Here is a 72089-nt window from a genome sequence, read left to right as displayed (position 1 = left end):
AGGAATTTAGCAGCACAGGCAGCGTCAGGGTGTGTACAGGGGCCTGCTTCTACCCATCTGGAAAAGGAACATACCACCACAAGTAAATACCTGTACCCAATTCACACCTGAATCATATTGACATAATCAATATGTAGGTGCTGGAAAGGTCCATTTGGTCTGGGGATGACTCCTCTCACTACTTTTAATGTGTGCCCAGAAGTGAATTGCTGGCAGACAATGCAGTTTACCACAAAGAATGCAACATGCTCGGCTAAATTCGGTATAAACCAGTCTTCCGCGAGCGTTGCAGCAAGATTTTCTTTTGACATATGAATGGGGTAGTGAAGCTGTTCTAGCGCTACTTTTAGAAGGGCGACAGGCATTACTGGTTTACCAGTGCTGTCTTGTCTCCACAATCCGTCAGAGGGGTTTAAAGAACACTCTCAACGCTTCCATAAATTATTCTCCTCCTGAGGTGCCTCCCCCTGGAGCTCCATTAATTGAGACTGCCCCATATTGCTATAGGCTTCTGGAGTGGCTCGGTCTACTATCATTCGTTCATGGGTACGTGCCACCTCCACCTCCGTGATTGTTTCAGTTTTGGATGCCATACGTTTGGCTTCCGTGTCCGCTTCATGATTTCCACGTGACACAAAATCTGTCCCTTTGGTATGAGCGGCACATTTTACGACCGCTATGCCCACTGGGAGCTGTAGTGCTTTTATCAGCCTGTCCAACAAGGATGCGTGTTGCACTGGCGTGCCGTCTGCTCGGAGGTAGCCCCTCCTTTTCCAGCGTGCTAATCCTGCGTACACTGTTGACGTCACATAGGCGGAGTCGCTGTACACTGTTACTTCCTGGTCTGCATGGTTCTCAATGGCGAGTATCAGTGCCAGTAGCTCTGCAGCCTGTGCCGAATAATGAGATGGTATTCGTGCACTGACAAGTACTTGGAACTCTCCATTCGCCATGTGTTTCACTACGGCCACGCCTGTATACCTTTGTCCGTCTTCTTGGTCGATTCTAGAAGACCCGTCAATAAAGACGATCTCTCCACTTGGCAGGGCATTTTCCTTGACCCTGGGGATCTCATCATAGTATTCTTCATAGTTCGCACAGTCATGCACAGGTTCTCCCTCTGTGACTGTCTCAGCAATATACATAGCAGGGTTCACCGTTTTGCATCGCACTATTTTGATCGATGGATTGGAGATAATCACCTCGTAGGCAGATGCTCTCTGAGACGTCAGCGTGCCCTTTGGCTTCTCTAGTATGGTGAATAGCGAGTGTTCAACATATAATGTCATGCAACACCCCATCACAATGGATGATGCCTTCTCAATGGCGAACGCGGTGGCAGCTAGATTTTGTTTGCATGGGAAGTGGCCCTTCATAACGGTGTCCAGACTCCCGCTGGAATAGGCTAGGGGTTTATAGCCCAGTGTGGTTCGCTGCTCTAGCACTGCCGTCATAAAATCACCATCAGTATGAGAAAACAGATAGAAATCCACAGCATAATTAGGAATCCCGAGGACTGGGGCCTTACAAATTGCCCCTTGAGTTCTGTAAACCCTTTCTCCATCGCTTCATTCCATTCAATTTTTTTCTCTTGTCGCCTGGGCCTTTTTAAGGGCCAGCAACAAGGGCTTGTTATACGAGCTGTAGTCAAAGATCCATGCTCTGACATAGTTGCAGCGGCCTAGGAAGCTTTGCATTTGCTTTACTGTGCGTGGCTTGGCCGTGTTCATGATAGCCTCAGCCCTTTCTGGGGTTACCTTTTTCCCGTCATGTGAGATCAGTTGCCCAATGTATAGCACCTCCTGTTGGCAGTATTACAACTTGTCCTTGTCCACTTTGTACCCCTTCTCAGCCAATATAGTCAATAGCTGGACAGAGTCGTGTCGGCATTGGTCTTTTAGTGATGCTGCAGATTAGAATGTCATCTACATACTGCAAAACAACACTGTCCACTGCAATATTGCTTAGGTCCATTTGCAGGACTCTGTTGAAAATAGATGGAGACTCGCAATACCCCTGTGGCAACCTCGTACTTTTCAGGCGCATTTGCCTGAAGGTAAATGACGTCAGGTCTTGTGAGTCACGGTGTAGTATTTTGCCTCAGTGGGTATGTTGCACGAAATTGTGGATGGATTTGGGACTAGAGGGAACTCGGCTTCAACTATGTCGTTTAGGGCTCGTAAATCCTGGATTAAACGCCAGGACCCTCCCTTTGATTTCTTGACAGGATAAATCACTGTGTTGCAAGGTGATTCTGACGTCACTAAGATGCCCTGCTCCATCATGGTAGAGATTGTCTTTGCGATCCCTCATCCACTTCTCTGGACATGGGATATTGCCGTGCCCGCGGCAGAATTGCTCCTGTTTTCAATTTAATTTTTACTTCGCTGGCCCCTTTCAGGAGACCTACGTCATAGGGCCCTGTAGTCCATACCTTGGCCGGCACCAGGGCCATATCTTTATCAAAGTATTCTGGACGTACTAATGCTAACATCATCCTCTGCGGTACCTCCCGCCTGATCATTTTGACCCAAAATATGAGACGCACTTCCACACGCGTCTCTTCTAGGTCCTGGTGTTCTTCGAACAGATCGTCATCAGTGACGTCAGTCACTCGATACCCTTCTTTGATGGGGACAATCACACACCACGGTCTGCCCTCATCGTCACATCCCTCAACCAATACCACTTTTCCTCGCACTGCGGCAGAGTGTATCATTAAGGGAAATACTTGTCCCTCCTCTTCGTGCATGGGTATTCTTGGCCTGAATAGAAACTCATCCGGAGTTCTCATAGTTTTGTCTGCGAGGCCTGGCAACCCCGCCATAAGCATTCATACGCCATATGAGAACACTTCTGGTTCCAGTGGTATGGCTCTCATGTCTGCACGTCCGGAGTATGCTCTAATCATTTTGCACACATTTGAATAATGCATTCCTGGGGTGGAGCATACTATGCCATCCTCAGTGAATGAGATGGTCATATTCAACTTTGTCATCAAGTCCCGACCCATGATATTTACTGGGGACTGACGAGAATGCAATAAAGGTACATTCATGTCGCACTCTCCCACGGAGACTGGGAGTGCCTCAGTAAAGGGAACTCTGCTATGAGCTCCAGTAAAGCTCTGGGTATCTATTGCCTCGCCGGACAAGGAGAACTTGACTTCTCGTATGCACGAGCGCGTTGCACCCGTGTCAACTAAGAAGGAATATTCGTTCCCCCCTATGGTGACATTTACCCTAGGTTCCCTGTTAGGGTCTGGTGTCACTGATAGGATAGAACACATCAGAGTCTCCTGTGAGCCGTCCTATTTCATATATAGGTTTGGTCCACTGTATACCTGTGGGTTTCCCCCACCGGAATTAGTGCCCTGAGACACTTGCGGCGGTGTCTGCTGGGGTTGCCCTTGTGGTACATTCCCCATGTTCAGTGGTTGGACCATTTGCTGTGCACCTTGCTGCAAGCCAACCGCCTGCTGCTGCAAGGTATAGTTTTGTGCATTTCCCTGTTGTGGGGTAGCAGGTTGACTCACCATGCCTGCCCCCATCCCTTGGTTGTTTTGCCACATGCTTTGGCTCCTGCACATGTGCGCCACATGTCCTGTCACTCCACACAGCCAACACACTGGCGGTGGTCGGGCCATCTGTCCATCTGGCATAGTTGGACTGCCCATTGGTGCGCTCTGGATATCACCTTGAACATTTTGAAAACCTCCTTGGTTACCTCTAAAGCCTCCCTGATTGCTCTCTCTCGGGTTACCCTGATTGGTCTGTGGCGGGTAGTTGCACGTTGTGCACTTGAATCGGCTGGGCTTGTTAGCATGGCTCCCTCGAGAGCATACTTTGAGAGCTTCCTTTGCACTAGATTCACCTCCTCTCCCTTACGTGTTGCCTCTTTCTTCCGATTCTTTTCTTGCAACAATCTACAGTAATGGCCAATCGTCAACTGGATTTCGGCCCATGGTTTAGCTTCTACTCCTACCAATTTTTTTAGCTGTTTTTGCACTGGTTCTGGTAACCCTTGGCACAATATATGGTAGAATACAGGGATAGATTTTGTCCAAGACTCATGCGTTTCGAGCACCCACGCGTCTTGAAAATTCTGGATATAAAGCAAAGGATCCTCTGACTCCTTCATTTTTCGAGTCATTATAGCTCCCATATCAGATGTGTCTGGATATAGCGTACGCAGCGCTTTCCACACTGCTGCTCTACAGTTGTTAAATGGCGCTCCATCATGATAGGTGTTAGTTATGGTTACCCTGGGGTATCCTGCCCTTTTCCACACGTCGTCTGCTCTTTCACCAAGTATAGCAATTAGAAGACCCTTAATGTCCCCTATGGCTAGGGTGACGCCCCCGTCATTTTCTCTAGCTCATGTATCCACTTTCCGGCTCCCGAGGTCAGCATTGGAAGCTTATTTTTAAGATTCTCTCGGTCCATGTGTGGCCATGGAATATATTCAGGTCTTGCTCCCCCCTTTTCTAACAGTGGGAATTGGAATGCGCAATCCTCCTTTTCCTTCTCTATCCCCCCTCGGTCTCTTGCCTGGGCGGCGTTCCCACCTTGCCTTCTACCTGGCAATGCCCTCAGCCTATCTGTATAGGCAGGTACCGATGCCCCCCTCCGACCGTGGGGTGTCTCTTTATGTCGGCTGGACTGTCCAGCGGACTTTGGTGTCCTATCTATGGACCCGCTTGCATCTGACCATCGTATCTCTCGGTTCCCTGGGTACTGCTTTTCGCACTGCCTCCCTTCGTCATACGCCACTTCCTACGCTTCTCCATCGAAGTCTGACTCTGAATACTCTCAGTTTCAGTTACACAGCTTCTTGCATCAACTTCATTCTGCCCAACTTCTAGTCTATCTGGGGAACGTCCCCTACTCCCACTACTTTGGGTGACATCCTCAGTGTCATATAGCTGAGTGCTCTCTAAGCGCTCATCTTCCCTTCCCTCTTGGGAGATTCGTTCCAGTCCCATCTCATCATATATTTTTTCAATCGCTTCCCGATGCTTCTGATGTCGAAGTCATCATCCATTATTGTCCCGCTTGTACCTGGTACCGCATCGCTTGCATGGAAGAACTCTTCTATGTCTTCCCAGTCTATAACAGGATTGGGTTTTTCACTTCCCGTTGCAAATATTCTAAATCTCACGCCCTTTGCCTGCGTTTACGTTCTGCTTCCTCATCCATTTCTCTTTGCTTCTTCGCTTCCTTTCTAGCCTTATCAACTTCCCTCATTCGTTTGTCTCTACGTTCCTTTGTCCTTCTACTTTCCTCGTCTTCTCGCTTTTTTATCTTTCTTTCGTGCACTCTCTTCTCTTCCTCTAACCTAAGCATGTTCTGCCTGTACTTTTCATAGGCTGCATATTGCGTGCGACTAAGCGGTATACCTTGCTCTTCGCGATATAGTTGTTCTTGCCTCAACCTATCCTTCTTTCTTGCCCTTTCGTTTCTTATTTCCACTTCTTTTTCCCTTTCCTTTCTTTGCGCCTCATTAGACCGTTCACTCGGCCTTGCACCATCACTTCCTTTTCCATCTAACTTCAACAGTATCTGCCCTCCCATCCATTCTTCCTTTGTACATGTTAACTCATCGGTTCCTTTCTGCTTCTTTCCCGCTCTCTCTCTATCTAGAGGTGCACTCGTTTGTGCCTGGTCCTTCCTTTCCTCACCTCGCCTCTCTTTTCCCCATGGGACTGTGGAGGCCGAGTCAATTTCCTGTTCCTTCTCTTTCGTCTCATTACTGCTACACGCAGATGACTCATATGCAGGGTTGCTATTACCTGTGGCTGCCTTAAGCTCTCTTAGTGGGTAAAGACCCTCCAACTTACTTCCCTCAGCAACTGGTTCCGGCGGGGCAGGTGGCACGGTAGGCGTCTCACCCCCCTCCGTACATACATTTAATATCCAGTCTGTGGGGGGTTCTTCTTCTTTTGCTTGAGAACGGCAAGACGTTTTTCGAGCTTCTTCCTGCTATATGTGGCATGTAGGAATGTGGTCATGTGCTGTAAAACAGCCTTTGACAATGACCCATTTTGGGGCCACGGCATAAACATTTTATTTGTGGTGCCCTTAACCCACTCCTGGCTATATTTCTTCAATTTTGTTGCGTGCTTTGGCAACTGCTTGCATAAGTGTGCCAGTGGGGTAACTTCCTCCATTCTTAGTTTCATCTCTAGCAATTTTCACACAGTTTTTAACTTTTTACTACTATGAGCGAGCACCACATACGTAAGCTCCAATCCAACTTTTCCGCCAAGCTCTACACCAACAGTTTCGCTCAACACTTCTCAATTCAGTGGCAATTCCCTCTCAATCTACGGAATCGCATAAAACCAAAATGCATTACAATTAATCAACAGTACAACAATTTCACATTTGACATAAAGGACATAAGAGGACAAATAGGACAGACGCTTGACAGACTAGACAGACGCCAGCTGGTCATACGTATACCTGCTTTCTAATTGTTACCCCGTCATGGGATTTGAACTAACCCCTTTATGACATCTTTAAAAGTCATCGTAGCCTTAAATCCCCCCTCTGTGGGCTCTGGGTTCAAGTTCCTTCTGACCACAATTTAAAGCGCAGGAACAAGGCGAATTTTACAGTTTTCTCTCGGGTGCCCCCCCGGTATTCCTTACAGTTTTTTTGTTGGGTGCCCCCCCAGTATTCCTTACAGTTTTTTTTCTCAGGTGCCTCCCTGGTATTCCTTACAGTTTTTTTCTCGTGGGCCCCCCGGTATTCCTTACAGTTTTTTTTCTCAGGTGCCCCCCCGGTATTCCTTACAGTTTTTTTCTCGTGGGCCCCCCGGTATTCCTTACAGTTTTTTTTCTCAGGTGCCCCCCCGGTATTCCTTACAGTTTTTTTCTCGGGTGCCCCCCCGGTATTTTTCCCAATTACTTCAGGTGCCCGGGTTTTTACCCTCTATATCTCTACAGTCTTCCCTACTTTTAACTGTATTAATCCTCTCCACCGCCCTCCGTTACCTTACCCGTTCTTACTCTAAGGCTTATAAGACATTTGCCAGGGTAACGGGTTTTGTTGTTTTCACTCACCGATCGCCTCTTTTCCTCTCTGGAACTGCAGGACCACCGCCCCTTCCTCTTGCTTTTATGGTTTTCGTCCGATCCGCTGCCCGTGGGAATGAGAAGGGTTATGCTTGGAAAGGCGGGTTCCTTCAGACCCACTGAAGATTTTTTGGGAATGATTACACTATCATTGTCCACGGGGAGCTTCTCAGCCTACTCAGCCGGAATAGTGAAAGGACTTGTGATGTAACCGAAGGCCCAGAGTTACTTTGTGCCATCGGTCTAAAGGTGTCTTATACTATATCAATCGATGATCTATAATTGATGGCCGAAACCATCCACTGCTACCAAGTGTTGACAAGGAGAGGAAATTACTGACGGGCCCTTTGGTCAGTACTCACCCTCGAAAACTAGTAATACAAGATAGCTGCACCATGCGAGGACAGAGTGCAGGATTCACATACTCCAACAAGATTCAATAATCAGGACTCAGTAAATTGGCAAAGGGAAGTCCATTTAATGATACATACATCAGCTTATGGAAATCATCAGCATCCCGAACACCTGCCTTGCCCCGACTTCCTCGAACATTAGTCAAATAGCCTTTTTTATGGGCAAAATCCGTCATCATTGACGTCTAATTCTACAAAAAATCATCATGCAGTACAATTGGTTGGGAAAGGTAACTTAAGTATAGGTGCTATATCTGTATATGGAAATAACGCAAGTGGATTGGATAACTCTTATCGGGTGGGTGTCTACGCCCTTCCCTCTACAACACACATGATTGACATCACTACAAGTATGACGTCTCATTGGTTACAGTGTCTATAGGACCCTAGATTACATGGTCCTTTGTGATTGGGCAAGTTACACCCCTAAACATAAATCTCCATTTTAATTAGCAGCATGCAGAGTAGATACCCAGGTGCCTAGTGTCCCAAGATTCACCCTTCCTCCCTTCTATCAATCAGTGTTTTAGGGCTATGTTTCAATTAGTTGGCTGGGTATGGCCTCGGATCTGTAGTCTCTTATCAGGAAAAGTTATGGCACCCTCTGGTTCTGGATGACATCAGGCGGTGGTGCATCTTCGCGCCTGTCTGGTCACGTGTTGGTTCACTGTGAATCTGCTTCAGTTTCCAACCTTTTGTGCATTTAATTCTGTGTGCGCTTGGCCACCTGCATGGGTCTCTCTTATCTTGACCTTCACGGGCGGGCTGGTATTCTCTGTAGTTGGAGTTTCGTGAGCTCATGCTCACCTCCCCTTCTCTGGTTGACCTCGATCTCCCCAGCATAAGCTTCTTTTTGTTGAGTTTCGATTCCGCTCCTTCTCTGGTCTTTGCCGGGTTTCTAAACTCGGCCTGTCAGGCCTTTGGCCGTCTGGGTACATTTCTGCTTTCACAAAATGGAGTCGCACGTGTACATTGTGCAGTATTGAGGTAGATATATGGTTGGCGCTTGCCGCTCTACTCTTCTACTAGCCATTGCAAGCAGTATCGATTTCTTAGCCTCTTGCATTTCAAGCTTATTTACACACTTTCAACAGGGAGGTTGCTTCCATCTTGTTTTATGGCACCATTCTCTTACGTTTTAACAGTGTCTCTCCCCTGCATCCATTATCATGATCCTTGCAGTTACTAGTACTAGCATTTGTGCTTTCAGTAGGCAAGTCTGTTTGTTCTCGGGGCTGCTCGGGCCCTTGGTTTATTTTCATTGGCCTTCCATTAAGGCTTTAGGGGTCTCCTCGTGGACCGTGTGCAGGTATTTCTCATTTCGTATCAGTGGCTGTTATGGCTGTCTGATAGGGTATTGTGCTGCCCAGGGTTTTCGCGTTATGGCTGCTTCAACCGGTATTGATCTCCTTACATACAAGGGGCAGAGTCCCAGTGTGGCTCTCTGTTGGTTCATTTGCTCCTCATACGTCACGTACCACGGCGAGTACCTTACTGGCAACTCGCAATGGGGGGCAGGGGTGCAGGTCATATCTGGGACCTCCTCTACACAGAAACAAATATCCAAAATGGTAATAGAATGTACTACATGCCAAACATACAATTCAGGAATGACATTGAGAATGCTACAAAGAACATTGCCTAAACCAATTAGACCATTCCGAGAACTACACATAGATTATGCAGATATGGGAGAAAGATGTAATGGATCTCGATACATGATCAGAATTATGTTACACACTAAAGAAAAATTGGGTATATTGTTTATCCCTGCCCCAGTTTGAATTGAGAAACCAACCCAGCAGGGACCACCTTTTGTCCCCCCACGAGATAGTGACAGGCAGACGCATGCATACTGCATGTTCCCCCCTACAGAGACAATCGGATGCACACAGAAGTGCAACAGTGCTGTGGGAAGAGATCCATGAGTATCTGAAAAAACTCACACAAGCAGCACGTATGATTGCAAGACAGCTAGCACCCCCATTCACCCAAGAAGCAGCCAATGATACGTTAACGCCAGCCACAGATAGCCCAAGCTACCAGCTCATGCCAGGGGAGCTGGTGTACATGAGGAGTTTCGTACGTCTGTGGAATAAGGTGCTATTACCACAAGAGTCACCTGTTGCAGAAGCACAGTGTCTCCTTCATCTTGCACTTTGCAGAATAAAAAATACTTTTCAAGCACACACTGGCCCTCATTACGACCCTGGCGGAAATCGGAAAACGATGGCGGAAATGCAATACCGCCATCGAATAGCACTCGGTGCGACTATGACCCGTCACCGCAAAGTACGATGCCATTAGCGACACCGTAGTGAACGCCAACGCTAACTGCACCAAGCACGCGCGCGCGCGCCATGCCAAACCGTAAACACCACCATGGCGCAACGGTACGCCAATTCCGACCCCAGCGGACATGTACCTAACGCCATCAAGCATGGCGGAATGCACCATTCCGCCATGGTGAGAAGTACGGCATCGCGAATCAACCGTAAACGGCCCCACTGACTGCCCGTACACCGCTCCCTGCCCACAAAGTACAACTCCCCGTAGGTGCAACGAAGCCACATGCAACCAGTGAAATACACAAGTCACCCATGCATGCCAACGAACAAATGAACCTCAAGAGGGGCCAATGGGAGCTGCAGGGCACAGATGGCACGAATACAGAAGCCATCCCAATGGACATGACCACAGTCCCCCACCAAGAAACGCACGCAAACACAGGCACCTGTGACCAGCAACATTCAGAAAATCACAACATTCCACCAGTCCACCTGGCTGACCGGCATCTGTCACACAAAACCCAATCCCCCGCCCCTGAGCATGACAACATCCAAACTGTCATATTGGCAGCCCCCATCCCTGACCTCACGGGCTTCGTAGGCAAACGCGCCCAGTACAGGACCACGCAACAAAACTCCGAAGCTGGAACCCAATGCAGATCCCCTCACAATACATCGCTCCCCAAATAGGAATATGCCACATCACTTGCAAAGAAGAACGCTACACGGCCCATATCAGAATAGAATTTTAATGCACATCAATATCACCAAGCCCATACAGCCATCAGGCCATGAACTCCAAAACACATTTCACCATTGTGGGCTGCATCCGCAAGAAATGACCAGCCACCACTTGTGTGACGCCCTGTTCCCTCATGGTACACAGAGCCACATTCACGTACGAAAAGGCAACATGGAAGCGCACAGAACCGCAGGGCCGTCCCAATGGGGAGGCACTAGTCCAGCTGAAAGGCCGAAATGTTGCTCCGAGCCACCAGTACTGCGTAAGGGCATGTGGCCCATTGGCGATCGTCCCATAAGATCGTAATGCTGCTCCACTGATTAACACGAAGCAGCAGGTGTCGGGAGTAAAACCCATCTGCAGGAGTGGCATACAGATGGCAGTGGCAAAAGGGGAGGAGATACCTGTCAACCAAAAGAAAAGAAAAAGAATAGAATGGCCATCAGAACTACATTCGAACAACTCACTTCAATGATCACACTAAATCCACAGCCATATGCATGCTAGCCCACTCCAAAGGATCATCACCACCCCAAAACCACTTGCGAATCATAACTATCTATATCGAGGTGAAAACACCATCACAAACGAGTGTACCTGTGCATGCGTCTGTCAAAACAGAATCCTTCAGATGGGATTGGTAACGTGCATGGACACAAGTGTCTGAAGGCGCGTCGAGACAGGGAGGGCTCAACAAGGCCAGATAGACGATGGTCCCACTATGGCAGCCCTGCATCACATAGCACAGGGGGGGCGGACAGATCCCAAGAAGCCCTGTACATGGCAAACTCTGTATCAAATCACCTGCCCATGCATCCATTCATCATTCTATTTACTCACATAACATTAGAAATATCCATTGAGTCTGTGCGTTATGCAGCCTGCAAAATCCACAGTGCCCCAGCCCGTAATTCCAGTCTAGTGAAGTAACATGTATTTGGGAACGTCCTGCCTTATCGTCCACTACGCAATTGCGCATCCCATACTATTCATATCAATCATAGCATTCTCGCCATGGCCCCTGTCCCAAGGACATTGAACAATAGAACGTTATATTTGCAGTCAGACCTGTGGGCATCTCCTCGCCGCTAGCTGAAAACCGAAAGCGCCGCCCTTCGAATTCCTCATTTGCAACATCACGTCGAAGAGGCATCTGTGGCCGTTTGAAAACACTAATTAATCCATCGAGTGCGGCTGTGTGTGAAAATGGCAACTGCCTTCACCCACGAATGGGACGCCCCGCCCGTCGTTGCAACTCGGTACAGTGATGAATGAGGGCCCACCGTTACTCGAGTACTACGTTCCACTGACCCTTCACAACTCTGTTCGCGACTGCACAGATAGTATGTGAAACAATGGGACCACAGCAGAATGAACATATCAACCAATGTTACACGGCCATCGGGTACAAATACAAGATTGCAATAGCAAGATGCCATTCCACGAATTGCAGCGTTGTGCGCGGGACGTGCTCGGCCAAAGGGGAGAGCAGTTTGCACAGGTGGAATGAATCACCACAGGTGGAGGCCATTCAGCCTGGAAACACATAAATTGCACAGCCAGTCTCCTCCCACAACCACACCGAAATGCTACCGGCAGGACTCGCGATGTTGGCCCTGGGGGACCTGATAGCACTGCAAGTACTCCAACTCCAAGAAGAAGACGAACACCAACTATAACCGGCCGCACGGAGGAGACGCAGGAGGAGGAGGAGGCCAAGGCAGGGCCAGCAAGGGCCGCCAGCACAGCCACTACCACCACGCAGGCAGCCCGCAATCCCACGCCTCCGAGCACATCCGTTCAACCTCACTGATGAGCAGATCCACACCCTCTACCGTCTGGACCGGGACACCATAACCGCCATTGTGGACATGACACAGGCTGACCTTGTCAGCATGATAGATAGCCCAACCGCCATCCCACCCCTACTGAAGGTGGTGTCTGTACTCCACTTCCTGGCCACAGGCACCTACCAGCACACAGTCGGACAGTTGCATGGCATTTCTCAGCCACTGTTCTCACGGACACTATTGCAAGTGCTCGATGCCCTCCTGCAGCACGCAGACGACTACATCTCCCTACCACGCTCGGAGCTGGAAATTACCAACACAAAAGTGGGATTCCATGCACTTGCCGGCATACCGGGTTGCATTGGTGCCATCGACTGCACCCATGTGGAATTGGTCATCCCACATGCCATGGAGGCCCAGTACCGCAACCGAAAACAATTTCATTCTCTGAATGTACAAATGGTGTGTGACTCCAACAGGATCATTACACATTGTTGTGCCCGATTCCCTGGATCAACCCATGATTCTATGGTCTTGAGGAACTCTACAATACCACGCTACATGGAGCGACACGCAGGGAACAGATCCTGGCTACTCGGTGAGTCTCATTTCATGCATGATAATGTGGGGTATGTGATTCGGCAATGACCTGGCAGGAAGGGGGGGGGTGTGCGTACGTAGCAATGGCATTCCACATCATACGTTTCTCGTCCACATACAGGTGATGCTGGATATCCACTGAAGAGATGGCTCCTCACACCAGTCCGGAACCCACGGGACCAGCATGAGGAGGACTACAACCATGCCCACTCACGTACCCGTGTAGTCATTGAACAGGCATTCGGCCTACTGAAGGGTCGTTTCCGCTGCCTCAGCAGGTCTGGCGGGGCACTCCTGTACCGCCATGAGAAGGTTGCAAAGATGGTGATGGCATGTGTCATGCTCCACAACATGTGCGTACGTAGAAATGTGCCCATGCCCCCTGACGCAGAACTGCAAGCACCTGATGATGGTCATGATGAGGGTGGGGATGTGGCAGCACCTCAAGGAGTCTGCGAGGCACCGGAGGCCCGTGACATTCGTCAGCATCTCATTGATGTATGCTTCTAGCACTCACGCCTGGTGGCTGATACATGGACACGGGACTCGTGGCACTGTGTGTGTCTGGGACATGCACAATATGGACTGTACGCCTATGATGGCCTAGTACACAAAGATCAATGTCCACACATCTCATTGGTTGATCGTGCACTTTTTATGGCATATGTGATATCATGTTGTACACCCTATCGACCCGCCACCCAAGTGAGCCCAACGCACCCCCTCCACCCTCCCACCTCCCCCCCCAACACCAGTGTCCAAAGATGCTCATCGTCAGTGGGCAGTCGCTATTGCAAGCCCCCTCTGCGGGTATCAGGGGCACCCCTGCCTGTGGAGCGCAGGTTCCTCCCAGATCTACGTTGGGGGCTGCCCTGGACGGAACTTGCAACGGATGATGTCTCTGCCTGCTCACGTCCATGCATGTCCCTAAGGGTTTGCGAGAGCTCAGTGAGCACACGGCGCACTGCGGCAAGTTCACCACATACGTCTTTGGACGTCGCATGCAGTTCCCCCCTCAGGCTCTCGGTGCTTCTCTCCATTTGGACTCTCAGGCTCTCGGTGCTACTCTCCATTTGTGCCCTTAGTGTCTCTGTACCTCTCTCCATTTCTGCCCTAAGTGTCTCAGTTGATGTTTCTATGTCTGCCTTAGTGCCCCCACATTCATCGGCATGGTCCTTGAGGAGCATGGCCAGTTGCTGCTGTTGCACTATTAACTGGTCGAGGGACTGTTGCCTCTGCTGGGCCATGGCCATTTGCGGGGGTGTCACAGAGGGGCTGTTGTCCTCATGTTGCCCTGCCACAGGGCTTGTGGGGGATGGCCAGTCGTCGTCTTGTGGGTGCCCCTGCGTGGTATCCTCATGTAGTACGGGATGGGACAGACAGGGGGATTGGGACAGGTCATGGATGGATCTGACTTCGACATCCCCGTCTTCTGTGTCGGAGCATGCTGCCATCAATGGGGTGTCACCTATGGTGCTGCTGCCACCGGAGGCAGTGCCTTCTGTGGCATCCGTTGGGGGGACCTGTGGTGGTGTTGTGGGCATGCTGGCTGCTGGGGTGCCTGTTGATGTTCCCTCCTCTGTGCTGCCACCTGATTTGTGCTGCTGCCGTGTCTTGATGCGTGCAGCTGAGGTGGAGGGTCTTTGGCCGTTGGTCTTGGCCCTCTTTGCAGGTGTGCTGGTAGGGGTGTCCTGCAGCTCGTCGTTTGGATCGGACCCTGTGGTGGAGTAAAGGAGGGCGAGGGTTATTGGTGGGTCTGTGGGAATTGGAATGGCATTGTATCACATGCATTGGGGTGGTACCTGAGGGTGATTTGGGTCGGGGCCTTGGAGGTGCTTCCATTTGTGTGTGGAGTGAGGGTGCAGTTGTTTGGCAGCCTGCAGTTAGGGTGTGCCTGCTGCACGTGTAGTGCGTGTTTTAGGGGTTTTTAATTATTTATGTATTTATTGTGGGTTTTAACGTGCGCTATCAGGACGATGTGTGTGGACGTTCTCCTGGACATGTGTTTCTGTTGCACTATGGGGACACATGGTGCTTCACATGGATGGACTTTGTGGTTTTGGCATTGTTTCATTAGGCCCACCTACCTGATTCTTCGGATGTCTGCACTCCTTTCTCCATCCCTCCGACTCCCTCTATGCTCTCCATTCCGATGGTGGAGGCACAGATTTCTTCCCAGGGGGTCAGCTTGATGGGTGATTCCGACCCTCCCCCGGTGGCTGTGGCAATGTTGCGGTTGGCAGAGAGTATGCTGCGGACGCGTATCCGCAGGTCGTCCCATCGCTTACGGCATTGCTGTGGGGTGCGGGGTGCGGTCCCCACCGCACTTACCCGCTGTGCCACCAGAGCCCATATGGCCTTCTTGTTTGCGAGTGCCGTCCTGGTCATTTGCGTGGAGAAGACGACGGCAGCATTCTCCTGGAGGGTCTCTGTTAGCACGGTGAGTTCCTCACGGGAGAAGTGGACCTGCCGCTTGCGGTCGCACGCTTTCTTCGCTACTTTTCCCATTTTTCTTGGTTTCGCTAGGGTGGATGACGGGTTGGGTTGTGTCTCAGGGTAGTGATTTTAGTGGTTGTGTGGTTTTAGTGGTTTTATAGGTGTACGGCGGGTTGTTTCCCGTTCCGGGCCCGTGTTTTAACTTACGTTTCCGTATATTTCCGGTCACCGTACTTTACGGTAGGCGCACACTGCGGTGTCCGCTGTGATGGGTGGCGGTATTGCACCTAGGGCGCCGTACGGCGGCGGTGTGGGCCGTTTTGGGTTCATTTCCGCCATCGCGGACTTTGCACTTCCGCCATGCCGTGGTGCTCGTGCCCGATGGGTCGGAATGGGCCGCACTTTGCTCCTTCTTGCAATGGCGGAAACGCTATTTAAGCTGTGGCGGTCCGGTCAGTCACTTTCCGCCAGGGTCGTAATGAGGGCCCCTGTCTCTTTTGAAATGCTGCAAAATGAAAAGATGTGCTACTGGAAACCCAAGGAGTAATGTGCCTGAAGAAACTTTCCTAGTGATAAAGGGAACATTATAGTCGGACAATAAGTGGCAAGACAAGCAAATAACATGCAAAGCAGAGGCATTACGAGGACTGGCAGAACATAAATTGCAGTGGATTCCGAGAACATGGGCCCCGATATGGAATCAACACATTGCGAAGCTCACGTGGGTCACGGCCCTCAAAAAGCCATTCAAATTGTAGAAAGAAAAATCTTATGAGCTGTGCCTCCATGGAGAGGGAAAAGTAAATATGGGCACAAACAAGAACTGTAGCAAAACACTCATCATTCCAGACATGAAAAAAGGGACTGCTGCATTGATGGACACTTACTGGGTTTGCGTAAAACAGGCGTTCCTGCACCCTCCACAGTCATGGAGGGGCACGTGCTCTCTGGCAACACTGCATTCCGCTCTGACGGTGATACCTGAAAGCCATATTCAAGGGGAGAAAGAGCCGTCGGCCGTCAAGGGTCCAGAGCCCCTGCAACCAAATGAAGATGCCCCCGTATATGCCCTATCTGAGGAAAAACTGCAAAGCACAGTCTCGAGGAAACGGAGGTCGTCAAACTATATTTCCAAGGCATCCTCCGAACTTTTGGCGCAAATTCCAGCTAGGTTCTGGCTGTTTAACTCCGCTGAAATGTTCTCTGCCTCCCTCATTCCAAGCATCCAGGCGTGGGCAAATGCAAAATGGCTCCAGATTACCCTCTGGGAGCTGCTTCAACTGGCCAACAACACCGAAGAAGGATTCAATGTGATCAAGGTGGAGCTAAGGGCCCTGCGGTTGATAATGATGCAGAACATGTATCTTCTAGACCTGTTGACAACCATGGATGGAGGTGTTTGGTGAAAAATCAGGAGCGCATGTTGCACTTTGTACCTTCTGCAGATGCGGACAATGGGACTTTTTTCACAAGTAATAGCAGCCGTGCACAACCTTGGCAAGCGAATGAAAGAAAAAGAAGGAGATGTGCAGCCCAGCACTTTGTTTGATGACTTGTTTTCGTGGGTACCTTCCTGGCTAGGGATGGCTGTCAAACTATTAATACCCACCATCGTTTTCTTGTTTTTTATTTTTTGTGTGTGCCAATTAGGCCTTAAGTGCTGCGCAGATGCAGTATCTAGCAGTGCAATGATGATGGTGACAATGGGCAGTGCAAAAGGAGTGGTGCAGACGATGCAAGAGGTACAAGTACAAACAGGAGATGACTCAGGGCCAAAATATAGGTTAACGGCCATATACAACGATAGGTACATCATATATGGGTTATACCACACAACAAAAGGGCCCCGTGAGCTAGTTTGGTATGATGAGGTATAGGTGGACTTGGAGGGGGATGGGGCTGTATCTACATGACTTGTATTCCAGATGAGTATGCTAGGGCTGGGGAGAGCCTCAGAGCAGTGTGCAGAGCATGGATGCCACGGAAGGGCACACCTGCATGGGATGAGGCAGTGGCAGAGGAAGAGGAACGTAAAAGGTTTGGCGAACTACAATATTTGTTACTTAGGTAATGAAGGGGGGATGTATGGGAGGAGAGGTCTTTTAGGTCCCCTCCCCTCCATTCTGACCCGCTTGCACATTGAGTTCGTCCAGCGGCTACCCATGCGCCTGTGGCCAGAGGTGCCGTGTAGTCGCGGGACAACCCATATGGATGCAAAGCCCCGCCAGAAGGCCAATTATTGACTCCATTTTGTAGCAAACCCTGACTCCATTTTGTACATGTTAAAGCAGGACTCATAAGCAAAACCAGCATTCAGGGCTGCAGCTCTCCCATCGATAACGCTCACAGTGAGCCATTTATTTCCCTCACCCTCCTCCCCTCTGTGTCTCTGCAGCAGCTATGTTCTCACTGAAGACTAGGTGCTAACACGCTACAAGACAAACACTGTGGGCCTCATTCCGAGATTGGTGGTAGTCATGGCGCTATTTACGCCATGACTGCCACCAATAACGGGTCCGGCACCGGTGTTGTGCAATGGGAACTTACCGGTGTAGTCCGACCCTGGCGGGTCCGGTAAGTCCCCATTGCACAAACCATTCCCCATTCCCATTGAGCCCCTATAGGGCTCAATGGGAATGGGGAGGGCGCTAACAACAGGCTTGCGACTTGCAAGCCCGTTATTAGCGCCCTGTCCCTTAGCGGGACCTGTAAGGGATGTGTGGTCGGACCACACGTTCCTTACGGTCCCTGCCAAGGGACCTTGGAATAGGGCGGTAAGGGATTACTGGCACCGGTCTCCTTACCAATGCCCTGTATCCCTTACCGTGCACCTTGTAATGACCCCCTGTATCTTTCACCTTCCTCCGTCCATCACTGACCTGTGAATGACCGGGAAAGAGTTTGGGTCTGGGAGAAACAATCCATCTCCACAAACATGCCCCATCACTTACAGACCCTACATTTATGATATATGCTGTGGATAACCCCCAAACTCACTCCTCTTTTGAAGTAACAGATGCATGCCCCATGCCTGTGTGCCACTCTGTTTCACCCACAATGTTAATCCCCTCTGTTAAGACTGTAAATCCCCTTCTGCGGTTATGTGTTACAGGGCTGAATCTATGTGAGATAAAAAAACGATCCTTTATTATCGTGTCTAAATCAATTGCACTGTACACAAACATATGACCTATATGTCTGGGTCCTATATTGTTGGTTACACATCATTCCCTACCAAAGACCTACGTTAATATATGATATGCCAAGTAACTCGCTCGACATGATGCAAAATATATATTCCACATGCTTACTGGTTTTTAATACTATGTGTATTTACAAATGTGTTCAGATGGTATAAGATTTTCATGTGTACAATATAAACGGTAAGGCCACGAGGCTAATGTAAATAGAGTCATTTTGTAGCACGATGATCATGGTAAAAGCAAAGGCATAGCATAAAATGTAATCAGAGCTTGTTTATTATTTGTTGTACATGTAGTGGCAAAACCCTGGATTTATTTCATCTTAATGATTCACATATGATTCCACAAATCGAACGGAACCAAACTTAACAGACCTCAAGGCATTCTCTCCCCTCTCTTGCAGCGCCACGCATTCAGCCCCCACCATTCTCCCCCGCATGATGGGCTGATGGCTTAAGGCTCTTGTCTCACTGATGCCCTGATGCTACAAACAAAACCCCTTACCCTTCTGCTGAGCCCACACCAAGTACCCACCATCCCTCCAGCCCCCTGATACACGATGTCACCATAAACTTGCTCCAAACCCCCAGACTCTTGTTAAAGAAATATGGGCAACAAGCCCCTCACCCCAAAGTCTTTTGATGTAACAGTTGCATGCCCCTCATCAGTGTACCACCCCAGCTCACCCTAGACCACTAATTCTCTGTATTGTCATATATTCCCCTCTCGATAACAAACAATAAACCATTCTTTCATGGGATCTAAAGGAATGGTTAACGAATGTGGCAACATAATATTGTGAATAGGCCAGGCACCTGGACCCATGGAGTCTCCTTTTTATCCAGGTCAAATGTCTAGTAATCAGGGACGTCATTTGGGGGTCGCCAGAGGTCGCAAGAGCGACCGCTGACGATTGGCCAGCGACCTCTGTCAATCTCTTGCGACCTCTGGCATCCGTCCAATCAGAGGAGGGGGCGTGGCCACAGGGATCTTCATTCCGTGCTGTGTGTTGCTTGTCCTCCATTTTGGCGTGGTTTCTGTTTTAAAAGATGTGCGCGGCGTGCTCCTGAGCTCCTCCTGAGTGCTGTGCCGAAGGCCCAGTGAGTACAGTCTCAGGTCGGGGTGGGCTGGCTGTGTGTGAGTCGGGGCGGGTGTGTGCCTGGGGATTTGTTGCTGCGGCGTGTGTCTGTGCACAGCCCTCGCCTGCGGCCACGGCGCCGCCGCTGCAGGCCCAGGCTGACTGAGGTCGGGTGTGTGGGTCGGGTGTGTGTGCTTCGCACACGGGGCGTCAGCGCAATGCAAAACATATTCTCTCATTCTCCATATGATCTTGGTACTGAATCTTCGCTCCACGCTTCCTATGATCGATGTTTACTTTATGCCAAATGATGACTGCACTATTTCTACTGTTACTCTCACTATCCATGTAATCTCTTTCCTCCTTGTAATACTATTTTGGTGTCCCTCCTTCCTGATCCTGTGCCTAATTCTTTTCTCCCTGCTTCAGACATAGCTTCTTATTTTTGTCAAAGATTGATCATCGTCCTTCTGCTTTCACATCAGTCTCTCTGTTTTCCTCTTCTTGCTCTTCACCTGTCTCATTCTCGCCTTCTTCCTTATCTCCATATATATTTACTCTCATGCTGTAATAGGCTAATCCCAGTGCTGCCTCTGTTTATCGCTCTTTCCTTGGCCCTTATTGTTCTGGCACATCCCTATGTCTTTCTAATTTTACTTCTCCATTCAACTCTCCTCAACCTGCTCCCACGTTCCCTTCTCTCTTTAAACATGTTACTATTCTACCTATTCTTAAAAAGTATGTTCTTGATTCCTCTCTTCTTTCTAACTATCATCAAATCTACCATCTTCCCTTTCTAATAATATATTTTGAGCTGTCTATTTTCAGACATTCATATTATCTTGATTCTGACTCCCTTTTTCCTTCACTCCAATCTGGTTTCTGTCCTCCTCACTCCATTGAAAGATATGTTTATTTTTGTTGTGTTATGTTATTTTGGTTTCCCGTGTTTTCCTCTGGGCTACTTTAGCCGTTTGCATATGTGCTGTTGTGTTTTCACTGTGGCCATTTTTGCTGTGTTTTTTTAATGGGGGTTCCCCTCTAGACCCCTTCTAACCCACGCCACCACCTCACCGTGCCACCGACCCCCTAATACCGTACCCCAAACACACAAAACGGAACGAAGTCGGCCAGCCACATCCATTCTGCCTGTTTACTGGCTAACCATGACAGTCCCACCATAGCCTGAAGCTTTTTATCCGTGATAATTGTATTATTCCTCAAGTCTTAACAGGCCCTCCTGGCCCACTGGCAGACTGGTTCGTTCCAAAACAGTCAGTCTGCCGGCAGCTGCTGCCGCAGGGAATTAATTGCCATTTACAAGTGGGTCACTTTTTCATTGGCGCCCGAGACAATGTGATGGCCCAGTCCCTGTCCAACCTTGATTAAATGTTCCATACACTACGAATCAAAATACGCACTTGACGAGCATTCCCAGACCGACATTGGGGAAGCTGCCATCTATGCAACACTTTCAAACACATTACACTTTTATGGAGCTGATTTATAAACATATAAACTTTCATACACTCATTACATGAATCTTCTTCACCTTGGCAATACTGGCTGCTCACACACGTTCTATTAAAAAACACACAGCCCCAGTTCTAATCCTTCCTACAAGTAATGCTGAAGTGAGAAGCTCGTTTATTTTTGCCACCCTAGCATCGGTAAACGTGAATGTGTCTTGGGCCCAAGAAATGCTACTTTTGCGTGTGGAAATATTGCATACGCCTTGGATAGATATTTCAGCAGAATTACATTTTAAACATATCTATTTTGGACGTTGCTTTAATTTTGTGTTGGACTTTGCTTTAATGTTTAATGTAACAATTTCATGTAATTTATCGATTTTGAATCTGACTGTTCTTTTAACTAACTGAGATATATCGATCATGTTATCCGAATTAACTACTGAGTAAAGCATAAGGGTAATTCCAAAATTATACCGCAAATGCCATAATGGTACACATACGTTTTTTACAGCTACAAACTGTTCTTGCACTGAAATTCTTCAGTTTTACAAGCAGAACCGAGACGACCGTGGGGATTTTTGTTCATACACTTCCCATGGCAACATGGACCTTGACACACTGCTACATATGATGATCCATTCGTGTATGAAATGTCACAATATAGTGATATCGTAACCATATTTTTCTTAGTGTACTGAGTGATAATGCTTTACGATGCCACTTGTCACGAGGGGGCGTGGTCAAATGACATCACTCGGTGTGATGTCACACGGGGGCGTGGTCAAATAACATCACTTCCTGTGATGTCACTCTTGGGGGCGTGTCATTGTGATGTCACTTCCGCGACCCCTGGCATTTTGGTGAAATGACGTCCCTGCTAGTAATATAACTCTTATATGTCAAAATGTATAAATAATGTTCAAGGTATGTGTGGCCACAAGGGTAAATGTTAAGTAGCTTATATTTTCACGACTTGGACGTCTCGCCTGACCCTGCACCCCATCCAGATGAGCCCAGCTGACCCACATGATCCATGAAGTAACCAGGTCTATACCAGCCAATCCAGGAACACAGCTCCTACAGCATGGATACACTCCTGTCCCCTTCATTCAATGATTTCAACTTAATGTATCCCCTATAGCACACGTTATAGACAGCGTGATTTTGTAATATAACGTGTATTTTCTGATGTTTGAGCAGAGCACTCTCGGAGTTTGCAGAGTTCTCTGCTTGCCCTATTTGGTTTTAGATAAACTTTACTTTTTATCTTCACCCGCACTTGGTCTTGGTCTCATTCCCTCCTGGGCTGTGTCCATTATTGACTCTTGTTGGGGAGTTATCACTGTATTTTGGGGGACGCTCACTTTCAGTGCTTATAGAACATGAGCTCCTATATGTCTCAATGGGGAATTTTTACCCAAAACAGTGATTTCGACACAGTAAATGCAATGTTTTTTACAGGTGGAGTGGAAAGGTTACCTCCAGCTACATGCAGGAGGCAACTCCTCCGCTTCACCATCGATCTCGGAATCCAGCAGTGCCGGAGAATGTCGGTAAAAGAGCAGTAATTCAGTTATTGTCATTTTACTGCACCGTCAAACTCGTAATGAGGCCCTTAATCTTCGGAAGAAGAATTAACAGGAAAAATGAAGATTGGTACAAAAACGAGAAATATGAATTTTGAAGTTTAGCTTGAGTCACGACTAAAACCTGGAGAATTCATAGAGGAAACCAGGGCAGGAGTGATACTGAGCAAAGGAGGTAGTGAAAACCACACTTGATCATGTACAGCAGTAGGTGTTTAGTACAAAATTGTCTTCAGGTCTGACCGGGCTGTTAGAGGCACGCCCATGTATAGGCTTAGGCAACCATGTTCCCTGCGGAGTCCAGAAATATTCCAGATCATCTGTTGACCTGGGACAGCAACAAGATGGCAAGGTACCACAATTATCTGCCGGAGACCAGACGCAGGAAAGGTGTTCACAGTACATCGTGCTGACAAGTTGTAGCAAAAGTTGAAATGTGCAGGATGTCTTATTTATGTATGAATTTATTTATAGGGGATTTACAGTGTGCCTATACCCAAGTGGTTCAAAGTGCAAGAAGCCAAGAGGGGGGGGAACAGGGAAGACAAGAGAAAAGCGGTCCTACTAGGCCTTGTGACATTCGGATTGTGCAAGTGCAGTAACAAGAAGTGCGAGGGAGAGGGGAGGGCAGGTGGGGGGAAGTGCCGGGCACTTCATCTGGTTGGCCTGAACTGCATTACTGTTACCCACCTGCGTTGCTTACCCACAGTGCAACACTTTTGTCCTCTGTTCATTTGGTAAGCCCATGCTCCCCTCATGTGCGTCAGTTACTGTAGGTGTTGCAGTGTCATGCTGGTGGGCCTCATCAACTTCAGTAACTTTGGCTGCTCTGGATTGGTAAACTTTGGGCACCAGCTCGGGTTCCGCAATTGATCCTGACGTTGCGCAACTCAGTGCCACACCTCTACCTCAAACCCACTGCCTGGCGGCTAGCTACCGGATTCCACCTGCACGAAGGCTCAAGAAAGATCTGTTGAAGACCATGAATAGATCTTGAGGAATGATTGGAAGCCTGAAGCAGCCTTGCTTATATATCACTAATAATAATAAAAACAAGAACAATACCATTATTGCTACCACTACTGAGAACAATAACTATTCATGTTATCATTATGCAAATAATAATAATGATTTGTTATACTATTATTATTAATCGTATCATTAGTATTATTAATCTGGGTGGATTGTTCAGAAGATAAATGCTGCTGGCCTTCACGTGGGTTCAGCCTGCACTTTGCAAGTTCTTATCCCACAACAAGTTTGACTCAGCACATTATCCTTCCGGCGGTGATACATTAGGCGCCATTTAATGGGGTGATAATATCGCCTGTTATCACAGCCCTTGGAAGAGGAAGGAATCTGCACAGAGTGTAATATAAGAGCACACATTGTATTACTGGTATTATACCATTATAATTCAGTCATAATCTGTAGGTCGTGGGAGCACAGGAAGGGCAGCCAGGACGCAGGAACCAGGCAGGGACAAGGTAAGTACACAAGGAATGTACTGTATTAGTTACAAGTCAAAGGTAGGAGTTAAACAGGAGAGCAGGCTTCAACATACTCCCATGTCCCAGCACCAAACCCAGAACACCCAGACCCCTAGCATTCCACACAGGGCTTTAAGTGGGATAAGAAATCGAGGGGGCGCCCTCATTTGGGGGTGTGGCTTGTGGGAGGGGCGTTGCCTAAAAAGTACGCAAATCGTAGGGTATGCACACAAATATATATAAATGTTATATATTTGTGTGCGTACCTTACTATGGTTTGTGTACTATGCAAGCCATCTTTTTTAAACATAGAGATATGTAGCATATTTCTACGTTTATAAAAGATGGCTTGCAAAGTACACAAAGCATAGTAAGGTACGCACACAAATATATAACATTTATATATATTTGTGTGCATACCCTACGGTTAGCCTAGTTTTCAGGCCATCTTTTTTTTTTAAAGATTTCGGGTTTATAAAAGATGGCTTTGAAAGTACACAATTCAAGCCATCTTTTATAAAGCTTTGACTACGGACAAAATTGTCCGTCGGCAAAGCTTTATAAAAGATGGCTTGAAATGTGTACTTTCCAAGCCATCTTTTAGAAACCTCGAAATATGTCGAGGAATCCCCAGGTACGCCGAGGGTTAAAGACGCCTCGACGACCTGGGGAAACAAAGGGACAGTAACTGCCTCTGGTGACCTCTCACGCGAGGGGTCACCAGATGCAGTTACTATGACTGACGGAAGTGGCAGCCAGTCACAGCGTCGCTGTGGCTGGCTGCCACTTCTGTCAGTTCGCCTGACTTCATGGCAGGCGCATCTCCCGTCGCGGCTGCGGCCGCGACGGGATAATGCATCCCGCCAATGTTGCGGTAGGACGGGGGCCCCGGCAGGGCCCTGGCTCAGTCTCACTTTTTGGGCCCCGGCCCACTTTGAGCACTGATTCCACATGACCTCACACATTCCAGGAACAGCTCACAGCACAACCATCAGAGCATGCATGATACCACATAATCTATGAGATAAAGTACCCCCTACTAGGGCTCAAGTCGAGGGTACACGCGGGTGGATGCAGTCCACCCACTTTTTTCAGAGGGTGGACTCAGTCCCCTCCAGACCTTAGGTATCAACCCGCAGTCGTCAGGTTTGCATCACCTGATGAAAAATAACAAACAACTAAAGGTGAAATGTCCCATTTCGGTACTGCAAGTTCCAGGAAAAACATTTGTATTCGTTCTTAGAGTTTAAAATATGTACACCTTTTAACATTTTCAAAAACACTATAAGAACAAAATATCCTCTGTTGGTTTTGGTGTGTGTGTTGATTTTATGATAGGCAAATGCCATTCGTCCTGTGCAATATGGGTGGTTATGCAATGAATGAATCCAAATAAACACATTTGTCCTTTAAAATATGTAATAATCTGCAGTTAGTTTCTTGTTCTCCCATGCTCAACTCAAGCATTGCATAAACTATACTACCACAAGCATTTCCTTATTAATGGCTGTAAAGTATCAGAGAACGCTGTGAACAGCTTATCGCGTTTCAAGCCGCTGGCATTGCGACGTCAGAGCACACCTGTAATAACTGATTGCAGGTATATAGTGATGTGGTTTTGTTTTCCTACAAGCTTCAATACGGGAATTGCCTTCTGCCATGTATTCAATTAAAAATAACATTATATATAATATGTACTATCGTTAGCATTAGCGATATTCCTGACGCTATTATTTGTTTCACTTAAATGCATAATGATATAGTTCTTTACAGCATTCGCAAAAAATAGATCTAAAAAAGATGATCATGAGTGACACATTCTCTAAAACACGAAAAGATCAATACACTTCTAAAAACAACGGGACATGCAGGCCTTTAAGTGGGATTGGAAATCGAAGGGGGCCCTAGTTAGGGGGTGTGGCCTAATGCCACGCCCCCTAACGAGAGCCCCCTTCCATTAATCAGGGGGAGGGGGAGAGGCTGGTAAAAGTTGGAGCTGGGGCACACTGTCATTATTATCTTTGATGTGCCCAGACCCTCCTTTTACTCAAAAGAATGGACGGGGCTCACCAAAAGGTGTGACACCAGTGTGCCTCAGATCCCATCAGGCAGTCCTTTCATTCAAGGAGCCCGCTCTTTACCACAGGCTCCTTGAATGAAAGGTCTGTACTTGAAACAGGAGGGGGGCTGGAGGGCCCAGTCTCTCCTTTTGTTTTGGAGTAACTAGTCATCACCCAGCATCATGCTGGGTGATGATTAGTTAGTTACTCGAAACACAAGGAGAGCTGGGCAGTCCATCCCTCCTCCTGGTTCGAGTATGTAGACATCAGGCAGGCTCCCCTGCACGTTTACGCCTGCTGTATGCAGCTGTCAGAAAAAAGAAAAGACCATGGTCCTCATTAGGACCCTGGGGTTAAGGGGTTAACGCACCATAAAAGGTGTTGGCGCCGTTAAACCCTTAACGCCTTACTATGAGGTCCCTTTGCGGGACCCGACCTTAACGGCTGGTCTAGACCAGCCGTTAAAGTAGGGGCCCGCAAATGGACTCTCGAGGTAAGTACAGTACCGCAATTTGCGGTACCGTACTTACCGCCTTCCCCATTCCCATTATGCCCTATGGGGCAAAAATGGGAATGGGGAAGGGCCATGGTGGCATGGGGAATTACCGCCCCGCCAACCTTGGAATGGGGTGGTAATTCCCCATTCTGCCATGGCGGACTCCGGCATCGACCATGGTGCTAATAGCACCATGGTTTTCCGCCGGAGTCCTAATGAGGGCCCATGCCTTTTCTTTTTTCTAGACCGAAGTGCTGACACCTGCAGGCAGATCGTGTAACCATGCAGCCTCTACATGGGCTGCCGGAGGTGTCGGCTGGCTGGGGCTAGTCGGGAGCCGTTTCTCCGGGAGGCCCTGGCCCATTTAAAGCCCTGCTTAATTGACATACAGGTTAACGCGATGGCTGTGTGTTTACTGTAATTGGCAGGGCTTGCTACTGAAATGGTGGGTTCACATTCATTGAGCACGAAACCCCTCTTACAGTAATACACGTTCTGCATGTCCACCAGAGCTGCATTACGTTAAACGGCGTATTGGCATTGTGGTGAACTAGCGCGATTGTTCCTGTTTCACTGAGAGCGCTGTGTCACGTGCGAGCATTGTAATTTGGGCGCTCGTATACGTTTCCCACGTGAAGGTGACTAGTAGTGAAGCACTGCATGCATGGAGTCCCATGGGATTCAGTAGGGGGCAGTAATGTGCACACTGCCCCCCCAGCCTCGGCGCTGCACAAACGAAGGTTGGGGAGTGGGGGAGGGGGGGGTCCATGAGTGCATTGGGTCCATTTCCAGCACTGAGCTGTTGAAGGGTTGCATATTGCATCACAGGCTCGGGTTAAGACGAAGTGCAGTGATTGCTGCTTGAGGGCAAATAAATAAACCATAAATGATGAAAAGTAGAAGCATCTTCAGTCATAAGAAGATCCCTTTAAGCTATGAATGTAGCTAACATCTCAAAATAACTCTGACATGGTAATGTAAGCCCGCCAACCACAATTTCAGTAGTAGCTCAGTATGTGCATCATGCTTTTTCAGAAAAAAAGGATACGCATGCTTGTAATTGGCTGGTCTCTATACTGGTTGGCTCAGGTCTGTTCGCCCTGTTAAAGTAATAAAGAAGTTAAAATATGACTTCAATAAAAGTGACACTGGAACAGCTTGAGCTTTGAAATTCATGCATCCATTCATTCGGGCTATTCTGTGACATTCCTCGAGGTGGGAAACACCAGCAAAATGTGTGCATGCACTATATTTTTTCAAATAGGTGGCTCCATGCCATTCAGTGGCAAAGCCACATCACACAATGGGTTCACATGCACTTCTCCCAGTGCATCCGCTCGTGCTCTGGCACTTTGCCTTACAGATAACCTCAGTTGTCTACTGAAATAACGTGGTACCAGAAACCAGAACCCGGACCAGCAGGTAAGTTACTTGTAGATTTATTGGTAGATATGTGCCATGAAGACACCAGCACGTCCCTCCATGCCAGCTTGCACTCTCCAACTGTAACTGTTGGAACCCCTGTTCAGAACATAACACATAAGCACTCTACACTCACTGACATCACCGCATTCCAGGGTCAGTGATGTCACCAACACTCAGAGATACACTACAACATCTTCCCATTTGTTGTATCGTGGATTGGTTACTGCCGTTTTGCTAAGGCCGCTCTATTGTGATGACAACAGGTATGTGGGCCTGTGCTCAGGCCCTTAACTTGGGCGGCGGGCCGTTACCCACAGGGTTTGGTCCGCCGCCTTGGGGCATATTGCCCCAATGTTCTAATAGGAAAAGGAGTGGACTTGCTGAAAATATGTAATATGGGGCCACTTTGAACATTATTTCCAGGGCCTCTTTGGATCCCAGTCCACTCCTGCTGCCAACTTACTGAGTGACATAGCATTTTGTACTGGTTCACTTGACAGTTGGCTGACATGGAAGTGGTGTAGGAGGCGTTGCACTTATAAAGCTATCCTTTATATTACTAGTTCTTGAGTGAGCTGTCATTATGATATGATATGGTATGATATGGCATTTATAACGCGCCTATACACAAGTGTTTCAAGGTGCGACGAGGCAAGGGAGGGGGAAAAGACAGACAACGATCCTACTAGGCCAAGTGTCATTCAGATCGCGCAAGTGCATGGGAAGGGGAAGGAGGAGAAGTGCGGGGGCAAAAGGGAGAGGACAGTGCGGTACATGGGATAAAAAAATAAATAACAATAAGTAAATGTACGGGCAGCAGGTGGCAAGTGCAAGGGTAAGTGCAGACACCGGGTGTCAAGTGCTGGTAGTGGGACTGTAGGGCTACAGAAAACAGTCCCCAAGAGTGGGGGTTGCCGAGAAGGCAACCCCCACTCTTGGCAGGGGGAGGGGACCTTGGCCCGAGATCAGAGGGTGGCCAGATAACCAGTGCAATTTCAGTGTCAGCCAGTGTAACGCTCACCTGGTATCCATGGGGACGTCATTCAGCCTGTTCTGACCTCTTACGACCTCGATCCCTTCCCTGGAGGCTATTCGACTGGAGACTGGGCCTTGTTTTCTTGGATAGTGTGCGCTCCGTCCTGCTTTCAACGCAGGGGCGCGTTGATTGATGTGGGCTCACTGCTGCCTAGTTACTTCACTGGCAAGAGTCCGACAGGTAAATATAATGAGTCTTTTGAACAGTTCTCTAACTTCGTTCCTTCCTTCCTTAGATGATTACCGGCGTCCTGGGATGGCGGCGTGCTGCTGAGATGACTAGCGCTGAAGGTGAGTGAGAGCGCAATGCGCGATGCACCCCTTTCGTATTTGCATTGAATTGAGTCATTTTTCTTTGTCTTTTAGGTGCCGCGATGTTTTCAGCGTGGATGCCGGTTATGAAGAACAAATGCGGTGGGTAAGCGCGGTATCCGGCGCCTCTAGATGTTTCCACACTAATCTGGAGTGTCTTTTCCCTCTTGCAGATGGATGAGAAGTTCCAGACACAGAGTTCCCCCAGAGCGTCTGGGATTCAGGTAAGCGTTTGAAGCTCGCACAGTATTTAAAAATAAGCAAAGATTTGCAGAATGCTTACTAATGTTCTTTTCCCTTTTCCTTAGGAAGCGGCGTGCCGGGATCGGAATGACACCGCCGAAGATGCCAGCAGAACAGAAGGAGCGATGAATGATGGGCAGAAGCGCGGCAAGGTAAGGCTGTTCCTAACGGTGTTCTTGTTCTTGCAGGAGCTGAGCGCAGAAGAAAGATGCAGGCCTACTGGAGACTGATCCGAACACGGTGAGTGCCACGCTGCAGGTGCAGAAAATGCAAAGCATGTTCCTCAGTCTGGGTGTGGCTTAAATAGTCTCTTGGTATCCCAGGTGTCTCTGGGCTGAACCACACCCAAAAGACTAGACCGCACATGCAGTTCTGGGAACAGAAATATGTGGGGGCATCCATCTTGTCCCCATCAATGCACTACAAGTCCAATCCCCAATGTTATCCTATGGGAGTGAGTGAGTCTGGTGCCACAAGCGCCTAGTCTGACTCCAAGTGGGTCTTTGGAGGGATGGAAAGGCCCTTGAGGGCCATTTAGGGGATCGTGCCTGGCTCCAGCCTGACATCTTGGAGGGTTGGGGACATGAGGGGCAGGAATCATGACAGCCAGGAAGTCAGCAAGGAAGAGGAGGAGAAAAAGCAGACGCAAAGAGAAAGCTTTTGAGGTGCTTCCGGAACCGAAGATGATTTTCCTCAAGTTTCAGGGAGGCAGGGAGGCTGTTCCAGAGGGAGGCCGCAACCGAAGAAAGAGATCTACCACCAACTCGTTGCTTGGAGAAGCGACTGACCCTGAGGGAGTTTGAGGCAGATGAGCGAAGAGCTCGAGAAGGAAGGTACTTAGGAAGAGAGAGTTGAAGGTATTGAGGCCCCAGGCCCCAGAAGGCCTTTTGGACGATGCAGAGGGTTTTGAACTTAATCCTCGCAGCTACTGGGAGCCAGTGCAAAGATTTCAGTCCTGGAGAGATACAATCCCTGGGCTTGAGGCCAAGGACAAGTCTTGCAGTCCTGTTCTGAATAAGTTGCAGAGGGTGGAGAGTAGAAGCAGGCAGATTTAGAAAGAGGCTGTTGCAATACTCCAGCCTAGAGAGAACCAGAGCTCTGGAGACAGTGAGCTTCTGGGGGAAGGAGTTGAAAGGAAGAATACCTATGAGGAGGTGCAGCTGGTAGTGTGACTTCTTAGAGACACCAGAAATGTGTGGAGAGAAGGAGAGTGTAGAGTCGAAGATGTCCCCAAGGTTTTTAGCCTTGCAGGTGGGAACAGGAAGGGGGCCAAGAGAGGCCGGCCAGAGAGCTACAGGAAAGGAGGCAGCGGGTGTGCCGATGAGGAGAATCTCAGTCTTACTGGCATTAAGGCAGAGGTCAATGGCGGCACACCACTGGATATCAGACAGACAGTCAGAGATGAGGGAAGTAATGGAGGAGGCCGAGGGTAGCCTGAAGATGAGCTGGGTGTCATCCGCATAGCACTGAAAGTTGGGGCAGAGAGCGGCTATGCGATGGGCCAGGAGTGCCAGGTATTGGTTGAACAGCCAGGGAGCTTAGATCCCTGGGCGACACCACAGGTAGAGAAACAGATAGCAGAGAGGAAGGACCCCAGTTGGACCTGGGAGGGTCGGTCACAGAGGAAATAAGTCAGCCACGCCAGAGCCTGACTAGTGATACCAAGGTTATCACGGAGATGGTTGAGCAGGATGGCATGGTTGACAGTGTCAAAGGCAGAAGAGAGATCAAGCAGAATGAGGATGCAAGGGGTCTTGGAGTCAAGGTTGGAGAGCAGGTCTTCACGGATGTTCAGGAGAGCAGTTTCCGTGCTTCTGGCCGCTATGAAGCCAGACTGATGGTCATGAAGACAACCAACAGATTCAGTGTGGAGATTAAGCTGGGAGATGGGCAGTTTCTCCAGGAGCTTGCCCAGGAAGGGAGGGATATAGATTGGGCGATAGTCAGTCGGGCAAGAGGGGTCTATGACTGGGGGGTTGTCCTACCCTCTGGAATTCAACTGCATACAATACAGTTTAAATGCATAATGGTTTGAACCCTTGTGAAGACCCAATTAGATGGGGCATTCACCATTTGAGACAAAAGCAACACTGCTAATGAGCACATGTATCCTTCATTTTTGGTGATTCCAACTTTTTATTAATTAGCTGATATTCTGGATTTTGCTTACCATATTTTTAGAATATTTTTTGTGAACAGCAATTCATAATAAACATTGTAATGGAAAACAATGGAGGTTGAACATATTTGTGTCTAAAATACAGTACACACACTTACAAGTTTACACAGCGTGATGGATACGCTACTTGGTTTGGAAAACAACTTGCAAATAGGTGAAAACCAACATGTGGTCAAGTTCAATAAACACATAGTGCGAATGAAAATGACGGAGACATTAGCTGAAGGTCTCCTATGCCCGGCTAGAGTCTGACCTCGTAGTTGGTCTACGTCTAGATGAAATGTTAGAGATATCAGTGCAGCACTAGGTGGAGTCCCAGTGTGATCTGGGTCTGTGTGCTGCTGACGTTTCGGCTGAAGAGATGAAAGCCTTCTTCTAGGGCCAAGAGTGTCAGGGTACTCTGTGTGGAAACAAAGGTAAAAGGATGGATACATGTATTAAAAAAGCAGCTGGGTGCTTAAGTGGGTAACAAAGGGTGAATCTAATCATGTGGACAACACCTATGTAGTTCCAGTAACATCCATCACTCACCACTGGTCGTGCTAGGAGCAGGAGTAGATGCTAGTGTGGGGGTCAAGGCTGGATAGTTGGAAGGTCGGTGGTCCCAAGTAGGACAGATGGTTTGAAGGTAGCCGAATAGAGGGAGGCGGCGTGGGCCCCCTGAGGGTAGAATCAAGGTCCGGGAGGTAGTCTTGGGGCAGGAACCCTGAAACAATAGAGACAGGGCATTTGCTGGGTGCACACAAAGAAGGGGTGTGCTGGGTGCTAGACAGGGTCAGGGAAAAGAGTGAAACCGCACTGTTTACCTTATGGGTCCATCTGATTTGGACCAGGAACTGGACTTGGGATTAAAGCTGGACAGCCCAAGTTGAAGCCATCATGAAGAATGGCAGGCAGGAAGACTGGAGAGTTCGCCCTTTGTGTGAGATAAAGTAGAAAAGGGACAGAAATCAGAAAAGTGGGAGGCCTGGAGGAAGCCAAAGAGCAAGTCACTAAGTGGGCTATGTTTCACAAAGAGGGAGACCAGCAGTAGGATGGTCGGCAAGGCTTACCTGCAAAGGTCTGGCCACTGTGGAACAGGACGGGCGTCTAAGTGTGATGCCTGTGCTGACTCCGGAAGAAAAGAGCTGGGTATATGTACTGCAGAGGGTGTTGGATGCCAATGCGCATGCTCCAGAGAGTAGTGTCTCTCGATGGAGCAGAAGGTGCACGTGTATATTGTCACTAGGTGGCACCGCGCATGTGCGTAGGGGTAGTGGCCCAACTGGGAGCAAATGCGGCAGTGAAACGAGATGAGGGGGCATAGATCAGTGCCTGTCAGACATGCCAGAAAGGGAAAAGAGGGGAAAGAATGAAAAGAATTCCCTGTGGGATGCAGTCAGTGCGAAGGCCTGGTGGGCAATGAGCAGCACAGAGTGTGGCAAGTGTCAAGGTACTGCAGAGGGCATAGTAAAAATGCACATGGAAGCTGGGTCCATAGTGGACAAAGCAGATGAATTGAATAGAGGTACGGTAGATTTGTGAATGGGAAGCTATGATTGGACTAATTTTAAGACAGGCAAACGGGCCAGCTGGTGATGTCTGGTGCACTGTGCATTTCCAAGACTGTAAACAACGCATGAAAAAACCTAATTGGTGCAAAGGCAGTCAATATACCAAATAGTATGTAGTGTCTTAGGTACATGGTAAACAGTGTTGGATCTAAGGAAGTACACATCAGAGAGTCACTAGATATACAACAATAGTCACAGTGGTCATGGCTATATGGTACATTGAGAAGCAGTCATATCACAAAATAAGTGCATCTGATATTGAAAGTATCATATTAGTTGGAGGCGTCCAGATCTAAGAGGCGTAACCAAATACAGGCAAGGCTAAGGTGCCATGAGAAAAGATTACAGGTTAACTAATGGAGCCATAGATGGAGGCTAATACAGGTCTGCTTTGGACACAGTGTGGGTAACACAAGATGCTAAATATAAAATTGTCCTGGTTGTGCCTCATTGAGGCCAGTGGTAATGGATTTGAGTTTATACATCCACCATGCTTCTTTAAAGTTCAAAGCGTTTGCAATATTGGTTTTGTTTTGAACTTTGTCCACCACCCACCAGGTAAAGGAATCTGGGCCATGGTGAAATTCGTTGAAGTGGTCGACCAATGGCGCGGTGGAATTTTTGCAGCGTATTCTGGATCTGTGTTCCCCAATGCGTAGGTGGATGGGTCTAGCAGTTTGCCTACGTATCGTAGGCTGCAGGGGCATTGGATCACATAGATGACATTGGCAGACTTACAATTCGAGAAGTGCCTGATTTGCCACTCTTTACCTTCGATAGTGAAGGAATTGAGTTTTTTTGGTTGTCTGCACGCCGTGCATTGCCCGCAAGGATGGTGTCCGCGGATCTCTCTCATATTCCACAGGGTGGAGCGTGCAGTATTTGCTGGTTTTGGCGTTGGTAAGCAGGTCTTTGAGATTTTTAAACCTCTTGAGTGCCATCCTGGGTCTGGGTTCAGCCGGTAGGTTAAGTTGAACTAGTGGCCAGAATTTCCTGATCAGCGACTTGAGTTTAGAAGTGGTCGGGCAGAAGGTAGTGACACAGGCCATGGTCTTGTCCAAAGTCTCAGTGTGTACTTTGGGTGTCAGGAGGGCTTCTCTGGGTGTGAAGCGGGCTCTTCTTTGGGTATTTTTGATATGTTTTTTGGGGTATCCCCTGGAGGCCAGTTTGAGCTGTAAAGCGTTGGAGTGTTTCTGAAAATCTTCCAGCTGGGTGCAGTTGCAGCGAATCCTGAGAAATTGCCCATACAGAGATTGTCTCTTAGGTTTTTAGGGTGGTGACTGCTGTAATGAAGGACCGTATTTTTGTCTGTAGTTTTTTTGAAAATTGAGCATTCGAGCTTATTGTTTTTGGGTGTTATAGTGAGATCAAGAAAATTAATTTTCAGGTTGCTTTTGTTGATGGTAAATTGAATTTCTACCGTGTGTGAGTTAAGCCACTGAAAGAATTGCATGAGGGTGTTGTCTTCTCCTTTCCAGAGGAAGATAATGTTGTCAATGTACCTGAACCATGAGGTCACTGAATCGAGGTACGGGTTGGCGGTGTTCAGTACATGTGCCAGTTCGTATTCGGCCATAAAGATAATGGCCATGATGGGTGCGAAGACGGCTCCCTTGGCCGTCCCACATGTTTGTAGATAGAAGGTGTTGTTGAACTCAAAGAAGTTGTTGGTGATTGCTATTTCTAGTAATTCGATAATAAAGTTGATGGGCACCTTTTCTTGTGTCATGTGCTGCGTCAGGTGGTATCTTATGCACTCCAATGCTTGGTGTTGTGGAATGCAGGTGTAAAGGCTCTTGATATCAAGCGTAACTAGGAGGTCTTCCAGTGGATTGAATGGTTGGTTTTCAAATTTGGAAATTGTGTCCATAGTGTCTCTCAGATAGGTAGGGGTGTGCTGGCTGAGGGGTTTGAGAAAAAGATCGATAAATTTGCCGATGGGTTCCAGTATGGAGACACAGCCTGAAACAATGGGTCTTCCAGGAGGTAGGTGACTGTTCTTGTGAATTTTGGGGAGGGCGTACAGTAAGGCGTCGGCAGAGGGTTTCTTAAGAAGGTGGTGCACAAGGGAGTGCTTCAGGGGGGATGGGAAGACTCCAGTGGTGAAGGAGCTATTGCAGAAATCAGCCAGGGCAGGAGCCAGGGAGTCGATGTGGTCCTTGATAGTTTTGGAGGAACAGGGGTGAACCTGTTTCGACGAGACATTCATAGATCGGACTTGTCTAGAAGCCTCGTCTGCAGAGAACAGGGGAAAGGCAGAGAAGGAGGGTTGAGAGATGGCTGCAGAAAGGCCAGAGGAAGAGCAGGGAGTGGGCGGAGGGAGGGGATAGCAGGAGAGAGAGGACAGGATGTCCTGAGTTTAAGAGATGAAGTGAGAAGCCAATGCCATACAGAGGACCTGGGTGGGGACAGGAGAGGAAGAGACTGCGGCAGGATTGGCCAGTTCCTTGCAGATTTTAAAGAGTTCAGCCGAGTTCTTAGAAGCCGCAGAGACGCAGGCTTGGATATGCGCTCTCTTCTTGGTTAGGTTAGAGAGCCGGTATTGCCTTTGCAGCAGGCGGCAGGCCAGCTTGTCAGAGGATGTACATGAAGCACGCCATTTCCTCTCGGCCCCTCTACACTTGCGATTTAGGGTGACAAGGTCTGAATCGATCCAGGAGTTGCACTTGGCTTTGGGTTTTGGGCTTCAGGCGGATTTTCCTGACATGGGCAAGGATATCAAGAGTATCAGATATAGCAGAGTGGAGCATGGAGAGGGCTGTGTCAGGATGAGAGTCAGCCAGAGAGGGAGGGGGGGTGAGAAGGTGGCGGCAAAAGGCTCAGCTGACACGCGCTTCATGGGTCGGATGACTGAGAAGGTGGGTGTCAGTGATGGAAGTGGCTTGGCCTGAGGGGTAAGGAGGGTGAGGTGGGAGGAGAGCGAAAGTGTTCACTTCAGGAGAGAGGAGTGGTGAGGGGGACAGAGAGGGGAAGGTCTGAGGAGATCAGAACAACAAGAGTGTGCCCTGCAGAGTGAGTTGGGCCAGAGGGGAGAATAGTGAGTGAGACAGAGTCGCAGAGGTCGCAAAAGAGTCCAGAGGGAGGACAGAAGGCATCCAGGTGGATGTCGAAGTCTCCAAGAAGGAGGAGTTGAGTAGTTGAGGCCAGGAGTGAGGCGGAGAGGTCGCCCACTCAGAGAGGAAGGATGAAATCTGACCAGGTGGCCGATAAATAGTAGCCACAGTAAGTGAATGGCTAGGGGAGAGAGAGAGAGAGCCTGCAGACGAGGCATTCAAAAGAGGAGTAGGCCTGCGCAGGAGTGACAGAGGCAGGAATCCACTGAGGGAAGATCAGGGCTACACCCCCACCAGAGCGGTTGGCCCTGGGTGTGGAGAGGATCTTGTAGCTGTCAGGTAGGAACGTATCAAAGCTTGTGATAAAGCTGGCCATGAACCATGTCTCGGTGAGACCGAGGACATCAAGGTCAAGTTCTTCCAGAAGGCGGCAGATATCAGAGGAGTGTTTGACAGCAGAGCGGGAGTTTAGAGTGGCAATATGGAGAAGGATGCCATCCTTGAAGGACTTCTGGGGAGAGGTACGCCCTGCAGAGGTGTAGAAGGAGCCTGAGAGGGGGCAGAGAGGGAAGGAGAAGGCAAGGTAGCCAAATAGTGGGCAGAAGGGGGAGGTGAGGTAGTCAAGGAAAGGGGAGAGGGGCAGCAGGAGAAGAAAGGAAGTTGATGAGGCGCGGGAAGCGTTTATCAAAGAGGCGAAGGTTGGCCTGAGGCCCTTGGACTAGGACATTCCCATTAGAGTAAACATTAATGATGACCTTAGAGGAATGGAAGGATGCCAGGAGGGCGTCCCAGCAGGTGCCACCGTTAATGGGAGAAGAGGAGAAGGGGGAGAGCACAGAGACCATATGAAGGGTCCATAGTTCTGGCAAAGGCACGACAAAAAGGATGTCGGTGAGAGTTTCCTTGTACTTTTAGTGACAAGCTCCAGCCTTGAGACTCCTAACCATACATCTTGAGTCTATTCTTGCAAGGAGGCACTTTGCTAGCTCCACATGCCCTGGCGCCTAACCATGAAACTTCAGTCTATTCTGGCCAGGATACACTTGGCTCTCTCCACATGCCCTGGGTACGTGGGCCAGGTGCTAGTGGTCTGTCCTAAGGATGAATTCTGCTCGAAAAGGAACTGCCAGAAAGGTTCTGCACCCCAGGTGCATGCCACCACTTCATGCTCAATAACAGAATCATTGTTGTTGGATAGACTATGTGCTAGTTGGGTCAGGTCTGTGTCAGCCGCCAGACTGGAGTTTGTCACCAAACGGTAGTAATGAGAGGTCACTCCAGGATTAGAGATACAAAGTATTAGTTTATTGGTGCAGCACTCCAACGCCATCTCCATGTTAGTCACCAGTCAATTGACCCTACACAGAACTTTCTGTCCTTTGGTGAGCTGGCAGAGTTCCAGAAAGGACCCCTACACTCTGACATCATAATAGACCTGCTTTAATGCAAAGGTGGTAACCAACCCAGGGTAAAACACATACGGCCTCATTACAAGTTTGGCAGTGCGGGATAAAAGTGGCGGTAATTCCCGCCACTTTTCCCGCACCGCTAAATTACAGGTTTGTCAGTGGGGGTGGACTGATTTACCTCCAGCAAAGAACAGGAGGTAAATCAGGCTCCCACTGTCAAAAAACAGCCAATATTACCGGTAATCCCCCAATGAGGACTCCATGGAATGGGAATTTACCTAAAGTTACCGGCACCTGTAATATCCCAGAACCTCTGGGATATCAGGCACCAGTAACGGTAGGTCCGTTTGCTGGTATCCCTCGAGAAATACTGACGGGATACCAGCAAACATACAAGGACCCCCATAGTGGGTGGAAAACTAAGATAGTTCATAAGATGCCGTGCTGGAGAATGAACAGGTGCACTGGGAAGAGCACATGTGCGTTTACATATTCTGTGATGGGGTGATGAGGTACCTGGTAAAAGCATATTGATTATGTGCACAAATATTGCATTTCCCTCACACATCTAAGCTATGTCAGGATCACAGAGCGAATGCAGAAGTACCCAAATGCATGAATTTCAGAGTCCAAAATTTCCTTTTGTCACTTTCGGGAACTAACTACATCTTTTGATTTGTTTCTTATGTGCTAAGACATTACGGGACTCATTACAAGTTGGGCGGTGCAGGTTAAATGCAGCCGGATTAACGTATATTGCTGCATTACCACACCACCCCAACTATAGGTGTGGCTGAAAGTTGGAGGATTCTCCTCCAGCTGTGAGCTGGAGGTAAATGTCCCACCTTTCTGCCAAATTTCGGCAGAATTACTGCCACAGTAATTCTGCCAAAAAATGCCCCATTGAGTCCAATGGACTAAAACAAATGGGGATTTAGGCTGCCGGACCAAGTGGCGGTTACGGTAATACAGTTCGGTGGTATTTGATTCACCACCCAGATACCACCAAACTCGTAATGAGGCCCAATGTCTTTAAAAGGTGAGGTGTGCTGACGCTGACCTGATCCAACCAGAATAGAAAGAATCCAAAAACAAGCATTCTGACATTGAGCATGCAGTGCTATAATGTGCGTGGAGTGCCAAACATTGGATGTAGTTTGTTTAGGGCTTTGGGATGGTTGAGAGGAGAATTCATCCTTAGAATGGACCAAAGCATCCGATTCCGGTATCCATGTGCATAGTGGGAGGTCTGGCAGTCCGGATCACGACCATGGTGACTGCAGTGGTGGCTAAGGGACTTGCATCACCGCTTGAGACTACATTTCCCAGCAGCTCCCAGGGCTCACCCCACACGCAGGGGTGCCAGTTGACACATTGTAGACGTCACGAGAATAGGTGAAACTGAACCACCTTAAAGGTCAAATTATGCAGAGTACCCGCGCTGCTAAGATGTTCTTTTTTTCAGTTGCTTGACGTTTATTTAGTTTCCCCACCTTGTTTCTGGATCTTGGTATGTTTTCTGGACTGCTTTATATTTGCCTGTGTTTTGAATTCTTAGCTGGAGATTGGATTGACCCTGGCTTTGAATACTGGATTGCTTTTGGATTTGCCCCCGGAGTTGGATTTTTTGGATTGCCTTTCTTGTCCTTCTTTCCCTTTAGTGACATCCCTGTGCCGTTCAGGTAACCCCTTTTTCCATTTGACTTCTATGTGTCCATTTGTTGCTATGGGACGCAGTACTTTTCTCTGTCCATTCCTGTTCGTTGTTTGGTTTCCTCTCTTTGTACTGAACTCCCAGGTAAAGGGAATACATGGGGGCGGGGGGATTGTATCTCCATACTGATATCTCGTTGTGTTTTTCTTTTCAGCCTGGTGTTTCTGGATGGCAGTATTTCACCTGTTTTATTCAGCTGGCAGCTGAAACAGTCTGCTCTGAGCAAAAAAAGGCTCCAGTGTTCTATTGGGGCCTTAATGAAGGTCTTAAATATGACCTGGCTGTGGTACCAGCATTGCCTACATCTGACCCCCAACCGGTGGACCTAGTGTTACAGGTCGATTCTAGTAGATCTGAAAGGAGGAAGAAACTGAGACCATGGGCTTTGTTTTCTCCTACAGGACAATGCAGTGATCCATCTTCTGGTTCAGACACTGCAGTTGAACCCATTAAGATTGGGGACCTAATGGCTAACCCTCCCCTGCAGAAAGGCAATATAGACGTGCCGTCGACATCTATATATATTGTCTGCAGATGGGTCATTTCATAAAGGAGTTTACCAGGAGACTCAAGTAATTGACAGGCTTTCCCGGGACTAATCCCTAGATGGGGACACATGGATGATACATGATCTGACCGCTATGGGCAATGCTTACAGTTCCATTGTTATTTTATCCTTGACAGCCATTCTATGAGTTTCTGAATCCCAGAGACATAAAGTATCTGTGTTGGTTGATTCAAGTGCCACTGGGAACTATAGGGATATTACCCTGGCAAAAAGATTTCACAAATACCTGATGTAGACAAACCCGTTACTGAACCTCAGAGGGCTGTTGTTGGAAAAGCTCTTTCCTCCAGCCCTGTCCAACAGCCGACCATTAACCTACTTAATATACTCCACCAAGCATTCGTTCTTATAGTATCTCCCCAGTTCAGCACTATTCTGGGAATTACTTGGTTGCCATTGGGTGTCCAGTCATAATATCGAATACAAAATTTCGAATGTCAAAAATGTCGAATCAAAAATGTCAAAAAAAAAAATGTCGAATTATTTTTTTTTTCGATATTTTTTTTTGGGCTCTAGTTTATATAAAAAAAATAGGTAAAAACAAAAAAAAAAAAAAACAGGGGTTGGGGGGGGAACCCCCCCATTTCGAAAAAAAACGTCATAAAAAATAAATTCGACATTATTTTTTTCGACATTTTTTTTTTTCAACTTTTTGACTTTCGAAATTTTTGATTTCGAAATTATGTCTATAAACCTTGCCATTGCACAATCCCCAAATTGACTGGGTAGCCACAACAGTAGAATTGAGTTCCCCATTCTGCTGAGAGACATGTATTCATTCAGATGGCACAACTGTTCCAATGACATCTTGTCAGGCATTGGTACTTTCTTCTCATACAGTAGACACCATCACTACAGTCACACAGACCATACTACCAGAATACCAGTAGTTCAGGGAGGTTTTTTCCAAGAAGCATGCAGAAAATCTTCCACCGCATCACCCTTGCAACTGCCCAATTTATTTTTTTCTTGTGGCTGTGGTTCCTAGGTAAAGGTTGTTTTCACTCAAACAAACAGAAGACGCTATCCTTAAGAGCATTTGGACACGGCACTAGAAAATGGCTTCATAAGGCAATCCCAATCCCCAGCGGCAAGTCCTTTGTTCTTCGTGCACAAAAGGGAAGGAGATCCAAAGACCTTCCATTGATTATAGGAAGCTTAACCAGATCAACGTAAAGAATCGATACCCTATCCCCCTGATTTCTGTACTACTCAGCCAGTTGACGAAAGCGGTCTGGTTTACCAAATTGCATTTTGTGGGGGCATATTATCGGGTGCATATACGCAAGGGGGATGAATGGAAGACTGCTTTCTGCCCTCATTACGGCCTAAACAAATGTTTGGTCATGCAGTTTGGGCTTTGTAATGCCCCTGCTACTTACTTTCTAAAGATCTATGGTTGACGTGTTCCATGATATTCTCGATCGTTACATCATAGCTCTCATATATTGCCCATTTTACAAGTTGCATGTACAACAGGTCCGGGAATCCTTTCGCAAATTGTGAGAGCATTCACTTTTTGCTAATACAGAGAAATGCCTTTTCCGTGTACCTGAAGTAAAAGTCATAGGCTTCAAGCTGTCTGCAGATAGAATACAAATGAGTGCGTTCAAGGTCCAAGCTGTCCTGAATTGGCCAGTCTTCATCACCATGGAGGCCTTGCCAGCTTTTCTGGGGTTTATCAAAGTTTATAGATGCTTTATCTTGTTTTTTTTTTCCTTGCAGAGACAAGTAAATGGCCTTATCCAGCTCTTCCTTCACGTTCCAGTTGAGCAAGGAAGCACAAGAAGCGTTTGACAAACTAAAGAAGGCTTTTTCACGACAGCCCCTGTTTTACAACATCCCAATCCAGACTTACCTTTTGTGGTAGAGGCAGATGCCTCCTATTATACTTTAGGAGCAATTGTGTCACAAAGATACTCCAGTACAGGTAAATACCATCCTGTCGCTTTTCACTCATGAAAGTTCACTCCAAATGAAATAAATAATACAGGGATTGAAAAGGAACTGTTGGCCATCAAAAACCCCTTAATGGTATGGAGACATCACCTTGGAGCGAAACATCAAAGCCTTGTTTATACAGACCATCGAAATTTACAGGATTTTTAGGCTGCCTTTGAAGCTCCAATACCTGTCAAGTGCAGCGGCACATGTTTTTAGTGTCATTCAATTTCATTATAAAGTTCCACCCCGGAGCTTATTACAACATAGCTGATGCTTTGTCACGTACGTCCGGTGGCAAATCGCTACCACAGTACCCTGAAACCACCCTAAAGGCACAGCATGTGGTTTATGTTTGTACACCCACGCTTTTCACAGAGCTTTGGAAGTGGGTGGCAGCTTGTCAAATGATCTAGCAGAATGGAATGTAGACTACCAAGATGGTTTATCATTCATCCAAGGTCAGTTGTATCTACCATGGCTGCCCATGCACACTCAAGCAGTAATGTGGTCACATGACTCCAAACTCGCTGCCCACCCGTGTCAACACAAGACCATAGAACTATTGAGGTGCTGGTCTCTTGTATGAAGCGAGATGTGATATATTACGTAGCTATGTGCGCACTGTGTGCCCAAGGAAAGAGGCTTTGTGCAAAGCGACTGAGTCTATTGCAACCTATGCCCATTCTGATAAAAAGTGTCAACACTGTCTTCAGGTAAGAACTTCTTTATTCTCAGAACGAGTTTGTCTTCAGTGCCTGGCTAATGGGACCCAGCCTTCAGAAGTTGCTAACTCATGCCTTGTCTTCCAACTGGCACCTTCCAACTGCTCGCTAGAGCCCCTCAACTCCAAGCATTCTACAAATGACATAGCATCTTGTGGGCCCAAGAAGCCTTAACTAATGACGAGACATTACTGAACCACACACTTAATATATAATAGATCCCCTATAAACCCTGGCACATGGTTTCCATGGATTTTAATATGGATTTATCAAAAATGTACGACAAGGATTCCGTCTGGGTAGTCGTGGATTACTTTTCTGAAATGCCCAGTTTGTGCATGCAAAAAGATACACTCAGCTATTAGCATATCTGATTTGTATCTATATAACATATTTCGGTTCTATGGTCTCCCGTCTATCATTATCACAGACCGTGGATCCCAGTTCACGGCACATTTCTGGTGATCGCTAACTGCATATCAGGATAGTTATGCGTGATTCTTTACTGCTATTACCCAGAGACAGATGGGGCAACCTGTTGAGTAAATTTAACACTTGAACACTATCTTCGTTGTCTCAGCTTGAAGCACTAGAAAGTCTGGTTGTCCGTATTGGCATGGTCGAATTTGCCTACAATGACACATCTCACTCTTCGACCTGTTCTTCTCCTGGCACGTCATTTGTGTCCAACCATGTGAGACAGGCTTCCCGCAACATGTTTTTTGAGCCGTAGGACCAGCCTTCAATGCTAATGTGTTACTGCAGAAATGCAATGCAGTTTAATATTCAGTAAAATGCGAGCCACAAGATTTGCTTTTGCAAAGTTAAAGTACAGTACATTAGAGGTTTCATCAATAGTCTGGGCTGAGCGCCCGTATCCTTGACTTGAGAACAAGATGCATGCTTAATATAAACAATCCACTGTGACTGTGCTGAAGGCTATCTGGGATGAGCGCCAAATGTACTAATAATATAAAACAAAGAGATAACAAGACACTACAAATCCTGTCGTAGTTTTAGCTTTTGTCCACAAACACTTTTGTTGGAAAGATTCCTATTGTTGGATGACATTTCATCCTTGCTAATTGCTTATGCAAAAAAAGATGTGTTTGGCTGATTTTTTTGTTTAAAAAGATTTTCAGTGCTGGATGAACATTGGGGATTGTGGGCGTGGAACAGGGAATGCTCGCACAGTATATATAGAACAAGCTTCAGGCCCTGCAGACAGTTTTTGGGCGGCAGAGCTAGCAGGAAGATCAGGAAGCGGATGAAGATGGCTGGAAGGAGAGAAAATAGGCTTTCCAGTTGGGACGGGCGAACTCCCTCACTTTTATTTTACTGGATGTTGACCGTGGATTCTGTTTGAGCTTCTTGGGCAACAACCTAGTTTTCTACCTCAAGGCAGATCAGCTCACAACCTAAGAGCAGACACCTTATTCTGGATTGGCTTTATGATGGCACCATTAATCCCAACGGACATTTAATTCTTTTTGAAGCATTTGATCCTATTTTTGATGCTTTTTTGATGAAAAGATCATGGTGCATTAATAGGTGGCTTTTTTAATATTTTTTGAATATTTCAAATTTTCAATTTTTCTTTGAATTGTTGATCATCCCAGACATCCAGTCTTCTCAAACCCTCTCAACTCCCTATCTTCTACAGTTAGTGAGTATGGAGAGGCCTTTTACACTTCATTTGATATCACATTGAGAAAGGTGTTCATTGAGGCAGAAGCTTCTATCAAGTTGCCTATAATGATTTGGTGAGGCAGGTGCTAGATTGCCTAGCATGCTTTGTGAGGTTTCCTTTCATGACCTGGTGAGGCAGGTAGTTGGTTTTTAAGGCCACTATGATTTCTCAGAGAAGGTTGATAGTCTTAGTTTTGATTTGAGTTAGAGGCATTGACAATGATTTCAGCTTTTTCATTAATAACTATTTGCATTTTAAGTGTGTTGTGTATAGTGATGATAATAATGGCAACGTTTTTTATGACACATTTTTCATAATTAAAAGATGTATTTTTACATGAAAGTGTAAGAAGCATTCATTGAGTTTTCATTACTGAGTGAAAAGTACTTGAACATGAACTTAAAGAATGGGGCATCTATCTAAATGCATTTTGTATATATGTGTTATATATGGTACATGTCTTTTAATACACATATGAAGGGTTACTGGATGGTGTGAGCAGTGGACTATCAATAAAATACATGTGACATCGGTAAACCCCTCCTGTGATGATAAATAAGTAGCAGGCACCCACTGCAGGGGGTTGATTGTCTACTCTCATTACTGGTGTGCAGTGACAGGTTTATGCTTTTCCCTACCCTTACCCCTACCACAACCCATGCTGGGGTGGTCTTGGACACTCGCTTGAGGGTGGAGGGAAGGCTCTGGAGGTAGGGGTGTTAAAATCACATCACTTTGGTGACCGCAGCAGGACACTGCACACCCTCTCATACACCTTAATAATATTCTCCCCACCTGGCTACTGAATAGGGAGTAGGGGAGATACTACAGGCCTGGTGAAATAAAGAATAAAAGACACTCTAGTGAAGAGCAGGGTGTATAACAAAGCTTAAAACACACTAGTGAAGAGCAGGGTGTCTTATCAAGCAGGTCCTCTAAAAAGCTATCAAGCTAGGGGGCGTTAAAACACTTTAGTGAACAGCAGGGTGTCTAACAAATAACTTAAAGCACTCTAGTGAAGGCCAGTGTGTCTTTTCAAGCAAATACGCTATCTTGCTAAAAGGTATTAGAATGGCTAACCCACATGATTATATCCCTCTACCTGTGAACTGCCTCTGTGTAGTAACCAGGCAGTTACAGTAAGAAGGTGTTAGGAAGGTCAACTCCAACTCCACAGTGGCAGTGGCAGTGCCTGGGGAAACCCTGTTCACTTATATGAAGACACTGGGTACCAAGCCAGGAGATGTGTTTGACACCCTAAACATTAGGAGAGATTTAGATCAAACACACTACACACCCTATGGGTATCCTGAAGCAGCCATACAGCAGGTAGATCACCAGAACTGTTTTCAAGGGGCTTGACATACCCCACCACGAGGGCTACATATGGTCCTTTTTCTATGGAATGGTTAACCTTAGAACACAACCTTAGGTTCCAGACAGGGGGGCAAATGGCCCATATACCTTGGAGCACTATGACATTCCGGTGAGACATTTTGACACTGCCCATGTTCAAGCTGTAGAATATAGAGTCTTGGGAGCTGCTCCAGCAGCAACCAGACAGGTAATGGCAGGGGAGGAAGGACCACTTCCATTCCAGACCCTCAAAGCCTTATTGGGCACTTTCCCCAAAAGGCAGGAGGACATCCCTAGATGGTACTCCTCAAAGATGAGTCAGCTAGAGGCAGCCTACCCTCATGTCACTCCTCAAGAGAGGCAGAAGGCGATATCAATCATAAGGCCAACAGGTTGCACTCCACCTATGGAACACTGTGATAGTTAGGTTTCAGTGTATAGTTGGTTGTACCTTCATTTAATTGTGACTCTGTCAATTACAGCATTAACCTCCATTTTGAAAGAGGTATTACACTCCCAGGGAGCAGAATCAGCAATGGATTTAGGGTTGGAAATAGCTGTGGACAATTATTCCATGGTAGAAAGAGTACTTATGCCCCTTATAAAAGGTGAATCAGTAAGACTAGAAGTCATCAGACGCCTAGCAGAATTGCCCAGTGACCAAGAAAGAAGACTCCAGTTTGGCCACATTGTGACAGCTACTTACAGGCCCCTAGGTAGAGATCACCTGAGTAGACCCCCGGGGAAGGACAAAGGAAGGAATCAGGTGAGAATAAGCACTCTAAAAGAGCACCGCATATTAATACCACTGGTACCAGACATGAACCAGGCAGCCATACCATCTCAGCTACAGGCAGAAATGGAAGGACAAGGGCTTCCAGTATGCCCCCTGCTAAAGAAGAAAAGGTGATATTTTGTAGCAGAACAATATCTGGAGAAAGAGATAGAACCCATCCCAGACAGGAAGCTGGTTCGATAGAAGACCATTTAAGGGCAGCAGTGTTGAAAAGAGTACCTATCAGTTAAGGGATAGGGCACAGCTTAGGCAGCCACAGAGATAAAGTGAAGAAACAGGGCTCGGCACCCAAGCGAGAAGAGAAGCCTGCCAGGAGGGAGGAGGAGAAAGGAACCAGAGTCCAGCTTTCACAGTAGAAAGTGGTAACAATGGTAGAGACTCTAAATAAGACACACAGGAAAATACCAGAGACTAAAGCTTCAGGGGATTGGAAAGTGGTACAGTTGGACTTTGGCACACAAGTCTCCATATGCAAAGAGTGACACAAAAAGCTTGCTGCAGATGCAGAGACACTGCCAGACCTCCTGCCTCTGAACACCATTCACGAGCGACACTAAGCATTATTGCAATGTAGGCTCAAGCTTGCAATCAGCAGACCACAGCAAGCCGCAAATGTTCGAACTCTCATGGAGGCACATGCATACACAAGCACACATACTGCAAGAATAAGGAGATTATGACCCCAGTCATAACTTCTACGTAGCCGGGTCCCACTAATTCATGTATGGATAAAGACGAAGCACAAAGTCAATTTCCAAGTACTTCTTATCAAATGGTGCTAACATTGCTACAAGGGAAGTGGATTGTACAAGATAAGATCAGTATTTGACAGAGCCTGTCCTGAAGAAGGACCTACAGTCCGAAATGCACCAACCTGGGCTTCTGCTGATCAATCTTTCAATAAAAAAATCAATTTGATGACTTAAAAGTTTGGACAATTTGAAGATAATTGCAGCCTTAACAGGCTCAATGAAAGGGTATAAACTATGAATCATTGATATAGCATTCTTGAAGTAGTTTTCACTACACATCAGGCGTCTCCAAACTTAGTGAGAGTCTCACTTTGAACCCCTTGCCTGTACAAAAAGCTTTTACAACACATTCCTACTAATCAAAAAGTAGAGGTTATTACTCCAACAGGATACATAGCTGAGGACAATAACATGTACATAGTTATAATAAGGGAGTCCAGTTTTCACCGATATCTAGACCCTGTTAATATTTATTTCATTTGTGCAGGGAGCAGGACTGAAAGCTGTGATGTCTTGTATTCAAGACACAAGCATTGCCAGTGAGCTAACCTTGCAGCTCTATGAAAGTGTTGTATTTAATGACTTAAGTGATTATGCACCATTGCCACCTTGTGCCCGAATGGTGAATTGAGTGCATTTTTGCAAACTGCTTTTTTTTCCCTCTGTCAATTAGTCCCTTATTGTTGTGATTATTTCTTCATAAGCACAACAATAAGGGCACTTCAGTTCCCCCTGCAGCTAATACCAGCCCCTCCCATCACAATGCTGGCAGGAAACTGCTAATGATGGGCCATTAGCCACTGAATGGTTTTGTGCCAGCGTTGTAATGGGCGGGGAGGTGCAGTGGGGTGTGGGGAGTGGCCGTGCATTGTAGGCAGCTTTGCCTCTCTGCGGGGGTGTAAGTGGCATGCCAGGGCCAGAGACAGTTACATGCCTCAACCACGGCATTGTTTATTTATTTATTTGGACACTGTTTGTCCGGCCTGTGGATCTGATTAATTCATTTATTTCTGCAATGTTGGTCCCGACCAACATCATGGAAATAAATAAATTAATCGGGCCCCGGACTCGAAAAACATTGTCCAAATAAATAAATAAACAAGGCCGTGGCAGAGGAGCAGGACATGGGCAGGACTGTTACAGCCTCTGGTGCCCCCTAAACGGGGGCACCAGAGACAGTGACAGGCCTCAGCCACGGCCTTGTTTATTTATTTATTTGGACAATGTCTGTCAGGTCTGTGGATCCGCGGGTGTACAACTCTTTCTGCTTATATTTCTGTCTTATATATATTTTTTTTAATCAGGGTGTTGCATCATGATGGTTAAATATGTAATTTTGCTGGCTCAGGCACAAGGGCACTTTGGTCTTGTGGTTAAGTTCCAAGCCTCACAATCTTGCAGGCCATGGTTTGTGGCTGAGCTAAAGCTGTTTATTTTATTGTAGTTTCAAAATATCCCATTATTTTATGTAGAAAATAAAGAAAGGTTTCGCTCAGCCACGATCCATGGCCAGCAAAATTGTGAGGCTTGGAACTTAACCACAAGACCAAAGTGCCCTTGTGCCTGGAGTAGCAAAATTACATATTTAACTGTCATGATGCAACAATCTGATAAAAAAGAAAATAAGAGAAAATGGGTGCACCGGAAAAAAAAGAATAGGAGAAAATGGGCGCACCGAACTGGCCGCCGCGCCAAAGCGGTCAAAGCTCTCGCCAGCTACCACCTCTCTGCTCCACCACTCCTCCCATCCCTCCCAGCTACCACCTCTCTCCTCCCACCCCCGCTCTCGCCAGCTACCACCTCTCTGCTCCACCACTCCTCCCATCCCTCCCAGCTACCACCTCTCTCCTCCCACCCCCTGCAAGATGACACCTCTCTCCTCCACCCCCTGCCTGCTACCACTTCTCTCCTCTACCCCCTGCCAACTACCACCTCTAATCCCCTGCCAGCTACCACCTCTCTCCTCCACCCCCTGCAAGGTGCCACCTCCCTCCTCCACCCCCTGCCCACTACCACCTCTCTCCTCCCACCACCTGCCCACTACCACCTCTAACCCCCTCCCAGCTACCACTTCTCTGCTCCACCCCCTGCCAGCTACCACCTCTCCTCCCTCCCCTCCCACTTACCACTTCTCTCCTCCACCCCCTGCCAGCTACCACCTCTCTCCTCCCACCATCTGCCCACTACCACCTCTAACCCCTGCAGCTACCACCTCTCTCCTCCACCCTCTGCCCACTACCACCTCTCTCCTCCCACCACCTGCCCACTACCACCTCTAACCCCGTGCCCACTACCACCTCTCTCCTCCCACCACCTGCCCAATACCACCTCTTTCCCTATCCCGGGGCTTACACCCTCCAGGCACTCACATTCTTATATGAGTGTCGTATTTGTAAATTTGATGGAGATATTGGCCTTGTGTTAAGTTCTCTACCCCACAGTCTTGCAGGTCATGGGATATTTCACACATACAATAAAATAAAAGCTTTAGCTCAGCCACGAACCATGGCCTGCAAGATTGTGAGGCTTGGAACTTACCCACAAGACCAAAGTGCCCTTGTGCCTAGAGCAGCAAAGTTACATATTTACCGCCATGATACAACAGTCTAATAATAAAAAAAAGAGCATTAGAGCATTTCACAATAAAAAAGACTGAACCGTCCCAAATGAGACTTTGAAAAATAAAAAAAAAGATAAATAATGCAACCTCTCTCCTCGCGCAAAAAACAGTAATGACACCTCTTGAGAAACCGCTGCAAAAAAACAGTACACTATCCTGCGCCAAAAGATCCCTGCATCCAAACGTCACAGCGCCGAACTGGGCGCGCCAAAATGGGCGTGCCCAATTGTCTCCTGCGCCGAAGCCAGTCTCCAGTACCAATGTGGAAAGGTCTTTTTCCCAAATAAAAGTCTTTATGGGAAGAAAAGAAAGGGCACTGATGGGCAAAGAGTCCTTGAAGAAGTATTGCATGATTTATTACAATAATTTTGACTTGTAGGAATGCAACAGATTACTGGATTAACATAAAATAGTTTAGAACATCTCGCTTTGAGATGCATATGCACGCAATGAAGCAATAAAATAAAATGTCTGTGTTTACACCTGGAAAAACAGTTGTCTGCGATTTTTTTAAAAGGGCAAACCGGGAAACACCGATAAACACAGATTCTGCCATTTTTTGAAAACACTGGAAAAACACCCCCGGAAGTAAAAAAAAAGAAACCCCTAAAACAGGAAACCCTAGTTATAATTCACCTTGAAGGGGAACATCCAAAGGAAATATAGGCACTATTGTGGTCTAATTTGCATAAAACACACAATGGCTTTTTAACAGAATATAATAGGCCAAGACTATATGAAAGCCCTAGAGGGGAAGAGGTAATTAAACCGCTTTTTCAGATGAAGTTGGGCAAAATGTGGTGAGCTCCTATGTAGCCTCATGGGCTTTTCTAGGTGCAGCATAGTTATACAAGACTCATGTAGGACATGACATAGATTGCTTTCCACATAAAAAGCCATTGTTTGCCACACCAAAGCCTCAGAGACAATATCCAATCAACACACAGACTATACCAAATTTGAAAGTAATTGTGGATTAGTTATTACCACAAGGAGTTCTCATACAACAGGCAATTCCCTACAACACTGCATTACTTCCATTATCCAAAATAGATGGCTCATATTGGTTTGCAATAGATTTTCGAATCTTAAATGCTAATACACGCACATAGGCTGTACAGAACATACATAGTCCAGGCCTTCTGAGTAACATACGGAGATGCAAATATAAGACTGTATTAGAACTGGGGAATGGATTTATTACACAACCTATGGAATCAGAAAGCTATACATACAAAGCCATAACCTTTAGGGGTAAACAATTATGCTTCACTGGAGTCCCACAAGGGTACAAAAACAGCCCTGTGCCATTCTGTAGTAGAATACAATCCCTCTTAGAAGGCATGCAGACAAGCTGGACATGCAATGTCATGTAGATGAGAGCTACTGTTCAGATGACAATTCTAATGAACACTTAGAGAAAGTGGACTTAATCATTAGGACACTAGCAGCTAAAGGGTACATTTTTTATTTCATGAAGTCCAAAATAGACCGTAGAGAAATCAAGTTTCTGGGGTTTTCATTACCTGTTGAGGGGAGGGGATTTGCTCCACAATTTCTAGAGAATTGTGCACACTTGCAATGCCCACAGACACTTAAGCAGTTGCAGGCCATACTTGGCCTTTTGAACTGCTGGTAATCGTGTGTGGCAGACTATGCAGCATTCCTGAAACCACTATACAACTTGTTGAAGCCCAATTCCCATCCAACAGGCTGGAACAGAGAGCACACACGCATCCTGAACCATGTCTACCAACAGATGGCTCTGGACAGGACAGAAACACAGTTAAGGACTTAGAGGTGACATTATTTCCTGATGCAAAAATGTTTACATCTGTAATATCTAACCATGGAGAGACACAACCCATAGCCTACCATTCACATGTCTATACCACTACTGAACTAGAATTTGCTACAGAAGAAAAGGTGCTGGCTGCTGTACGAATTACAGTGCAGAACCAACACAGAAAGCACCAGATATAAGGCATCACTATAAACCAGAAAACCTATAAATGTATGATCTGGAATGATCTCTTCAAACAGAAGGAGAGGCAGCAGTACCAGATATCTCATTTTGGATGTTTGCAAACATACTATACTGTGATGGAAGTGCTGTTCCAGCAATTTGGACATGCTCCAAGTATTCCTCTGCCTGTGCTGCTGTAAAAGGGCGATTCAACTATAGCAATGAGCTTGAACTCCAAGATACACAAACAAAACATTTAGGGGATACATCAGCTCAGGTTGGTGAGTTAAAAGGCCTCTTCCTGGCACTAAAACAGATGGATCCACATCAGCCCACTCTAATTGTGTCTATTTCAGACACAATGTTATATCTTCGACCTTCAATGGTGGCAAGACAACTCATTCAGAGATTCTAAAAGCAAGGCAATATTGTCAACACAAATCTGGCAAAATATATGGCACATCAAGAAGGCTAGACCTTTCATCTGGGTTATGCACACAAAAGCACACAGAAAACATTCTGCAAAGAGTGCAGGCAATGTGCTTGCTGATCAATCTGCAAGACAGCGGACTGTACAAAAAGTGGTAGCGGCATTAACACGCTCAGCCACATACATGGTTGAGGACATGCAAGCATGTTTAGATGATAATAGTCCTAACCCTCAAAGGTTTCCACTTACTTATAACTACTCATTAAAAGAGAATGCAGTGATAGTCACTATAACTAGGTTAAAAGGAGACCCTGCTGACAGGGTGCTATCAAACAAGCAGGATAGATTAAAACTAATCTCTGCAGCACATGCAAGTGTAGCCACAACCCCCTTTGGGAGTACATCTACTACATGACTCCTGCAGGATAGACAATGGTGGCCAGGGCTTAGTAAAGAAGTACGACAGTACATAGAAAATTGCCCAATATGTTTATAGACAACATCGGACAATTTCTGCAAACATCCAGTAAGCACACTAACAAGGGTAACAGTGCCTTTCGAATGCATGTATATGGGCCACAAAGGTCCACTGACACCCGTCAACAAGTAAAAATATTAGTTGGTTGTGGTGGACTCGTGCACAAGGTTCACTTTTCTAATCCTTCAGAAGAAAGCTGATTGTAAAGAGGTCATAAAGCGTTTTCTATCCTTAGTAGCAATGCCAGCACAAAAACTATTCCAATATGACAATAGGCCAGACTTTTCAGGCAACCCCTTAAGAGAGGCCCTGTAAAGCTGGGGCTGTACTATGCACTTGTCTGAACCTGTTTTGCCCACAAGCTAATGGTGTCATAGAGAGAGCCAACAGCATATTAGAGCAAGCCTTGACTAAATGATCCTTCCTTCTGGTGACAATCAGCTGAGTTACGTACCTATAGTAGAGAATAGCATAAATAGTCTACCGTGCCTTTCTTAATGTTTGGGTAGAACACTATGTAAGTTGCTGTCTGGTGCTACAATGTATATGTCTGATTTACACAATTCTTGTAGTTTTCTCAACAGGCCAGACCAGCTGCTCCTTATAAATCTCTTTAGAGACTCCATCAACGGTGAAGAAGCACCACAGCATCAAGATGAAGAGAAGTCACAGACTGCCTTGAAAGCTGGGGCTACGTCCTAGGGAAGATTAGTTATAAAGAAATACTTGGGCTGCACTGCCAACCTCCTGTGAAGGTACTGACACATATTTGCTCAAGAACAGCAGTCCTACCAGCCTGCCTTTTAAGAAAGGCACTTGTCAAGTGTCTACCGGCCACTTTAAGCCAGCACCAGATGGTTAGGCTCCTGTTTCCGAAGGAGTAGACTCTCTAATATATGATAATGTGAAGTTAACAATAACTCCAGAAACATTTATTTATTTGTTTATGCACTTGTTACAGTGCACACAACCCGCCAGTATCTCTGCACTAGATTCATTTAGGTGCATTGGTTAGGTACATTATTTACATTGGGTTGCAAGGTTGCAGGTTACATTCTTGAAAAGAGGTGCATGAAAAGTTACATTTTATAATAGAGAAAGAATTTAAAAGAGGGGGCGGTGGGGCAAGGCAGAGGGGGATGCAATACTCTCAGTGGAGGTATAATCAGTTTAACAGCCACGTCTTCGGGTTTCTGCAGAAGGTCCAGTAGGCCTGTTCTTTTCTGAGAGTAAGTAGCAGATTGTTCCAAGGTTTGGCTGCCATGACCGGGAAGCTCTTGCCTCCTGCTGAGAGGCGGTTGAACTTGAGGGTCTTCAGGAGGTGTATTTCTCTACACACTGTGACAGGTAGGTCTGGGCAGTGTTAGAGAGACAGCAGTGGACCAAGCATAATGTCTTCAATTTAATTAGTTCCCGGATGGGCAGCCAGTGTGCAGCTCTCCTGGCTTCGGAGACATGGTCTGATTTGGAGTGGCCAATGGCTGCTCGGATGGCATTGTTCTGGATCGTCAGGCAGAATCCTGATTGGCATGTGCCCAGTATATGGTTTTCCTCTAGATGTTGTTGGACCTGGGTGTAGGCAACGTGATCCAGGATCTTGAGGAGGTAGGGCAATGTGGTAATGGGGCGGTAGTTTGTCAGGATGGTTGGGTCTAGGGAAGATTTTTTGAGTAGCGAAAGGACCCATGCTTCCTTCAGGAAGTTGCTACTGAGTTGATGGAGAAGGATGCATTGATAATGACTGTGAAGAGGGATGTGAGTGTCTCGGCACAGTCTTTGATGATAGGCGCTGGACAGGAGTCACCTTTACAGCATGATGGTTTGAGGCTCTTGAGGATGCTGGAGACGTCCATGTCTGAGACTGGGTGGAAGCTGAACGGGGTGCTTGAGTGGGATAGTGATGGGATCAGTAGTGTGGGCGGTGGAGGTTTGGTGAGCATGGTAAGTTGTTTGGCAGCGATTTATTCTCTGAGGGAGTTGATCTTTGCAGATAGGGCGTCTTGGACTTTTTCGCACCAGGTGCTGTCTACTGTCTGGTCTGGCTGGGGGAGGGAGATTCTAGTTCACGGAGGATGGTAAACAGTTCCCAGGTGTTGGAAGAAGCCTTACTAGTTCTAGAATTGTAGCTGTTGGCTTTGGCTGTGTGGATTTCCTTTTTGTATTTTTTGGCAAGGGAGGAGAAAAGGGCTTTGGAGGCAGTGGAGGGTTCTTTTATCCAGACTAGCTCTGCGGTGCGCTTGTTGGCGCAGATTTCGAGGGGCTCAGGAGTGAACCTGGCAATTTCCTTGCATTTCTTTAGAGAAGCTTTGGCTTTTTTTTAATTTTCAGCGAGCGAGTGTGTTGACTGCTTGTGCGACGGACAGCATGTAGAGGTCAACTAATGCGGTGCAAGGTTGGTCGGGTTGAGCTTTTTGGTGCATCAAGCCATGCATTTAGGTTTGTTAGGGTGACCTGGTCTGGGGCGTTCTGAGTAGTGTATTTTGAATGCTATGATGTGGTAGTCCGACCATCGGCAGGGGGAAGTGACAGGGTTGGGGATGTTGCAGTTGAGGTTGCTTAACCAATCTAAGGTGCAGCCTTGGTCATGGGTGGGCTCGAGAGAGCATTGTGTGAAGCCGGCATGGTTGAGTGCCAAGGCTACACTAGTCGCCAAGGTGTCAGCTGGGTCATTGAGGCCTAGGTTGAGGTCCCCAAGGAATATGATTTTGGACTTGTGTTTGATGGAGGTGAAGATACTCTGCATTAAGTTGTCTTCGAAGGTGGGGCTGTTGCCAGGTGGGCGATAGACAAGGAGTAGCATGATGGAGTCGGTAGGCGGCATGGAGATCTTAATGATTAGGGATTCAGAACTGAGGATGACATCGGTTTGTGTGACTCTGAAAGTGGGGGTGTTTTTAAAGATGAAGGCAACACTGCCTCGTATTTTTGCAGATCTTTCCCATCTAAAGGTGGTGAAACCAGCGGTGATGGCAATTGGAAAGGGCTGGGCCAGCAGCGGGATGAAGCCACATTTCTGTGATGGCAAGCAGGTCAAGGTCCTTGGATATTATGAGGTCAAGGATATCTGCTGCGTGGGCCGGGCTGATCTTGCGTTAATGAGCATGCAGTTGATGGCTTTGTGGTTTCGACTAGTGGGCTTGCATGTTTGTGGATTTCGCAATGGATGGGCAGCGTGGAGAGGGAAGCATGGGATGAAATGGATGCAAAATCAGAGGAACATGCACCTGCTGAAGGTCGGAGGGCGTGAGGCAAATGGCCATGTTGGGTTTCGGGTAGCGTGGGGCCTAGTCCATAGATTTGCAGTGGGCTGATTGGCTGCGATGCGAGGAGTGGTGTGCATGTGAAGAGTCTTGTGCGCAGCCTGAGGAGTCTGTCTCTTGTAGTGATCGGGAGTGCGTAGCGGTGGCTGAGTCAAGGACTTTGGGTTGCGAGAGGCCTGGACTGGGTTTTTGCACCGGGCACAGCGATTACAATCCGAGGTGAGGTGCACGTGCAAATATTCTAGTGCGCAGCCTGAGGAGGCTGTTCCTCGTGGAGATCGGGGGGTGCACAGCAGTGGCCAAGTCAAGGACTTCAGGTTGCGAGGGGTCTGGACTGGTTTTTGCGTTGGGCCAAGTGATTGTGACGATCCAAGGTGAGATCCACATGCAAAGGGTCTTGTAACGCTCACCTGATTCTCGCAGAAGCGCCGGTCTTGACTGGGCGACTACCGTATCTTCAAAGGTGATGTGTAGCACCCGGTTGGCTCTTTGGGCTGGACCTCTGTGCACTGTATGCCTGACGTGTAGAGTAAGATGTCTGCAGATAGAAAATATGGGGTTAATGAACTGGGGTTATTGGGGTGTCCCTATCTCTTTCCTCTTCTCCTCTCCTGTAGACCCCCAAAGGTTAACGCTCTCACCTTAGGTAAGTGAATGCCGAGCTCTCCATCTGTCTCGGGGCAGGGTGCTGTAACCAGTTTCTTCACTGGATAGGTAGCGCAGGCCTCTTGACTTCAGAGGACTGCTGTCCGTCGTTTACTGCACGAACGGTAAGTTTCGAGTCATTCAAATGTCTTTAAAGTCTTTAGTAATGATGTCTCTTGTTTTGCAGGGTTCCGGCGATGGCGGATGACGGGCTGAAGTGAGTTGAAGATGGAGCCCGTGTGATGAATAGAAGCGCCTGGAAGCACGTAAGTAAGCGCTTGTTGCCTGCTTCACTATGCGCTCTAACTGTCTTTTTATTTTGCAGGTACGAGTTCGGAGCGGCTGCAGGGTGCCGGAATACCCACTGGATTAGATGTGGAAAGGAGTAATGGCACGTGAGTATTAAAGTTCCCCAATGTCTTTAAACGCACCTTGTTTTGTCTTTCAGATGCGGGATGCAGCGCCGAAGGCCTCCGGAGCGTGCGAAGAGTTGGTAAACTTTTGTCTTTCAGATGCCGGAATGCAGTGTGAAGACCTCCGGAGCGCACGAAGAGTAGGTAAGCCTTTGCCTTTCAGATGCCGGAATGCTAACCTGTTCTTTCTTGTCTTTATAGGTGTTGCTGAAGACTGGATTCAGGATGGTAAGCCTTTGCCTTTCAGATGCCGGAATGCTAACCTGTTCTTTCTTGCCTTTATAGGTGTTGCTGAAGACTGGATTCAGGATGGTAAGCCTTTTTCCTTAGGCCCAGGACCGGATGCAGAAGACACGATGAGCGTTCTGCTGCAGAGGTTGCAGAATAACGCAAAGCAAGATTCATCCACCGGGTGTGGTTTAAATAGCCTCCTGTAGTGCTTAGGTGTCTCCTTCCACAGCCACGCCTAAGTAAGAAAAGAGTTCCTGGTAAGAAAAGAGTTCCTGCCTTCCAGAAGAGTTCCAGTGTTCTGAATCTAGGGAGTGGCTCCAGCCCCACCCAACAGGAAAAGTAGTTCCAAACAGAAGAGGATCAGAGGCTCAACTGGCAGGCAGGTAAGCAGCATGGTCTGCTGAAGGTAAGTCCACCCAAGCATTATGAGCCCGGCGCTTCCAGCGCTGGGACTGGGCATATTTATGAGCCTGGTGCCACTGGCGCCAGGACTGGGTCCAAAAGGTCCCAATTGGGACTGGTTGGCACTCGGAACCTGGGTTATGGATCTGCTTCCAAGGGAGTTGGGAAAACCCTGACCTTTTGGAAGCAGAGATCATGACAGTACCCCCCCTCAAGGCCCCTCCCAAACCGGGCTTCTCCGGGGGTTTTGGCTTGTCAGGAAATGTTCGGTGAAATCTTTTGATTAGGCGAGGAGCGTGGACATATTCAGCAGGTTCCCAGGATCTCTCTTGGGGGCCGTAGCCTTTCCAGTCAATTAGGTAGAATAGTTTAGATTTGGAGATCTTGGAGTCCAGAATGCTTTTGACTTCAAACTCGAGTTCTCCATCCACTAGGATAGGTTTTGGAGATTTGGTTAGTCGGGTTTGAGGTTGCACAGGTTTTAATAGAGAGACGTGGAAGACCGGATGTATCTTCATGTGCGGGGGCAAGTCCAACTTGACCGCTACTGGGTTTACTATGGTAGTGATGGAATAGGGACCAAGGTATCTTGGGTTGAATGTGCGTGGCCCTTTTAGAGATAGATATTTGGTGGATAACCAGACTTGATCCCCTACTTGATAGTGAGGGGCTTCCTTCCGATGTTGATCTGCTCCTTTCTTGTATTGTTCTTTAGCCCTTTGAAGGTGAGAAACAGCTTCCTTAAAGGCTTGGGTGAATGTAGAATGCAGGTAGTCTACTGCTGGTGTTTCAAGATCTTGGAGGGGATCCAACTCCGAGGTTCGAGGGTGACTGCCGTACAAAAGAAAAAACGGGGTTTTCCCAGTTCCCGAATGGACAGAGTTATTGTAGGCATACTCGGCTATCCAAAGGATATCTTTCCAAGTTTTTTCAGTTTGTTGCAGCATGCAGCGTAAATACTGTTCCAGAGTTTGATTGGTCCTCTCGGTTTGTCCGTCGGTCTGAGGGTGGTGACTGGTCGATAGTCTCACATCAATTTGAGCCGACCGACAGCAACTTCGCCAAAAATGAGAAATAAATTGACTACCTCGATCCGAAATTAGAACCGAAGGAAAACCGTGCAGTCGGACGATGTTTTCGAGAAATTCTCGGGCCAGAGTTGCTGCTGTTGGCAAGCCTTTGAGCGGAATGAAATGCGCCATCTTGGAGAATAAGTCCACGATTACTAGAATCGTATTGTATCCGGAGCATGGAGGTAGATCGGTGATGAAGTCCATAGAAAGCGTATGCCAAGGGCGAGGTGGGATGTCAATAGGGCGTAAGAGGCCTGCTGGTCTTTCCTTTTGACTCTTGTTTTGGGCGCATACTCCACAGGACATTATAAAGTCTCTGATATCTTTTTTCCAAGACGGCCACCAGAAGTAGCGCTTGATCTTTTCTGAGGTCTTGGCTATACCAGGATGACCTTCCATTAAAGAGTCGTGATAACAAGAGATTACTTTTTTCTGTAAATCTGTGTTGGGTAGGTATAATCGTTCTTGGAAATACAATAAGTTGTCCTTTACTGCAAAGTCCTTTCCCTGCAGATGCCAATTCTGTATGTCTGCTGGAGTTACAAGTTGCCTGGCTTTATCCTTAACTTCCTCTATGGATTCTGTGGCGATTACACCCAGAATTCTTTGTTCGGGAATGATTGGTACAGGTTTAGGGTTGACCAAGTGTTCTTCCACTCCCATCCGAGAAAGGGCATCGGCTTTACCGTTCTTTGTACCAGGTCGATAGGTAATTATGAAGTCAAACTCGGCAAAGAATAATGCCCAACGGAGTTGTCTAGAGGATTGGGCTTTTGCGGTCTTCAAATATTGCAGGTTTCGGTGATCCGTAATCACAGTAACGGTGTGTCGGGCCCCCAGCAGATAATGCCGCCAAGCCTTAAAGGCAGACTTGATAGCCAGAAGTTCCTTGTCAGTAATCGTGTAATTGATTTCAGGAGGCGAGAATTTGCGGGACCAAAATGCCACGGGATGCAACTGATTGGTTACCGGGTCCTTTTGTGATAGAACTGCCCCCATGGCAAGGCTTGAAGCATCAGTTTCCACGATGTAGGGGAGTTCGGGGCGAGGGTGTTTTAAGATTGGTGCAGAGATAAATTTAGTCTTCAAATCCTGGAAAGCTTGTTCCGCCTTGGTAGACCATTCAAAACGTTTGTTTTTCTTTAACAAGGCAGTGATGGGCTGGACTATTCGAGAGAATTCGGGGATAAACCTGCGGTAAAAGTTAGCGAAGCCTAACATGCTTTGCACACCTTTTATGGAGGATGGTGATGGCCATTTGAGAACTGCATCGACCTTCTTTGAATCCATACGCACTCCGCCAGGTGATAATATGAATCCCAAGAATTCAACTTCAGTCACGTTGAAAACACATTTTTCCAACTTAGCGAAAAGTTTGTGTTGACGCAATCTTTCGAGGACCATTTTCACGTGTTTCCGATGTTCAGATTCCGATGAAGAATAAACGAGGATGTCGTCAATGTAAACAACAACACATACATCTATGAGCTCTCTGAGGACATCGTTCATAAAATATTGAAAGGCGGCCGGGGCATTGCAAAGTCCGAAGGGCATGACCTGATATTCAAATAGCCCATACTTGGTGCGGAAGGCCGTCTTCCATTCATCGCCCTCTTTTTCTCGTACCAAGTGGTAAGCTCCTCTAAGATCCAGCTTTGTATATATGCATGCTTTTCTGACTTGGTCCAGGAGTTCAGGGATCAAAGGTAACGGATATCTATTCTTAACGGTGATCTGGTTCAGGGAGCGATAATCGATACAAGTTCTAAGGTCTCCTTCCTTTTTTGGAACGAAGAACAAAGCTGAAGAAGCAGGGGACTTGGAAGGACGAATAAACCCATTTGCCAGGTATTGATCCAGGTATTGTCGAAGGTGAAGGTTCTCAGGCTCGGTGAGGGCATAAATTCTACTACAAGGAGGAGTAGATCCAGGTATCAGGTCTATCTGGCAGTCATAAGACCTATGAGGAGGTAGAGAGTTAGCCTGATCCTTCCGGAAAACATCTTGGTATTCTAGGTATTCGGGAGGTAACTGGGGAGTCTCTGAAGAAATTGCGGCCAGTGCAACACCAGGTGGAGGGTGACAAGTAGAGACACATTCTGGAAACTGGACCGTTCTTGCTCGCCAATCGATCAGAGGATTGTGTTTCTCTAACCAAGGTATTCCTAGAATAATCTGAAACTGAGGGGCCTTGATCACATCGAACACGATCTTCTCATGGTGTCCATCTTGACTTACTAGCGTCACCTCTTGAGTGGTATGCGTTACTGGCCCGGAGGCTATCTCCGTACCATCCACCGTAGTAATGACGTCCTTTACAGCCTTGGGACAAAGAGTTAGATTCATCCTCAAAACCATTTCATGATCCACATAATTGCCGATGGCACCGCTGTCGACGTAAGCTTCAATTGCATGTAATCGATCCGGATTATCAGGGCTAATGAGGACCATAGGTATCACGAAATGCGAGGTCACGGAACTGGTTTTCACGCTCGGCAAGAGGACCTCTATTCTTGTCGGGCGAGGTCGTTTCCCTGCTCAGAGTTTGTAACTTTGGTAACTGCAGCTCCTACTGCCTTCTTGGCAGGTTTCACCGGACAGTCTCGAAGAAAGTGCCCTGAGTTTCCGCAATATAGGCATAATTGCAACTGTTTCCTCCTTTCCCCCTCCCTTTGTGTTAGAGGACCTTTCAGACCCCCTATTTGCATGGGTTCCCCGGAGTCTACTCCTTTGGAAGGAGTTGGCGGTTTGGAAAATACTCGAGCATCAAACTTGGAACGATCGGCCTTCCTGTTCTGCAGCCTGTGATCTATTTGAACGACCAAGTCTATATAATCCGAACAGTCTTGTGGGGGATTTACTACTTGGGCTAAAACGTCTTTGAGCTCTCCACGTAGACCTCTATAAAACAGCGTAATCCTTTTGTCCTCAGGCCATTGAGTTTCCACTATTAGTCTATTGAAAGATGCAATATAAGCCAAAAGGTCTTGATTACCCTGTCGCAACGAAAGAAGCTCATTGTCCAAAGCCTGCCCCTGTGAATGTCTTGCGAACAGTTTTTCCATACTAAGCTGAAAGGCTTGAAAATCATGGAGAACCGGATCATCTTGATTAACTAGAGGGATCGACCAGTCTGCCGCATTGCCACTAAGGTACGAAAGTACAAAAGCTACTTTTGCTTGATCAGTTGGAAAGGCTGCTGGCCGGCATACGAAGTGCAACCGGCACTGATTGATAAATACTGCAAACCTCTTTGGGTCACCAGAAAATCGTTCGGGCGGAGCCAGAGGTACATTCCCAGGTAGGTTGATCTGCACTGGATTCATAGAGGATGTTGAAGGAAGATTTGCCCCTGATGCGGGTAACGGGGTCTGTCCGGCTTGTGACTGTAGCACTTGTCTAGCAAGATTGTCTGTTCTCTCCTTGGAAATAATTAGTTCCCTTCTTAGAGCATTCGTTTCCTGACGAGCTGCATGCACTTCTGCCCTTAGTTCCCCAAGTAACCGGGCTAGGGGGTCAGTATCCGAGGTTTCCATAGCGCCTGGGCGAGAGTTTTGCGGTAGGCTTTGCGTTCTGTAACGCTCACCTGATTCTCGCAGAAGCGCCGGTCTTGACTGGGCGACTACCGTATCTTCAAAGGTGATGTGTAGCACCCGGTTGGCTCTTTGGGCTGGACCTCTGTGCACTGTATGCCTGACGTGTAGAGTAAGATGTCTGCAGATAGAAAATATGGGGTTAATGAACTGGGGTTATTGGGGTGTCCCTATCTCTTTCCTCTTCTCCTCTCCTGTAGACCCCCAAAGGTTAACGCTCTCACCTTAGGTAAGTGAATGCCGAGCTCTCCATCTGTCTCGGGGCAGGGTGCTGTAACCAGTTTCTTCACTGGATAGGTAGCGCAGGCCTCTTGACTTCAGAGGACTGCTGTCCGTCGTTTACTGCACGAACGGTAAGTTTCGAGTCATTCAAATGTCTTTAAAGGCTTTAGTAATGATGTCTCTTGTTTTGCAGGGTTCCGGCGATGGCGGATGACGGGCTGAAGTGAGTTGAAGATGGAGCCCGTGTGATGAATAGAAGCGCCTGGAAGCACGTAAGTAAGCGCTTGTTGCCTGCTTCACTATGCGCTCTAACTGTCTTTTTATTTTGCAGGTACGAGTTCGGAGCGGCTGCAGGGTGCCGGAATACCCACTGGATTAGATGTGGAAAGGAGTAATGGCACGTGAGTATTAAAGTTCCCCAATGTCTTTAAACGCACCTTGTTTTGTCTTTCAGATGCGGGATGCAGCGCCGAAGGCCTCCGGAGCGTGCGAAGAGTTGGTAAACTTTTGTCTTTCAGATGCCGGAATGCAGTGTGAAGACCTCCGGAGCGCACGAAGAGTAGGTAAGCCTTTGCCTTTCAGATGCCGGAATGCTAACCTGTTCTTTCTTGTCTTTATAGGTGTTGCTGAAGACTGGATTCAGGATGGTAAGCCTTTGCCTTTCAGATGCCGGAATGCTAACCTGTTCTTTCTTGCCTTTATAGGTGTTGCTGAAGACTGGATTCAGGACGGTAAGCCTTTTTCCTTAGGCCCAGGACCGGATGCAGAAGACACGATGAGCGTTCTGCTGCAGAGGTTGCAGAATAACGCAAAGCAAGATTCATCCACCGGGTGTGGTTTAAATAGCCTCCTGTAGTGCTTAGGTGTCTCCTTCCACAGCCACGCCTAAGTAAGAAAAGAGTTCCTGGTAAGAAAAGAGTTCCTGCCTTCCAGAAGAGTTCCAGTGTTCTGAATCTAGGGAGTGGCTCCAGCCCCACCCAACAGGAAAAGTAGTTCCAAACAGAAGAGGATCAGAGGCTCAACTGGCAGGCAGGTAAGCAGCATGGTCTGCTGAAGGTAAGTCCACCCAAGCATTATGAGCCCGGCGCTTCCAGCGCTGGGACTGGGCATATTTATGAGCCTGGTGCCACTGGCGCCAGGACTGGGTCCAAAAGGTCCCAATTGGGACTGGTTGGCACTCGGAACCTGGGTTATGGATCTGCTTCCAAGGGAGTTGGGAAAACCCTGACCTTTTGGAAGCAGAGATCATGACAGGTCTAGTGCTCAGCCTGAGGAAGCTGTTCCTCGTAGAGTTCAGGGGGTGCGCAGCAATGTCTGAGTCAAGGACTTCGGGCTGCAAGGGTTTTTTGCGCTAGGCCAATTGATTGCAATGCGAGGTGTGGTGCGCATGTAGGGAGACTGGTACACAGCCTGAGCAGGCTGTTCCTCGTAGAGATTGGGGGTGCGTAGCAGTGGCTGAGTCAAGGAATTTGGGTTGCAAGGGGCCTGGACTGAGTTTTTTCACTGGGCCGAGTGATTGTGATGCGAGGTGAAGAGCACAAATGAAGAGTCTAGTGCGCAGCCTAAGGAGACTGTTCCTCGCACAGATTGAGTGGAGCATGGCGGTGGCGGAGCCAGGGGTGTCAAGCTGGTAGTAGATAGGGAGGGTGGCCTAGAGATCAAGGGAGGAGCGGTGAGGTGCTGAGGGTGAGGCACCAGGGCGCTTACGTGCGGATCAGGGGCGGTCATCCTTTGGGATGGCTGGGCATGCGTTGCGGGTGTGGAACTGGTCCTCTGGTCTGTTCAGAAGCATTACTGGTATGCAGTGATGGGGTTCCACTGAATTAGGGAGGCAAAGGGCGTATCGGGAGTGTTCTGCGGCTCCATTTGAGCAGCGCCTAACACCTCTGACTCACATCACCGGGTGCAAGGGTTGCACTTCGAACGTAGCGTAGAACATTGTGTAGAGCAAAGATTGTGCAGCGTGCTCTGCGAACCTGCAGCACACAACAACGCGCCCTTGGCCTGCACAGGCTTTGCTGCAGAGGGTCGGGTGAAAAGATTTTATCGACAGCGGAAATGCACATCGAACGTGGCATAGAACGTCATGCAGAGCAAAGATCAGGCAGCATGCTCTGTGGACCAGCGGCGCACAACACCACACCCTTGGCCTGCGCTGGCTTTCATCAAAATCCCATGAAAATATGTCATTTTTCCAGGAACTGAATTGCCAGGAACAAGGCTAGAAACAAAGCTAAGCTGAGGTCCATCGTGAAGATTAAGGTTTTTGACCGTCCAAAGTGCATTAAAACTTTTGAACGTTTTGTTGAAACAGTGATAATTTGCTGTGGTAAAAACATTCTCACCTTTTTTGTCCCATTGTCTTTGGGAATTTTTTTAATCCCAATGGAGGTCCCAATGATTAGTCAATAGCTGAACATTTCAACCTTAAATACAGAACACACATTCCGAACCCAATACACAAGAGGGACGTGCGGGCGACTAATGTGGGAGGAGTCGCTACACAAATACGCATATACCCACTAGAGTTAGGGCAATTCGGACACACCAGTATAATACCTACCGTGCACCTAATATGTAACTCCAGGTACATACACTAATGGTGATAGATGAATCTAGGATAGTGACCCCTACGATGCACAACACAGAGACCTACTGGGACCTGTTGAGATCCAAGATAGAAGCTTTTGCTTACGGAAAGCGAGATGACATGGCAGACCATGTATGGTTCGTGAAATATTTTGACACCTTCCTTTTGTATAAGCGTAAACCTGTGCAGTGGTTAGACACAACCCTCTGGGAACATTGTCCTGTTCCTCTTTTGAACTCACCACCACCGTAAGGCACAATTCCCTTTCGTACCAAGGTCCCAGGTGAAGGGAGAGCGTATAGCCCAAAATGGATACATATTCCCCCCACCTCCTACAGATGACTGGTTTAAGTGGTCTACACTTTCTGTGCTCTAGGATAAAATATTCTATGACAGAGAAAACATGGCAAGGCCTAGTCCCTTGTATGCGCCATGGGTGTGAATCTTGGCCAGTACATGGAACTGACATATTCTAGATGTAGCAGGCAGACATCCACATTTGATGTTTTCCTCAATCACAATCATTTTGTAGTAAAGTGTAGTTCATACAGTTTATCCCCGTATCCATGTAGGGAGGCCAAGGAAGGTGGCTATTGGTGGACAACTAACAGCTTAACAAAGCAATACAGGAAGGCACATACGAAGCAATACAGGAAGGCACATAAGAGCATATTACAAATTCCTCAGTCATTCCGATAGACTGGAACCTTGGAGGCAATGAATGTCATAAAAGAGTTTAAGTGTTGGGCCTTACATGGCTTGGGCTTCACACAACATTTCACAAAACTATGCTATTTCCATAGGCAAAGCATGGCAACCGATGGGAAAGCAAACACCTTTACTTGGGGTTATTAGTGTAATAGACACATAGGAAAGTCAGGTAATTGGTCAGCAATCCTGGACAGGATAGGTTACCTAGAAAAGGATAGGGCCAAAAGGGTGGCGAAAGAAACTGAACTTACCTGGTAGAAAGCTGTCTTCAATATCCAAGGACTGACTGTACTGCACATCGGAATGTGCCTTCTTGCAGCCGATGACAACTTGATTGCATTGCAGCAGGGAATCTACAAGCCTAAGAGATGTGGTAGAGGATATGGTGCATATCATCCAAGAGGACATGGAAACATTACAAGATGAAAAACAAGCAATGCTTGAACTTCTGAAGATCACAGACTTCCTGGACACACTCTCTACAGGTGCTCCAGACAGGTCTCCCATCACATGGCCAAAGCAGCTGACAGAGCTGAATCTATCAAGACAAGCTTAAAGACAGGCCATTTCAGAGTCCACCTACACTTTGCTGAGTGTACTCAAGAAGACATTCTATGGAATATCGGCATGGGACAAGGACACATTGTCATGGACACTGCATGGGATCCTGAACATTCCCATACCAACAGGAACACCTCTGTTGTGTGAAGAACTGCAGTCCTGGGGCGCCATGCATCAAGTAGAGAAGCAATGGATACAAACCATCTATTGGGTGCCCTATAACCATGTTTGTGTGAATCTTAATTCAAACTCAACCAAGTGCATGCTGAGTGCAATTCAAATGGAAACATTCAGTAGTAGCGCTGCACTACTACCTAATGGATCCTACATTGAGCAGTTTAATGCTTCATGCTGTGATGTGCCAGTGGGGATTAACAGCTTAATCACAGTCCCAAAGGTGGTAAACTGTTACAGCATCCTTCTTCATCCACCAGTGTGGACTGAGCTGGTGTTATTGAACTGGCCTGAGGTGAATCTATCACCTTTGAAGTTCCCGCAATTATCACTGAGACAGACATATCTCCTTGATAGCACCACAGAGATCTTCATAGAAGCATCAAACAGAACATTATTATTGGGCCAAAACTTCCTGTAAAGAACACCAGATTGGCCAAAGGAGATTCAAACCCTGTTGGAATGCTCTACTCCAACAAATGGGAGCTGCATCCTGGGACCCATTACAAACTGGCTGACAAAGACATTCTTCTCTTTCAATCCATTGAAGAGTATTTTGACTTTTTTGGAAACATAGTCTTGGGGATCACATCATCTTTTTATTTCGGCGTGACAAGTAGCAGTAAACCTGTTCAATGCACTAAGGCTGTCTCCTGAATACCAGAAGAAAACTGTTTGAAACTTTTCATGTGGCATCTCGGATTCATCAGTGACCATCAGTGACTGAAGACTTTCTGCTGACCAGTACCTGCTGCAGCTGGCTCTTCTCAAGAAGGAATGTTTACATTTCAATTTTCAGTACCTAGTGAAGATCCTGAGTGAATACATTTGAGCAAATAAGTATTCTGCCATGTTTTGCATGCTTTTTTGTCTCTTCACTCTTATTCCCATGATACATATGATGCCTTCATGGCTTGTTTTACGGTTCATCCGGAGGGATGGGGGCATGATGTAATTTGTGTCTAACCATGTCAGCCAGGCTTATCACGGCATGTTTTTTTGGGATGTAGGCCCAGCCTTCGATGTTAATGCAGAATGCAATGCAGTTTAACAGTTTAATATTAAGTAAAATATGAGCCGTGAGATTTGCTTTTGCAAAGTTAAAGTACAGTACATTAGAGGGTTTTTTTCAATAGTCTGGACCGAGTTGAGTTGAGTACACAATGCATGCTTATTATAAACAATCCACTATGACTGCACTGAAGGCTTTTTGGGATGAGCGTCATCTGTACAAATAATATACAACCAAGAGATAACAAGGCACTACGGGAAACTACCAACACTGGTTGTAGTTTATGTCTGCAAACAATTTTGGTGGAAAGATTCCTGATTACACAAAAAAGATGTGTTTAGCTGATATTTTTGTTTAGAAAGATTTTCAGTGCTGAACAAACTGTGGGGATTGCGGGTGGGAACGCCCAAACAATATGTATAGAACAAGCTTCAGACCTCGGGCGGCGGAGCTAGCAGGCAGATGCAGATGGCTGGAAGGAGGGAGAGAGCAGAAAGGCTTTCTAGTTGGGAGTGGTCAACTCGCTCTCTTTTCTTTAACTGGATTCTAAAGCCACCAACCTAGATTCTGGCTATTTTTAAGAGTCACTTAAGGACTCTGCCTATTGACATTTCAGCAGAACCTGGATTCTGTTTGAGCTGCTTGGGGAACAACCTAGTTTTCTCGTCCAAGGCAAAACAGCTCACCTCCTAAGAATAGACACCTTATTACGGATCGACAATATGATGGAACCATTAATCCCAACTGACATTTAATTCTTTTTTTAAGCATTTCACCCTATTTCTGTAACTCATTTGATGAAAAGATCATGCTTCATTAATGGGTTATTTTTTAATATTTTTGCAATGTTTTATTTCTTGCAATTTTTCCTTGAATTGTGGATAATCCCAGGCATCCAGTCTTCTTCAGCCCTCTCATCTTCCTACCTTCTACACTTAGTGAGCATGGAGAGACATTTTACACTTCATTTGATATCACATTGAGAAAGGGATCGAGGTATTGATTGAAGCAGATGCTGCTATGAGATTGCTTATCATGATTTGGTGAGCAGGTGCTAGATTGCCTAGCATGATTTTGGTGAGGTAGGTGCTAGATTGCCTCGCATGATTTGTGAGGTTGCCAATCATGATCTGGTGAGGCAGGTAGTTGTCTTTTAAGGTGACTATGATTTCTTTGAGAAGGTTCATCAGCCTTAGTCTTGCTTTGAGGTAGAAGCATTGACAATGATTTCAGTTTTTAATTAATGATCTTTTGCATTTTGAGCGTGTTGTGTATAGTGACGATAGTAATTGTAGTGTTTCTTCATTACACATTTCTCGTATTTAAAATATGTATTTTTACATGAGAGTATAAGAAGCATTCATTGAGTGTTCATTACTGAGTGAGAAGTACTTCAACACAAACTTAAAGAATGGGGCATCTATCTAAATGCATTGTGTATATATGTGTTATGTATGGTACATATCTTTTAATACACATATGAAGGGTTACTGGATGGTGTGAGCAGTGGACTATCAATAAACATACGTGTGACATTGGTAAATTCCTCCTGCGCTGATGAATGAGTAGCAGCCACCCACTGCAGGGGATTGATCGCCTGCTCTCATTACTAATGCACAGTGACAAGTATATGCTTTTCCCTACCGCTAGTCCTACCACATTCTCTTCTACAGGGGTCTTGGACACTCCCATAGGGCTGGAGGGAAGGCTCGGAAGGTAGGGGTGATAAAATCACGTCACCCTGTTCTATGTGGTTTATGGCTAACATCTTCGAAACCTACCACTAGCAGAAACCACGCAAACAGCTGTACTGGCAGTAGACGCTTGCTATCGTCACTTATGGGACATCATACGCAAACTTGCTTACACTTACGTGAAGCACAAGGACAGATCTCCCATTTTGCCAATCAGCATCAACAGAACTCACCTCAGTATAAGACCGGTGACTCTGTATGGCTATCCACACATCATCTGAATCTCCTCAGGCACAGGAAGGTGTCGCCGAAATACGTGGGGCCATAGACGATCGTTCAAGTAATCAATACTGTTACTTGCTGGCTAGCACTACAGCAGTTCTGCATATTCACCCCATCTTTCACACATCTCTACTAAAGGTGTATGGCACTAACAAATGGCAAGTAGTTTTCCTGGTTCCCATATTAATAGATTCCACCACAGAAAATACAGTGAATAGTGCCAAGAATTCCCTCCAGCGTGATCTCACTTAAAAAAAACATTCTGCAAATGGTGAATATTGGCAAAATCGTACTCTAGCATGATCTCACTTTAAACCAACTTTGTGACAAATGTTCTCGATGGAGGGTAGTGGCAGAAAGTCACATTTGCATAGTCACGTATAATCATTAGATGTCGCTTACCTTGATGGTATATTGGTGGGGATATAGAGTAGTGCAGAAGCCAGAATGTCAGGTGAACAGGCAGACATAAAAAGGCACCCTTAGCCTGTACCCTTCGACGGCTGCACAGTCAAGCCTGCCCTGGGGGATCAATGGTATGTGGCACCCAGCGTTATGTGTTTGGATCATGCACCAACCAGGAGCAGCAGTGGGCTGGCACACAGGAAGACTGCATAATAAAGCCTTGTTAGCTAAGCTGGAATGCCCAAGAACACCTAAAAGGTATGAGGGGGCCTTTGGCAAGTGGGGGAGCACTTACCGCTTCAGTAGTTGAATCCAGAAAAAGCGCGTTGTACTCCGTGCCTGTGGGTAGTGCCTTTTTATTCTGCATTACGTACCCAGATCATCTACCAATCTGGAGCAGCGGTGGGTGGGCATACAGGAAGACTGCACAACAAAGCCCTGTTAGCTGCACTAACTGATGATCCAGTGATACCAATGTGGAGAAACAAGTGTTGAGGTTTTGAGGTTCTCTAAACGATTCCAATACAAATAAGAGAAAGTTTAAACTTTTACAAACCAGTAATGAAGTTATATATAAATTGCTGTATTGACATTTAAGTTGATCACAAATCAAAGATTATATGAATATGTAATCAAATACAAACCACCCTCAAGATTGAAAGTGTCCATTCTTTCAAAATGTCTCTTGTTGGCGCAACCTGGAATACCCCTCTAAGTGAAAAAGCAAGGGGTAAGGGAACCTGGGGCAAAATGGTACTTCCACAGGCTTGTAAGGAGTGTCACTAGTGCACAGTACTTTATCGCACCCTTGGCAATTCATTACAAAGCAGTTGGCATGCCCGTCAACCCCAGCTGCCAAAGATGTTCCCTCACTAAGCATTTGCGCTAGATATGCTGGGGTGGACTGCATGGCTGTTTCCTATAATATATGCCCCAAGGCACTCCGGGGGGAACACTTTTCTCACCCTTTCATAGGCTGTCTGCCCCTTTTCTAAGCTCATCAGCTGTGAGGGCGCATGGTTTTAGGCTGTCTTCAACTATATTTATAGCTGCTGTGGCAGGTCAGAAGAAGGACCTGGACACAATGACAGTTCCCAAATCTTTTTATTAAATAATAAGAATAAGGCCTAACTTCCATGCTCTCTATGTGAAATTTCTCTACTAATGTAAATATTAGGAAATGTCCAAATGAATAAGTCTGCTGTATAAACTAATCCTAACTGACCCTACCACTGTTCTAACAAACTGAGGTGAGGAGAATGCCTCCCTTCTCCTGATGGTCACTTCTTGCACTTGTCTTCTTGTATTTTAGACTTCTTGTTAACATGTCATTTTCAGATAGTCTCTGGTGACCTTCTGTATCAGTTCTTTTAATTCTCATATGAGTGTTTCTGCTTTTCCCAGGCTTTAGGGATTGTTTTCCGAAACTCCCTTTTTGGCCTTTGTGGTATCCTTTGATCCAGGGTAATGGGCCTTGGGCAATCTTGTAAAGGACAATTTCCTATGTGTGGTTTACTTTCAGGGTAGTTATAGTTATCCCTTTTATGCTATGGGCTTTATTTGCCTTCACTTCATAGTATTCTCTCTCTGAAATGTTCCATTCAGTGTTTCTTGAACAACTTTTACTGACCTTCCCTTATCTGTGATTCTCTTTCTTACATTAATACAGTTCAAGTTCACCAACTTTGCTTGCAAGGTTTCGTCACTTGCACTGGGACGGGTCTCTCTGATTGCATTACGAGTCCCCACACAACTACCAGTCTCCCCGTTCTCCTTGTTACCTCGTATTTTGCAGGGGAATGTCCTTCAGTCCAGTCTCACAAACCATATTCTTTGTGGTG

Source organism: Ambystoma mexicanum, chromosome 2p, assembly GCF_040938575.1.
Source record: "Ambystoma mexicanum isolate Mex_15411 chromosome 2p, UKY_AmexF1_1, whole genome shotgun sequence".
Taxonomy (NCBI): Eukaryota; Metazoa; Chordata; class Amphibia; order Caudata; family Ambystomatidae; genus Ambystoma; species Ambystoma mexicanum.
The sequence above is the reverse complement of the archived record's forward strand: the minus strand, read 5'-3'. Positions refer to the sequence as shown.